Source organism: Nicotiana tomentosiformis, chromosome 2 (assembly GCF_000390325.3).
Source record: "Nicotiana tomentosiformis chromosome 2, ASM39032v3, whole genome shotgun sequence".
Classification (NCBI taxonomy): domain Eukaryota; kingdom Viridiplantae; phylum Streptophyta; class Magnoliopsida; order Solanales; family Solanaceae; genus Nicotiana; species Nicotiana tomentosiformis.
Genome location: NC_090813.1, coordinates 4,080,256 through 4,152,344, shown reverse-complemented (window position 1 = coordinate 4,152,344; position 72,089 = coordinate 4,080,256). Strand labels below are relative to the sequence as shown.

General features: G+C 37.3%; 3 protein-coding genes and 1 long non-coding RNA gene across 6 annotated transcripts; 2 read left to right on the top strand and 2 right to left on the bottom strand.

Annotated features, from left to right (window-relative positions):
* The first annotated feature begins 24,523 nt into the window (after window positions 1-24,523).
* On the top strand, window positions 24,524-37,230 carry LOC104115577 (villin-2). The gene is made up of 23 exons (XM_009626245.4): window positions 24,524-24,962; window positions 26,913-27,067; window positions 27,394-27,493; window positions 27,606-27,674; window positions 27,759-27,995; window positions 28,097-28,274; window positions 28,894-29,026; window positions 29,436-29,595; window positions 29,674-29,821; window positions 29,900-30,000; window positions 30,091-30,249; window positions 30,949-31,017; window positions 31,095-31,163; window positions 31,254-31,391; window positions 32,029-32,157; window positions 33,044-33,191; window positions 33,372-33,382; window positions 33,469-33,609; window positions 33,689-33,814; window positions 34,965-35,027; window positions 35,417-35,681; window positions 36,490-36,716; window positions 36,799-37,230. The coding sequence occupies exons 2-23, from the start codon at window positions 27,012-27,014 to the stop codon at window positions 36,910-36,912; spliced, it is 2,841 nt and encodes a 946-aa protein (XP_009624540.1). The 5' UTR covers window positions 24,524-24,962; window positions 26,913-27,011; the 3' UTR covers window positions 36,913-37,230.
* Window positions 37,231-38,591: 1,361 nt separating this feature from the next.
* On the bottom strand, window positions 38,592-39,719 carry LOC138904214 (uncharacterized). The gene is made up of 2 exons (XR_011413405.1): window positions 39,462-39,719; window positions 38,592-39,182 (listed from the first exon to the last, which is right to left on the bottom strand). It is a non-coding gene; the product is annotated as an uncharacterized lncRNA (long non-coding RNA).
* Window positions 39,720-45,308: 5,589 nt separating this feature from the next.
* Window positions 45,309-54,927, top strand: LOC104115576 (thioredoxin reductase NTRC). 2 transcript variants are annotated; one of them, XM_009626243.4, is made up of 10 exons: window positions 45,317-45,700; window positions 47,158-47,365; window positions 47,469-47,574; window positions 48,472-48,737; window positions 50,678-50,957; window positions 51,434-51,541; window positions 52,934-53,020; window positions 53,104-53,208; window positions 53,673-53,803; window positions 54,623-54,927. In XM_009626243.4, the coding sequence occupies exons 1-10, from the start codon at window positions 45,406-45,408 to the stop codon at window positions 54,681-54,683; spliced, it is 1,647 nt and encodes a 548-aa protein (XP_009624538.1). In that variant the 5' UTR covers window positions 45,317-45,405; the 3' UTR covers window positions 54,684-54,927. The 2 variants fall into 2 exon arrangements, with proteins under 2 accessions (XP_009624539.1, XP_009624538.1); XM_009626244.4 differs by lacking the exons at window positions 52,934-53,020; window positions 53,104-53,208; window positions 53,673-53,803; window positions 54,623-54,927 and adding an exon at window positions 51,695-51,903 and having other exon boundaries at window positions 45,309-45,700.
* Window positions 54,928-60,573: 5,646 nt separating this feature from the next.
* On the bottom strand, window positions 60,574-65,512 carry LOC104115575 (short integuments 2, mitochondrial-like). 2 transcript variants are annotated; one of them, XM_009626242.4, is made up of 8 exons: window positions 65,212-65,512; window positions 64,983-65,087; window positions 63,930-64,007; window positions 62,933-63,074; window positions 62,761-62,831; window positions 62,095-62,191; window positions 61,163-61,380; window positions 60,574-60,962 (listed from the first exon to the last, which is right to left on the bottom strand). In XM_009626242.4, exons 1-8 carry the CDS (start codon window positions 65,365-65,367, stop codon window positions 60,708-60,710), a joined length of 1,122 nt encoding a protein of 373 aa, XP_009624537.1. In that variant the 5' UTR covers window positions 65,368-65,512; the 3' UTR covers window positions 60,574-60,707. The 2 variants fall into 2 exon arrangements, with proteins under 2 accessions (XP_009624537.1, XP_033517041.1); XM_033661150.2 differs by lacking the exons at window positions 64,983-65,087; window positions 65,212-65,512 and having other exon boundaries at window positions 62,933-63,137; window positions 63,930-64,011.
* Window positions 65,513-72,089: the final 6,577 nt, after the last annotated feature.

Sequence of the window (72,089 nt, the reverse complement as noted above, 5' to 3'; positions counted from 1 at the left end):
ACATATTTAAGCAAATGATGGAGAAAAACACTGACTCTGATGCCCAATTAGCCTCCCACTACACTTCTATCCGCAACTTGGAGGTTCAACTTGGCCAAATTTCTCAAGCTTTAAATACTCTCCCAAAGGGGGCACTACCTAGTGATACGATGGTGAACCTGAAAGATGGGAATACGGGGCATGCAATGGTCGTGACAATAAGAAGTGAGAGAGGTGGAGTTGCTAGTACCTCAAACCAAAGAAGACATGTGGGTGATGATGTGTTGGTGCAAGATGATGTGTTGGTGCAAGATGATGACGAGCCAAGCAATGATGTTGAATCTAATGAAGAAGCGAGGATTGATATTTATGAAAATGTGGAGGAGACGCAAGAAGATGTGAACCCGTCTAGGGAGCACGTAATTAATATACCGGAGCCGATAGTGCCAAAGGATAAGGTACCAATGCCAAGGCCTCCTCCTCCATACCCTCAAAGACTTGAAAATCAACACAATGAGAATCAATTCAATAAATTCATTGATATGATGAAAAGTTTGTCCATAAATGTGTCGTTGGTTGAAGCCTTAGAACAAATACCGGGATATGCTAAGTTCAGGAAGGATTTGGTAATAAATAAGAGATCAATGAACTGTGAAACAATCAAAATGACACATCAAGTGAGTGCTATTTTGCACTCTATGGCTCCAAAGTTGGAAGACCCCGGTGCTTTCACAATCCCGTGCACTATTAGGAGTGTCGATTTCACCAAAGCTTTATGTGACTTTGGGGGCAAGCATTAACTTGATGCCCTATTATGTGTTTAAAACGTTGGGGATTAGGCAACCAAAACCCACATCCATGAGGTTGCAAATGGAAGATCGGACAATGAAAAAGCCATTAGGGATAATTGATGATGTGTTAGTTTGGGTCGACGAGTTCATCCTTCCCGCAGATTTTGTGATACTTGACTGTGAGGTTGACTACGAGGTGCCAATCATTTTGGGGAGACCTCTCCTTGCTACAGGGAAGGCCTTAGTTAATGTGGAAGCTGGCGAGCTCACCTTCCGGGTGGGCGATAAAAAAGTGGTGTTCCATATTTGTAAATCAATGCGGCAGCCACATAGCAACGAAGTGTGTTCGTTCGTGGATCTTGTGACCGAAGTAATTATTGATGACACAAGTGTTGTGATAAATGTTAAAGATACCTTGGAAGTTGTGTTGTGAATCATGATGAGGATGAGAAAGAAGGCTTTGTAGATTTTGTCAATGCTTTGCAAGGAATGGGATCATATACTTATGAGCCCCGAAAACTGGAAGACTCCACAAACAAAGCCCTCAATCGAAGAGCCTCCCACCTTGGAGTTAAAACCTTTGCCTTCACACCTCAGGTATGAGTTTCTAGGCCCTTGTTTCACTTTACTTGTTATTCTTTCCTCGTGCTTAACTAACGTGCAGGTAGATTCTACCATTGCTTAACTAAGCCTCGCCTTTTGCATGCTCAAAATCATTTTGGAGGACGATGCCAAACCCCTCGTGGAACATCAAAGATGATTGAATGAGGCCATGCAAGAGGTAGTAAAGAAAGAGATCATCAAGTGGTTGGATGTCGGGGTTGTTTACCCCATTTCCGATAGTTCGTGGACCTCACCGGTGCAATGTGTCCCAAAGAAAGGGGCATGACTGTGCTATCAAATGACAAAAATGAATTGATCCCCACAAGAACTGTCACCGGGTGGAGAGTGTGCATGGATTATATGAAGCTCAACAAAGTTACTCGAAAAGACCATTTTCCGCTTCCATTTCTTGATCAAATGTTGGATAGGTTAGCCGAACGTGCTTATTATTGCTTACTTGATGGATATTCTGGGTATAATTCCTAAAGACCAAGATAAGACCACTTTCACTTGTCCCTATGGCACTTTCGCATTCTCGCGGATGCCATTCGGATTATGCAATGCACCGGCAACTTTTCAACGGTGCATGATGGCCATCTTCACCGATATGGTGGAGGACTTTCTCGAGGTTTACATGGATGATTTTTCTGTCATGGAGAATTATTTTAAAGAGTTCTTGGATAACTTGGATAAGGTATTGGCACATTGTGAGGAAACCAACTTTGTGTTGAATTGGGAGAAGTATCACTTTATGATCAAGGAGGGCATTGTCCTCGGTCACAAGATTTTCAAGAATAGTATTGAGGTTGATAAAGCAAAAATTGAAGTGATATCCAAACTCCCTCCCCCTACTTCCGTAAAGGGAGTGAGGAGCTTTCTAGGTCATGCGGGGTTTTACTGCCGATTCATCAAGGACTTTTCTAAAGTGGTATCCCCTTATGCAAACTCTTGGATAAAGATGCAAAGTTTCTTTTCAATGAAGATTGTATGAAGGCATTTGAACTACTAAAGTATAAGTTGACTACCACTCCTATTATCACCGCATCAAATTGGAGCTTACCATTTGAGCTCATGTGTGATGCAAGCGATGTGGTGGTTGGAGCGGTATTGGGGCAACGAATTAACAAGATCTTTCATCCCGTCTACTATTCTAGCAAGACCATGAACGAGGCCCAAGTCAACTATACGGTGACCGAGAAAGAACTCCTAGCCATTGTCTTTGCTATTGAGAAGTTCCGCCCGTACCTAATGGGTACAAAGGTGATTGTTCACACCGACCATGCGGCACTTCGTTATTTGATGAGCAAAAAAGACTCTAAGGCAAGGTTAATACGGTGGGTGCTTCTATTGCAATAGTTTGATCTAGAGATTCAAGACCGCAAGGGTAGTGAGAATCAAGTGGCGGACCACTTGTCCCGATTGGAGGAGGAGGGGAGGCCACATGATGGCCTTAAGATCAATGATTCATTTCCTGACAAATAACTCATTTTCCATTTCTATGACTGGGATGCCATGGTTTGTCGATGTGGCCAACTATCTTGTGAGTGGCATTGTTCCAAATGAGCTCTCTTCAAACCAAAGGAAGAAGCTCAAACGGAACTGCCTGGACTACTATTGGGATGAGCCATATCTCTTCGAAATTTGTACTGATGGTGTTATCCGAAGATGTGTGCCAGAAGAAGAACAATTGGGTATTCTTGAAGCTTGCCACTCTTTGCCATATGGTGGAGAGAGAACTGCTACAAAGGTGCTAAGCTGTGGATTCTATTGGCCTACCCTTTACAAGGACGCTAGCGATCTCGTTAAGCATTGTGATGAATGCCAAAGGGCCGGTAGGATCTCCAAGAAAAATGAGATGCCTCTCACCACCATCCTAGAGATTGATATTTTTTATGTTTGGGGCATTGATTTTATGGGTCCATTTGTGAGCTTATGTGGGAACACCTATATATTGGTAGCTATGGATTATGTGTCCAAATGGGTTGAAGTTGTGGCTTTGCCCAACAATGAAGCTCGAAGTGTGGTAGATTTCTTGAAGAAGAACATATTCACAAGGTTTGGTACTCCAAGGGCCATCATTAGTGATGGGGGATCATACTTTTGCAACAAAGCTTTTGATACTTTACTCTCCAAGTATGGTGTCACTCACAAAGTGTCGACCCCATATCATCCTCAAGTAAGTGGACAAGTTGAAGTCTCCAACCGGGAGATCAAGAGTATTCTGTCAAAGACTGTGAATGCCAACCGGACAGATTGGTCGAAAAAACTTGACGATGCTCTTTAGGCTTATAGAACAACTTACAAAACACCAATTGGTATGTCTCCGTATCGATTAGTGTTCGGGGAAAGCTTGTCACCTTCCGGTGGAACTTGAACATAAGGCTATGGGAGTGTTGAAGAAGATTAACCTTGAGTGGGATGTAGCTGCAAATCTTAGGGTGGAGCAATTGAATGAACTTGATGAGTTTTGGTTCCATGCATACTCCAGTTCGTCCTTGTATAAGGACAAGATGAAGTACATCTATGACAAGTATATCCGGAACAAAGAATTCAAAGAAGGTGATCTTGTGCTTTTGTTCAACTCTCGGTTGCGGATGTTTTCGGGAAAGCTGAAATCAAAGTGGATTGGCCCATTTGAAGTTGTACATGTGACACCCTTTGGTGCTCTAGATTTGAAAAATAAGAATGATGAGGTGTTTAGAGTCAACGGGCACCGGTTTAAATATTATCTTGGCAAGGCTGATGATGGCCACGTTGTGACGTTGCTCCATTTCAAGTAATTGATGGTAACATGCGTCATGCCGCGACGTTAAATTAGGCACTTCTTGGTAGGCAACCCATGTCTTTTTCTTTCTTTTGTTTTTCTTCTTTATATTAGACAGGCTTTGTTGTGTGCTAACTAGTTTTGAAGTGTATGCAGGAATGGGTGTGCATAGCAGAGACTGTGCAAGAAAATTTGGCTAAGTGTCAAAATGCATGGTCTCTGAAGTTTGGCCTGTCACAAATGCTGAACAAATTTGCGGCCGCACACATTTTACACTTTTCGATCTTCTGAGCCCTGAAGCTAGACTAGAATAGTAAATTTCCCCATTGCTCTCAAATTGTCCCTTATTTCATCACCTGCATCTTCATAACTGGTATGTTAATTGCATCTATAGATTTTTCATCTTTTGTTTTGTTTTGTTCTTTGATTTAGGGTTAATTACATGTCTAAAATGTCAATAATTAGTCTTTTCTGCTTACAATCATGTGGGTAGCATATTAAGTGTTAATTGGGGTCTGGGTAAGTAGTTATCCATGTTTAATTATGCAAACCACGCCTAGAATATGAACATATTGCATGAAACCTAAAAAGTGCCCATGAATTTTGAATTATGCGGTCGCACTCATTTTTTTGTGCGGTCTGCACTAGAGGCTATGCGAATGCACACACTTCTGTGCGGTCCGCAGCTCTCTGAGTTAGAAAAATTATGTGCTTGAATTGTGCGGCCGCACTCAAAATTGTGCGATCCGTAGTGGACTTGTGCGACCGCACTCATTTTTGTGCGGTCCGCACTGATGAAACATCAGAGACCCCAGTAGTCTGAACCTGGGGCTGTGCGGCCGCACTCAAAATTGTGCGGTCCGCACTCACTTTTGTGCGGTCCTCACTACCCTTTCTGATACTGGTTTATTGCAATTGTTATGTATGCACCTGTGGTTTACAAGTCTAACTGAATCTTATTCTTATGCATTGCAGACCTTCAAAGGGTTATAAGTAAGAAAGCTACAGCCAACAGACCTCCCGAACCTCAGAAACTAGTGAGTATGTTCCATCTGGGGAAACTTCTGAGGGTAACTCTGTGTAATCACAGCCGGAAGCCCAATCACAATAGTTTCCTGGTAGATTCCACCTAGTAGATGAGTTGTCTTCGTATGCCAGTTCCTCTGATGGTTTGGAAGAAGGTAGTCAAGCCTCTGAGCCCTCTTCCTCACATGCTCCAGCTGATCCAACTAATGTGGACGATGATGATGATGTCCCAAACGATGGGAGAGGGAGGGATACTAAAGTAGGAGGTTTGGAGAGACCAAAGAGGCCAGAGATATGGGAGGACAGATTCGTCAGTGCTGCTGCCTTTGCTAAATTTAGGGAATGGTGGCCGCAGCGGTCACTCACTCTTGAGCAGCAGTTCTTGATGAAAGATCTAGACAAGCACAACCCCAATATCCTCCGACAATTCCGGGAGCGAAAATGTTGGAAATGGTTCACCCACCACATTATGGATGCCAATGTTGGTCAAGGAATTCTACACCAACGTAGCTCATACCAAAATGGGTACCAAGGTGACAAAAGTTCAAAATTTGAAAATCAAGTTTGATGTCTGCACCTCGAACACGTATGTGGGGTTTGAGGAAGTGGAGGCAGTCTAATACCTGGAGAAGCTAGCTATGGGTGATGCAACTCGCCCATGGCTAGCTGATATTCTGGCAATTCGAGGGTCAACACCTCCGTGGCTAACTGTAGGAATTCCAATAGTCCGAGCCACCCTAAACTTTGAAGCAAAAGGGTGGCAAACATTTGTATGTAGCCGCATCGATCCATGCCTCAACGAGAACAATCTTCCCTTTCCCCATGCAGTCTTGGTAGCCTCAATTATGGCTGGGTACCCAATTAATGTGGGTGCTATCATGTCCACAAACATCACTCTGGCTGTCCAAAAAGATGAAAAGTCCTACCCGTACCCGAACTTCCTCACAGAGTACTTTAAGGACCAAGGGGTGGATCCAAGGCATTATGACATCTAGGTGAAGGACAAGAAGCCTTTCTCTTAGTACCAACTTCAAGGCGATGACAACCCGAAATTCAAGGGTAAAGCTACTACCTTCACTGGCCAGTCTGAGAAGCCAGCGGTAGTGGTTACTGATTCAGCTACCGAGCCATCCACTGTAGCTGGTACTTCTACGGACAACAGTCATGCCACCTTCATCATTCGGACCACCTGCTTCTGCTATACTATAAGTGTCATTATTAGTGCCGGCTTCATATACATATCCTCAAATTGGATGCAGGCAGCTACTACAAAGCTGACTGATATATCCAGTGTTGTTGCAGCACAGTCCTCAGCCCTAGCAGAGCCACAGGTGCCTCAGTCAGTGGAGAAAACATTGAAGAAGATTCTGGAGAACCAGAAGAACATTATTGATACTTTGGCAACGCATGGGAAGGTCATTAAGGATTTGGGCAAACAGGTCAAGAAGATGCGTAGATCCCACGCATCAAAGAAGTCGGTAGAGAAGCTGAGCAAAGAGGTTGCGCAAATATTGCATCTGCCGGAGATCTTCCATTGGATTTTCTTATGGAGCAGATAGTCCCAGCACCAGAGGCAGCAGCCGGCCAGTCTGAGGAGCCGGTTGCGACTGCACACAGTGCTGAGGAGATGATACAGATGCTCAGCAACCCAGTTGTCCCTCAGCCAGGAGATGATGACATACAGTTAGAGGAGACAGAGGGTGCTGATGATCCTATGCAGACTGAGACCACATAGGGAGTTCTTTTAACTCTCTACCCCTTTCCTATTGTTATTTTTGTTAAGCATTGAGGATAATGCTTATTTTCATTTGGGGGGTGGTCTATTTTGATTATTTGACTTTGATATTTGGGTTGTTATAACTCTGATACTATTTTTTATTTTGTCTTTATTTTCCTTTGGTATGTATATATTCTTCCCATTTGATGTAGATATTCATTTTCCTTATGTATATACTCATTTGACTTCAGTTTGTATATTCATATATCTCTCTTTCCGTAGTTTATTTCATAGCTTTTTTAGTTTGTTTTTCCTTAGTAGTATAACTTCTTATTTACGTTTTGTGTGAACAATAATCCTTTGGTTTTCTTAATGCCACGATTCTTTCCAAAGGTGGATTTTGTGTGAACCGGGTGGCTCTTCCCAACAATGGATGGCATGACAACCTTCTTAAGGGATTGAGTCCATTTTCTTTTATGTTTTGACAAACTATAGTAGTAATGAATAAAAGTGTCTCGAGCATGCTTCACTTGGTACTAACACATTTACCTCTGACCTTATGGTTAAAAACAAAGTTGTTGGCATAAAATAGCTCTAGTTATGACCTTTAGACTCTTGTGTTGACTCAAACAATCATCGAGTGGTTCAGTTCATCCATTTGTGATTCTCAATCTTAGCTAGGGTTATTGTGGGCCCACTCTATTCTCTTTAGCAATCCAGCAGTGTGAGAGGTGAGGTATTGAATTGCAAGTCCAAGTTCCCATTCCAATAGTCTAGAACTTGCCCCGAGTATTTTTCTAGGCGAAATTCTAAGTGTAGCTTGGCTTGAAAAATGATTGTAGGCTCTCCTTGATCCAATTTGAAATTGAAATCTGCCATAGCCTACTAATGTGATAACCTTAGTCACTCCATTTGAGCCGAAGCCTTTTTCTTTCAATAATCATGTTACAAGCCTTTATTCATTCTTTAGTGACCCTCTCTTGGCATCCGATCTTTCCTTAGCATTCTTGAGAAACAATGGGCAAAAACATAAGTTTGGGGAAGAGACGAGGAGTTCAAAGTGATAAAAGGTACAAAGAAAATAAAGAAATGAAGAAAAGGGAAGGCAAAGAACAAAAAGAAAAATGCCAAAAAGAAAGTGAATAAAATGAAGAGTTGAAGGGAATTCAAAAGAAAGTAGGGATAAAAGGCTGAAGTAAATAAAAAAAGGAGAAAAATGAATGTCATGATCAAGAAAGAGCGACGTTACATCTCTCTAGTTCCCCCAAGGAAGAAGAAAATGACTCAAAGAGTCGAGAAAGTATGAGCCGAAAAGAGAAAATGGAGTGCTTAAGGAAAGATGAAACCATTCTATTCCAACAAGTCCTACCTTGGTCCAAAAGCCTTCATTACATCCCGCAAAAGCCCTACATGATTTCAAGTTGAGTGAGTTTACATTAGTGGTAATTTACATAAGGGGCAAGTTTATGGTACTTAGAGCCGGACTTGTGGCATTCTTTTGAGAGAGATGAGCGAACTTTTCACAATCCTTGTATCGAGTGTTGCATTCTAAAGTGAGATGTGCTAATGGAGAGTAGAGGAGGAGGAGTTTGGGATCTACATTGACCTACGTGAAAGAGCAAGCTTCCTTGATTAATAGAGTCAACTCTTGATGCTCTAGTGTCACATTAGAACTATTGTACTCAAAAAGTCAAACCATTGCATTGTTGATAATTCATATGTGTTATGGGTAATTGTTGGTCCCAATTGATGTGTGATTGATTCACCTTATGCCAGCTGAAATATATCTTTTTTCTAGTGGAGGTGAGAATTACCTTATTTGCTTGAGGACAAACAAAAGCTTAAGTTTGGGGCAGTTGATAAGTAGGGATTTTGACCAATTATTTGCTCTCTTTTACTTGCGATTTAGCTAAAAAATGCTTAAAGGCACTCTCGAAAACTAAAAAAATGTGCATACTTGTAGGAATATTAGGATATGAGCTAAAAAAATCAAAATCAACTGATAAAGGAGTCAAAAGTGAACAAGAACCAAAAGTCCAGCAGTGCGTACGGACCGCACCAAAATTGTGCGGCCGCAGAATATCAAGTGCGGCCGCACTTACTATTACGCGGTCTGCAAAGATGAGATTCAGAGAATGGTATTTGGGCAAGCTGAAGGAGTGTGGACCACACCAAAATTGTGCGGCCGCACTCACTATTATGCTGTCTGCAGGAGTGAAGAATCAGAGAGTTGGATTCAAGTTCAAAATCAAGGAGTGCGGACCGCATCATTTTTATGCGGCCGCACAATCAGAAGCGCGGCCGCACTCATTTTTATTCGGACCGCAGAAGCCCCGAAGTTCCAAGCCAAAAATTCCAAGAATGCAGACCACACAATAATTGTGCGGCCGTAGAAGCTCAATGTGCGGATCGCACCAGAATTATGCGGCCGCACAACCTCCGCAGGGGTATTTTTGTCAGATATTTTCAGCTTAGTATAAATAGAACTTTTTGTCATTTTTAGGATAAGTGACGTTGGAGAAGAGTACCTGAGCCATTTTCTTTGCTATTTTGAGGATTTTTGTACTAGTTTAACATCTATACAGTAGATTTTCTTTCCCTAATCAATTAATATGCATTCTATCTTAATTTCTTCTTTGATTTCTGTTTTTTTCATGAGTAGCTAAATCTTTAGCTAGGGTTGTCACCCAACCCTAGTGTGGGTATTTGATGGGTGTTTAATTTAGGGCTTAGTTTTTATTGGGTTAGTGATATTTAGCCTTGTTCATGATTGAACCCTAGAATCAATGGTTGCAAACATTGATTCATGCCTATTTGACTTAGCCTCTACTTGAGAAAGAGAGACTAAGTCTAGGAAAACTTGGATAACAAAAAATTGGAGTGAACTCAATAAATTGATAGCCCCAATTAAAGGGTTAAATCTAGAGATAGCAATACCCGACTTGAGCTAATATCACTTGTATTGTGCAAATACCCAATTGGTCTTGAAAAAGCCAAATTGGACAAAATCACTTAAACTACCGAAAGGTATAAAGTGAGTACCCGGATGTGATTTCTATATCACGACCCCAACTAATCAAATTTGACTTGGAATTTATAACCCATTAGATAACCACCTAGGTAGAAGTCACGACCCTAGTCCCTTTTAATCATTTGAAAAACTCAAAACCAAAAATATTGTCCTTAGTTTTATACTTGCAAACAATAGAGTAAAGTAGAAGTAGAACACCAATCAAGTTTGTGGAAGTATAATTGGAGTCAAAACTTGCAATTAACTTAGATATACACCTAATCCCATGTTCTAACTCCCTGTGGATTCGATCCCGACCTTCGTTGGGTTTATTATTGCATCTACCGCCTCACGACTAAATTGTGGTGTGGGTTTGGTCTAGATCAGGCGTTTAATCTTTTCTTTAGATTTTGAATGATGGTCTTGTTTGTCGATTCGGCCTGTCCGTTCCCACTAGGATGATATGGCATTGATAGGATCCTTTTTATTTTGTGATCTTCGAGATATTTTGTCACTTTGCTGCCGACGAATTGCTTTCCATTGTCGCATACGATCTCGGCAGGCATCCCGAATCAGCATATAATGTGGTCTCAGATGAAATCTATGACTTCTTTCTCTCTAATTTTCTCGAAAGCCTGTGCTTCAACCCACTTAGAGAAATAGTCAGTCATAAACAAAATAAATTTAGCTTTACCTGGGGCCGATGGTAAAGGGGCGACGATATCCATTCCCCATTTCATGAATGGCCATGGGGATAAGACTGAGTGGAGTTGCTCTCCTGGTTGGTGAATCATTGGTGTATACCTTTGACATTTGTCGCACTTTTGAACGAACTCTTTTGTATCCTTTTCCATATCGGCCCAATAGTATCCTGCTCTGATGACTTTGTGAACCAATGATTCGGCACTGGAATGGTTTCCGCAAGTGCCCTCATAGATTTCTCGTAGGACGTAGTCGGTATCCCCTGGTCCTAAACATATTGCCAATGGTCCATCGAACATCCTTCTATATAGTGTTCCATCTTCGGCCAATGTGAATCGTGCGGCCTTCGTACGTAGAGTCCTCGATTCCTTAGGATCCGATGGAAGCTTCCCGTTCTTTAGATACTCATTATATTTGTTCCTCCAATCCTAGGTCAGACTTGTGGAGTTGATTTCGGCGTGGCCTTCTTCGATTACTGACCTTGAAATTTGTACAACAGTCCCCGAGCTAATCTCGTTGTCTTCGACTGATGACCCCAAATTTGCAAGGGCATCGGCCTCATTGTTTTGTACTCGAGGCATATGTTGTAGGGTTCATTCTTTAAACCGATGTAGAGTCACCTGTAATTTGTCCAAGTACCTCTGCATTCAATCTTCTCGAACCTCGAAGGTTCTGTTGACTTGGTTTACCACAAGCAGGGAGTCACATTTGGCCTCGATAACCTCTGCTCCCAAACCTTTAGCTAGCTCGAGACCTGCAATCATGGCCTCAAACTCGGCCTCATTGTTAGTTAACTTGGAAGTTTTGATAGCTTGTCTAATTGTATTACCCGTGGGTAGCTTCAAAATGATGCCTAGCCCGGACCCCTTCACGTTCGAAGCGCCATCTGTGAAGAGGGTCCACACCCTCGATGATGTACCCAACTTTAATAATAGTTCCTTTTCGACCTCGGGTACGGGGGGTGGCGTAAAGTCGGCCACGAAGTCCGCTAAGATTTGAGACTTGATGGTTGTTCGGGATCGATACTCGATACCATACCCACTAATCTCGATGGCCCATTTGGCCAATCGGCCCAAAAGTTTGGGCTTATGCAAAATATTGTGATGGGATAAGTAGTCACCACACAGATCGGGTGACACTGAAAATATGGTTTTAATTTCCTAGATGCGCTTATTAGGGCAAGCGCTAATTTTTCTAAGTGTGGATATCGGGTCTCGGCCTCACCTAAAGTTCGACTAACATAGTAAAAAGGAAATTACGTATCTTTCTCTTCTCGAACTAGGACCCCACTTACTGCGATTTCTGAGACTGCTAAGTACAAGTAGAGTCGCTCATCCACTTTCGGGGTATGAAGCAGTGATGGGTTCGAGAGGTACCGCTTTAATTCTTCCAATGCTTGTTGGCATTCTGAGGTCCATGCAAAACCTTTCTTCTTTTTTAGCAGTGAGAAGAACCTGTGACTTCTATCTGAAGACCTCGAGATAAATCGGCCTAGGGCGGCTATGCGCCTTGTTAATCTTTGTACGACCTTAACATTGTCCACGACTGTGATGTCTTCGATTGCCTTGATCTTATCAGGGTTGATTTCGATCCCCCGATTTGATACCATAAAGCCGAGGAACTTGCCCGAGCCGACCCCGAATGCACATTTCTCCGGGTTTAGCTTCATGTTGTATTTTATTAGTATATCGAAGGTCTCCTGCAAATGTGTCAAAGGTCCTCTGCTCACAGGGACTTAACTCGCATATCGCCAATATAAAACTCCATTATTTTACCTATTTGTTCTTCAAACATTCGATCTTCTAAACGTTGATAAGTGGCACCAGTATTTTTTAGTCCAAACGACATTACATTATAACAATAGGTACCGTACTTAGTGATGAACGAAGTCTTTTCCTGATCCTCCAGGTTCATTTGTATTTGATTATACCCGGAGTAGGTATCGAGAAAACTAAGGATCTTGTGGCCGGCCGTGGTATCGATCATGCGATCGATATTCGGTAGAAGAAAAGAGTCTTTAAGACATGATTTGTTTAGATCTTTATAGTCTACACACATTCTAAGTTTATTTCCCTTTTTAGGGACAACGACTACGTTTGCTAAACAGTCGGGATATTTTACCTTCCGAATGGATCCTATTTTGAGATTTTTGGTTACCTCGTCCTTGATGAATGCATGTTTTACCTCGAACTGGGGTCTTCTCTTTTGTTTTACCGGGCAAAACTTCAGGTTCAAGCTTAGTCGATGTGTAGTGATCTCCAGCGGGATCCCTGTCATATCTAGGTGGGACCAAGCAAAACAAACCATGTTATTGATAAGAAATTTAATAAGGTTTTTCATGAGCTCGGGGGTTAACCATGTACCCAGGTATACCTTTCGATCGGATAGATGCTCGATCAGTACGACTTGTTCCAGCTCTTCAACTGTTGATTTGGTGGCATCGGAATCCTCAGGGATTATGAAGGATCGAGGGATCCAGTAGTCATCGTCCTCATCCGTTCCCTGCTTTTCCGAATGAGTCGAGGCTGGAAATTGTGGTTGCTATTTAGCCTCATGTTTTCCTTTGGACTCCGATCCCTTTGTTGATGAAAGCGCCGATACCGGAGTTACTTCATCGACCGCTAACATTTTTTTGGCAGCATGTTGTTCCCCATACACCATTTTTACTCCATCCGGTGTTGGGAACTTTAGAATTTGGTGAAGGGTTGAGGGGACCGCCTTCATGTTGTGAATCCAGGGTCTTCCGAGCAGTGCGTTGTATCTCATATCGCCCTCGATCACATGGAACTTTGTTTCTCGAATAGTTCCGGCTACATTTACTGGTAGGATGATTTCACCTTTAGTTGTTTCACTCGCCATGTTGAAGCCATTGAGAATACGAGCTGCGGGTACGATCTGATCTTGTAGGTCGAGCTGCTCCACGACCCTCGATCGAATAATATTGGCCGAGCTTCCTGGATTAATTAAAACACGTTTAAACTGAATTTTATTCATAAGGATAGAGATTACCAAAGCATCATTATGGGGTTGTAAGATCCCTTATGCTTCCTCGTCATTGAATGACAAAGTGCCTTTCGGCACATAGTCTCGAGTTCATTTTTCCCTGGTGATTGATACTTTAGTGCATTTGAACACGGGCCCTTGTGGAATATCGACCCCACCAACGATCATGTGAATCACGTGTTGCGGTTCTTCCTGCTCGTTTTTCCTATCTGCATCCCTGTCTCTGAAATGGTTCTTAGCTCGGTCGCTCAAGAATTCTTGAAGGTGACCCTCGTTAAATAGACGGGCCACCTCCTCCCTTAGTTGTCTGCAGTCTTCGGTTCTATGACCATGTGTACCATGGTATTTGCATATTTGATTGGAGTTTCTTTGGGATGGATTGGTTTGTAGGGGTCTGGGCCATCTAGTATCTTTGATTCTCCCAATGGTTGACACGATACCTAATGCGTCAATGCTGAAGTTGTATTCTTATAATCGTGGTGCTTCTTTGGGATCGGCATGTTTATCGAAGCCACTTTTTCTCAGGAACCCTCGAGAGCTCTGTCCTCGATCGTTCCTTCGATCATTTCGGATGGGATTGCATCCTGGGCCGCTGTTTCTACGATCTGCGTTGTATGGTTGATACCGATCTCTGTTCGATCGGGGTTCTTTATCGATATCCCTTTGAGTTCTGCCGACGGGCCTGTTTGGATAAACGGAATCAGAAGGGGTCCCCGATTGATCACCCTCGACCTTGATCTTTGACTGGTACCGATTATGTACATCGGCCAAGGTTACCATTGGATATTCAATTAAATTCTACTTTAGCTGTCGTGATGCCACCGAACTTCGTTCGTTCAAACCCTAAGTAAAGGCTTGAACAGTCCAATCGTATGTGACCGTGGTAGTTCCGTGCATTCCATATGGAACCGAGATACGAATTCCCTCAACATTTTGTTGTCTTTTTGTTTCACCTTGAAGAGGTCCGACTTCCTAGTTGCAACCTTTATTGCTCCGGCATATGCCTTTACGAAGGAGTCTACAAGCATGGCGAAGGAATCGATAGAATTATGCGGCAAATTGTGGTACCATATCATTGCTCCTTTCGACAAGGTTTCTCCAAATTTCTTTAGTAAAACAGATTCAATCTCATCGTCTTCCAAGTCATTCCCTTTTATTGCGCATGTATAAGAAGTGGCATGCTCATTAGGGTCGGTGGTCCCATTATACTTGGGAATTTCTAGCATTCAAAATTTTTTCGGAATGGATTTTGGAGCCGCACTTGGAGGGAAAGGCTTCTGTATGAATTTCTTTGAATCTATACATTTAAGAATCGGCGGTGCCCCTGTATTTGGTCAACCCGGGAGTTGTATGTCTCTACTTTCTTGTCATTTGCCTCGATATTCTTTTCTCCCGATTCAATCCATTTAGTGAGCTCCTCGAGCATTTTCATAACGGCGGGGTCAGTCCCCAATTCGTTGGCGTTCGACCTTTTCGGCACATGCTCGGTCCTGTGGACGACTTCTGGATTGATCCTACTCGGTGTTCGGTGCTGATTTTGTAGTTATGCTATAGCGGCTTGTTGATCCCGTAACATTTCGAATATCAATTGGAGGCTAACTCTACCATCTTCTCCGCCTTGTGTACCTCGACCACCTGATCGAACTTCCCTGCGTACGCTACCTTCGGGATCCACGCCCAAATTTGTATTTAGGGCGACATGTGAACTGACATCGACGGGATTTGAAATTGGTACTCCCTCGAGGTCAGCCTGAGGCACCTCGATTCCTGGGGCGGCTATATTGTCATTTTTCCCGTGAAATATGAGGTCGTTATCACCATGTGTAGGCGTTACTTGTGAGTTTGACATGTTTATCCTGAAAACAAAGATTCTTACGAGAACAAGTGTAAACCAGTGTGTGTTATCAGAATTAGTATTAAGCAATCATTATTATCCTCGGTCCCACGGTGGGCGCCAAACTATTTACCCTTAAAATTGAATAATAATTAAACTTATAATGAGGTTCTAAGAACACGTGATTTCACTTAATACCAATTGATAAATATGAAGATTAATAATAGAAATGAACTATAAAGTAAAGCAAACTAGTATTGGAACGGAATTCAACCCTCGAGCTAGGGTGCCCTCGAACTGATTGCTACCAAAACAGTTAAAAATAAAGCAAGCTGATGAACAAGAGAGTATAAGCTAACGAGAGAGCGTTATATTGGCTTTTTTATGTGAGAACAGTGTCCCCTACAAATGGTTAATACTCCCTTTTATATAGTAGAGGAATTCTACTTATGGTATAACTCTAATTACATAAGGAAGTCCCATGATTAGCTAATTAATCGTTCCTAATTTGATCAGTTCCGAGATTATTTCCATGATCTTCGACCAGTCACGGATATTTCGCCTTTCCGTTATTATGTTATCTTTGATCTTGCTCGATGTCTATCTCATTCGGCCTCGATCGCTGCTGTCCTCGAGCTCGACAGGTACCTCGAATCCCGAACTTGGTATCTTGTCCTCGTACCTTGGTCTGATCCACTACGGGGCCGACCTTCGATGCAGCTCTCCGGTCCCGATCACATAGAAAAATTAGGTGGGCTCGATTTTAACCGTATACAAATATATTTACTTAAATATTTATCATCACTATGAATCAATGGATTTGAAGTAATACAAAATGGATTGTAAATGTCAAGAAGATCTTGACCTTTAAAATTTTGGTAACACACGTGGCAGCATCATACAATCCATTGAGAAAAACTGGACAAAAGAATATTGGGTTGAATCCGAACCCTTATTTTATAACTTGAACACAATTTATTTGTTACAAGCTGTACGTAATTTAAGGCAAAAGTTGCACTACTAGAAAATGGCAGAATTCCGACCGCCAAAACGGTCGGAAATCGGCCAAAAATCACGAATTTCCGACTACTTTCCGACCAAAATTGGTCGGTCGGAAAATAGTTGGTTGGAAAATAATTTTCGACCGAATCCGTCGGTGATTTCCGACCAAAGTAGTCGGAACGTTCAAAAGGTCAGACGACCAAATATTTTTAAATTTCCGACCAAAGTGGTCGGAATTTACCGACCGAATCAGTCGTAATAATATAAATAAAAATAATTATTTATTTAAAATTAAATAATATAAATATATAATTTTCGACCGAATCGGTCGGAAATTTAGAAAATTTTGGCAAAATCTGGGCAGTTGTCCGACTGTTTCCGAAGGAAATCATTTGGAATTTTCTGTAAAACTAGGCAGCATTCTGCCCAATTTTGAGCTACACCACCTGTCAAACTATTACAATCCAATAACGCCAACAACCAATCAACCATTAACATAATCTAAACCAACAATACCAACCATTAACACAATCTAAACCAACAATACCAACCATTAACATAATCTAATCCAACAATACCAACTATTAACACAACCTAAACCAATAATACCAACCATTAAACCTAATAATTTTGGGCATAAAAATATCCAAATAGTAGCCCACATTCAAGTTTAAAAAAAACATAAAGTTGTCTCTCACAATCAAGTTTACCAATCAACCAAAACACCACACCTAAACTACTACACATCAGATTCAGTTTGTTTATCCTCATCATCAGATAGATCATGCCCATGTTTTCTCATGAATTTCTGCATCTTAACAAATGTTCCGAATTGGGAGTCCAATTGTTGCTTCAAATCACGAATTTCTTTTCTCATATCTTTCATTTGTTCTTGATTTTGAGAAGAAGAAAAAGAATTGGCTAAGAGTGGGTTTGGATGACCTGTAGGTCAAAAGATATTAAAAAGTTAGGAGTAAGACATATTGTCAAAAGTAGTCAACTAGCACTAAGAGTTTTAATAGATTCTTCATACTTTCTCCTCTTAAAATTAGTACCCTCCCCAATATAATCAAATGAGATGAATTGCTATATATGTAACAACTCTACAAATTATAGAAAAATTATTTAGTAAAATTATCCCCAACTTGGTAATGTTATCCCCAAATTAGCATGTGATTTACCAACATATAACTTTAATATATAAATTTAATTTAGCAACATATAACTCTAAATTACCAACATATAACTTTAACATATAACTTTAACACATAACTATAACATATAAGTTTAACATATAACCCTAAATTACCAATATATAACTTTAACATATAAATCTAAATAACCAACATGTAACTTTAATTTAGCTACTAACAATAGTCATAGATTTACTTTAGCTAACACCAATCAATTTTTACAAACCAAACTAGGAGCAATTAAACAAAATCAGTATATTTTTTAAAATAAATAACAAAGGAGGGTGAGGGAAACCTACCTGGCAGTGGAGGGTTGTCGACGAAGCTGCATTGGGGCGGCATCACCAATGAGTGTCACCGGTGATGGCAGCGGCGAGTTGGGTGGGGGGAGGGAGAGGGGAGGTTTCAGTGTGAAAGAGAAAAGAGAAGAGAGAAGGAAGAAAATAGGGAAAGAAAAAAAAAAGGGGTCAGAGAATTTTAAAATTATATTCCGACAGATTCGGTCGGAAATTAGGTCAAATAGTCAAACCTCATTTTAATAAAAGATTCCGACCAAATCGGTCGCAATTTTTTAATTTTTTTTTAATTGTTTCCGACCGAATTGGTCGCTAACAGTTACGCAGTATTTTTCGCCAAAATTTACGACGGATATAAACGGAATATCAGTCGTAATTATTATTAAAAATTAAAAAATATATTTTTATGCAATTTTCGACCGATTCCGTTGGAAATTTTCGACTACTTTTTCCGGTCGGAATATTTCGGTCGGAAATTGACCGTTTTTTAGTAGTGTTGATTCTTATACCACATTATAACACCTTGAGCACTTCAAGAAGACGAAGGTAACTTGGTTATCTCGGGTCTTAGCTGATATTGGTATTGTTATGTCTTTTTCTTTCTCTATTGGTTGTGCCAACCAAGCAGTCATTCACATTGCTCGCAATCCAGTGTTTTATGAGCGTACAAAGCACATCAAAATGGATTGTCATTTCATATGCACTAACTCGCTGAAGGCCTCATTTTTTTTTCATGTCCCCACAATTCACCAACTGGCTTATGTGCTTACCAAAGCCCTTCCATGCACTCTTCATCATTAATTATTGGCCAAGTTGAAGGTAGTTTCCCCCTCTAACTTGGGGCAAGGGGTATTGAGATACACGACTTTACTAGACATGAGCCAAAGAAAAAGTAGTTTGGATTTAGTTACTTGCGTATTTATTCTTTTACGTAAAAATAGTACGGGCTAGCCAGTTTTCAGACTGGTAATTGAAAAATAGCCATCGTTTGCAAAGTTATTGAAAAATAGCTACTATTTTGCTGCAACAAGGAAAGTTCCAGCATAATATACTGGAGATTGGTGCACCTGTGTATGAACTTCCAGCATAATATACTAGAGATTGGAGCACATGTGTATGAACTTCCAGCATATTATGTTGGAAGTTCACATGTAAAAATTTCGAACTCCAGTATATTATACTGGAATATTTTTCGGATTTTGAACAGTGTTTTCGTTAAGATTTATCTTTATATGAAAAGTGACTAAATTTTAATTACTTTTAAAACTGTGACTATTTTTCAATCACCACTTATAAATCTGGCTATTTTTGAATTTCAACATTCTTTTACGGATGTACATAAGTGGCCCAAGTTATATAGGTGTCCCATTTTATTTCGATTGAGTACTGGTCCGACCCATGTATATATAGGTGTAGTCTTAGGACATTTATGACTTTTAGCCCATGTATACATAAGTGTAGTTTCAAGACTTTTATGACTTTGGGTCTCATTTTTATTTTACAAAAAAATAAAATCTTCTCTTAGTTCCTTTTATTTCTCACACACCGACTCAAAACCCTAGCTAATTTTTTCTTGATTTTATCGATTATGTGAAATTAATAATTTTTGATAGCTTAAGATTCACATAACACGGTTTAATTTTGCACTAATTACTTCGTAAGGAAGACAAAATTCATCAAAGAGACATAATACATGTGTAAATCTTGTACACAAACATGTATATAAAAACTAGAGCAAAATATTATACTCAAAAGAATTTGAAACTAACAAATGGATACTAGATTATGATTACCAATAACAATAAAGCAAGAACAGAAAAAAAAAACCAATCAGTACTAACTAGAGCTAGCCTGAAGCTTGGAGGTGCGATTCACAAGGGTAGACAAATTTAAGGCAAAGAATATGCAATAACTTTTTGCGGAGAGTATGAGTAACAGAGAAGACATGAAGATGTAAGAGAGAGGAATGAAGAAAAATAGAAAGAACGGCAAAGAGCCAAATATATCCTTGTACTATGAGAAAAGATTTAAATATATCATTCGTTATACTTTGAGTCCAAATATATCCTTGCCGTAATACTATTGGTTCAAATATACCCCTCTTCTATTAAGTTTGTCTAAAGTGGACATGCAATCTTACGTGGTACTGATATTTGATGAGGTGGATGTCACATGGCATGCCACCTCAGCGCCCCTAGTCCATATATAAAAGACTAAAATTTGAAATACAATATTTTTTATGGTAGCGGTTATGGAGGCAATAATGGTGGAGGGAAAGAAAATTTTAGTGGTAGAAAGAATAGAAGGGAGGGGTAAAATGGGTTTGGGGCGCTGAGGTGGCAAGCCATGTGGCATCCACCTCATCAAATGTCAGTGTCACATATGATTGAATATCCACTTTGGACAAACTTAACGGAAACGGGATATATGTGAACTAATAGTATAACGACATGGATATATTTGGATTCAAATTGTAACGAGGGGTACATTTAAACCTTTTATATGATTGTATACGGTACATTTGACCATTTTCCGTAGAAAGAATCATAGACCAAACAAAAGAGGAGAATCACGAAAATGGAAGTGAAATGGAAGTGAAATGGAAGTGAAAATGGAAGTGAAATGGAAGATGTCCCACATAAATAAAAAGGTAGACAGCTCTTCTCCAAGAAAAAGAAAATTGTGGGATTGCAATTTTAACTACAATACACGTGACTACAACTATGGAGGCTTGTGATGCTGATAGTTGTAGAGCTTTAAAATGGGAAGAAAGTATTATCAAATTGTCAAAGAGGATTGGGGATGAATAGGTGGGTAATTAGTTTTAGTTAAATAAGTATATTTTATAGGAAATCTTATCTAAATGTCTAGGGAAGTTTCAACTTATCAATCTCTAGTCATTAATCATTAGACTTACTAAAACTAGTCAAGCACATATAAAAATTGAAAACTCAAATAAATAAGGTTCTTTCTCTCCAAAAATCGCACGCAAAGATCTCCTTCCATATTTTTAAGCGTGATCAATAACATTAGACGCAAGGCAGGGAGAAAATTTTATGGATGAGATAACAAACAAGGTGATGAAATACAAAAAATATATATACGAGATTCCAAAAATCTAAGCAAAAAAAAAAAGATTTTTTTCAATGTGTATGGTTGAAAATTATTGAAAACATATAGATGAATCAATATACAAATTTTGAGGAAGATTGTAGGTGATTTGGACTAATTTGGTATCAAAATTCATAGTTAAAACTGAGTTCAAAAAATTATTTTGCGACACATGTATCACACATACATGGATATACATGTGATACAAATATGATACATATTTGATACTTTGATACACATTGTGATACATATATTATTTTTTTCATGTTTCATCTTCTACTTCGAATTTTCAATTCAAACTACCTCAAAACTCCGCCAAATCATCCCAAAACTGAGATTCAAACTCTTTAAGATGTACCCAATCTATTCTAATAACACTCACTTAAAAGAAAGTAAAATTTAATTTTTTTTTCTGCTACAAATAGCTAATTGGTTAATATTAGAAGTATTTGGCTAATATAAATAATATTTAATAAATTGGCCAATTTTTATAACAAGCTATTTATAAATGGACATAGCTGGTAGTTTCATTACTTTTTAACAAGTTTAAAATAGGGTAAAAATCAGTAAACATTTTGATTTTTATAGTAGTTTGCATGGATACCTCAAATTAAAAGGCTGATTGATCAATGAGTTTTCTAATGGAGCCTTGATTATTTTTGGGCTTCTTGACCTACCCAATATCTGGAGAGAAATTTGGCGAAAATGACAAAAATGTTCCTTTGAGGGTAGATTCAAAGAAATCCTTAAAACATCTTTTGAGCAGTTTAATCCGTTAATTTTGTATTAGAAAATAGATACTTTTGATCATTGTTAAATATTTAACAAATTATGCTTATCAAAATTAAAAGGAACTGCCAAAAAAAGACTAGTATGCAATAACCAAAGATCCCCTAAGTGGCTTTTACTTTAAATTTAGCAGCAAAATAAAAAATTGAACACAAAGGACATGTTGGCTCAAGGGGTGGCTGTAGTGGATAATCAGGTCTGCCCTTCGTGCAATATGGCTATTGAGACTATTGAGCATTTATTTTTTTGAATGTGAACTATCTTTCTAAAATTTGGTGTAAACTAGGGGTGTTCATAAAACTCCGAAAAATCGAATCAAACCGATCAAAAAAATCAATACTTTCTAGGTTTGGTTTGATTTTTGTTTTGAATTTTAAAAACCAATCAAATTTGGTTTGGTTTTGGTTTTAATTAAAAAATAATCAGGAAAAACCGAACCAAACCGACTATAGAAGTATCTATTTAAATTTATTATTATACCTATATATATATATATATATATATATATATATATATATATATATATATATATATATATATATATATATATGTATATTTTTATATAAAGTTTCTAAAATTTTATGGTACATATTAGTCGTTTGTATTTTTATTCTAGTTTTTTGCTATTATAATAATCTAATTCTTTGCCTTTACATTCTAGTTTGATTGGTAGTTTTCTTTTGCTAAGTACAAGAATTTATTTTATGTTAAAAATAATCGATTTTTAATTGAATACTTAAATTATTCATCACTATTTGATTCAATTAAGTGTATGTCTCATATTTAAGGAAAAAACCTGATAAATAACCGGAAAAAAACGAAAAACCGATAAAAACTGAATTGATAAAAAACTGACTTAATTGGTTTGGTTTGGTTCTAATATTTAAAGAACCGACTCACTTGGTTTGGTTTATTTTTAGGGAAAAAACGATCCAAACCGAACCATAAACACCTCTAGCGTAAACTACTTCAATGAGAAGGGATGCTTAGGCGTGTATTAATGATCTGGCAAGGTTGGGCAGAAACATAAATGAGAGAGAAGAATGATACTGCTGAAATAAACAGAACGGCAATGGCAGGATGTACCTATTACATTTGGTATTAAAGAAATCAAAGGATATTTCAAGTCAAACAAGAAAGTATTTGGATGATAATTAGACAAGTAATCTAAGATGTGTTTTGTAGATGAATATGAAGCCCAAGTTAGCAAACAAGCTGGGAAAGCTTAACTAAAGTTCTACCCTTAGAATAGCAACTGGAACACACTTGTATAACTAGTTTTTGGGTTGATTCTTTTGTTGTTAGGCTAAGTACTGAAGTTGGGGCTTGGCCCCATCATAGTTTCACACCTACGAATTGGTATATCCGTAGGCAGAATGCAGGACATGACCAACCCATCTCAAACGACTTTCTCTCATTTTATTCTCAATGTGTCTTGCATCTTCTAGAGAATGCGATTATTTTTTATCTTATCTAATCTTGTGTGACCGCACAAATCTTAGCATTTGCATTTCTGCTATGCTCATCTTACGAATATGTTAAACTTTAGCATCTCAACATTCGCTACCATATATCATAGTTTGTCTTATAACTATTCTATAAAACTTACATTTTGCCTTTACAAACATCCTTCTATCACATAGCACCCCTAGCGTTGCTCCATTTCAACCATCCCACTCTAATCCTATAAGTAATATCTTCGTCTATCATTCCATTCTCTTGAAATAATGAGCCTAGATATCTAAGTTGTTTGCATTTTGGCACTGCAATTTCCTGTAGTCTCACCTCAACTTCACTCTTCTCATGTTGACTAAACTTGTAATGTATGTACTTAGTCTTACTTCGAGTTATCTTAAAATCCTTACTCTGTAAGGTGCTTCTTGATAGTTATAAAGTAATTTTTTAATGATAAATATGAAGTATTAATTAACAATCTAATAAAATACTAGTAATTAATATTATCATAAAATGTTAAATTATACAATTTAAAAGAATGATACATTTTTTCGGTAACATGAAAGAATGTACAAGACATAACAAAAACTAAAACACTAAAAATTAGACAGAAAGCCCGAGAAAGTATTAAAATGGGACGGGGTAGACCTAAAATCACATGGAAAGAAATTGTCTAGAAAGACCTACAAATCCTTAGAATCAATGCAAATTTAGCTAGAGATAAGACATAATGGAAGAGGAAAATCTATATGGGTAATACCTACTAGTTGGGAATAGGTTTTAGACTTGGCAGAAAACTTCTCTTATTATTATTATTGCCATTATTTATATATATTTATCTTTTTTACTTGCAATTTTATTTTTTATGGTAATAATAATGATATGAGCTGAACTTAATAAAAGGAACGTGAATCCATATTGCGCTAATGCCAATTTATTTCGACCTGATGTATAGTTATTGTTGTTGTATAATTAATGGAATTGAGTTAACGACACTATAGCATACGAAAGTAGAGCTTTAAGCCTTCTTAAAATTACCCATATGATTGGCGAACAAAGGAATACGATTAGATCTTTTTTTATAACAGCATCTCTATATAATAATAACACTTTGCTATAATAATATATGTTCTTTATAATAGCGTTTAGATGGAACAACTAAAAATTATTCGGAACAAATGTAGGGGTTTGTTACAGAAAGGTTTTAATGTATAACTATTCCTGAAAAGTACAAGAAAATCCAACAAGTCAAACGGTAAACCAGAAAAACCAACAGGGCCGTTGCCATTGTCACCTGATCTTTGTCTAGATTTAGAAAGTGTAGAGAGTAAAATCTTTTTCATCTCTCTCCTCAACGCCATCATCATCATTCAACACCTTTTCTTTCTATCTCTCTGTGAAAGTATATTACGCCTTTGCCTTTCTTCATTTCCGCATATTCTGTCTGCAAAAGAATTATCAGATTTTCTGCAATCAAATCTCAAAAGCTTCAAAAAGTTACAGACAGAGAGAGAGAAAGAGAAGGAAAAAAAAAATTGCAGCCCATTAACTGCAATTATTATTCCCTCCCTTTTTCCTTTCTTTCTCTCTCTCTCTGTCTTTTATATTTGCCAGCTCGTCTTCTCTTTTCTGTTGTACCCTTTTCTTTATTCTCTCTCTATCAACACGTTCACAAAGATCTCCTGAGGTGCGTTTGACTCTTCCGTATTTTGATTAATTCTGGTTGATCTCTTGTTTATTGGATTCTATTTGATAACTACATTTTAATATAATTTTTTGTTTAGAGTTTGTTGTTTTGATTTGGTTTTTTGTTGTTTAATTGGTTAATGTTGGTCTTGTTTATGTTAATCTAATGAGTAATGATGTGGTTTCTTCATTACTCTAAGTTTATGTATTGATTGATTAAGCAATTATCATTTGATATGAAGAATATGTTTGGTCTGTCTATCTTTTGAAATTGGTTATTGACTTTTAATGCTGGTTTTGAGGTTTTCTTGTGGTTTTAGAGTCTAATTCTGGAAGTAGGATGTTTTATTAGCTAAATGTTCCATGCAGCTGTGGTTATTAGCTATGCTTGAATCGGATCCTCCAAAAGTAGTACATTTTGGAGGATCCGACACGAATGCGGCATTTATTTTTTTGGAGAGTTTGAGCAACATTAGTTATTAGGTAATCTCACAATAGATCATTAGTTGTTGGGGGTGCATTTTAGGGTAAGAAAAATATGGTTTTCCTAACTTTGAGTTCTAATGCAGATTAGTTTAGATGCAAATATTACTGATATAACAAGTTTCTTGCCTTGCTTGTTGGGAGGAGGGGAGGAGAAAAATAAAGCTTTGCCGATGCCATTTATTGCACATGTACACACCCAAAACATAGCGTAGCAACTAAAGGTTAGGAATCTGAGAGCCATATTCTTGGAAACTTGTCTGGCTTTTCTAGACTGGCTGAGGAGCAGATAAATCCATATCTGCAGTATAAATGACATTCTGAAGAATGAAAGAACTTGATTGCTTAAATGACCTACATTGGACTGAATTTATTGGAATTTGGATGGAATGATGACAATGAATATATCAGATTGCAGAACAATAAAGACAACCAAATTCCTAGATAGGTTTCAGGGTCATGCATCTTTTTTAAAGGGGATCTCTTTCTCCTACCAGGCTAGGCTTATTCAATAGTGGACGCAATGAGTTGGCCCGTGACTCATGCTCCCCCTACCTGCATTTATTGGTGGACTAATTGAAAGTATCAATTTTTATAGGCTACTGTTGAATGTGATGGGTCAAGTAAAAGCTCGAACTTCGAGAAGCGCTCTTGAAAGTAAGGTACAAGATTAGACAAGATCAGAAATGTAATAGTTGATGGAAGGTACAAGTAATATACATGAGGATAAAAAGAGATAAGGTCGCATGAGATGGTTTGACCATGTTCTACGTAGAATTCCAAATGTACCACTCAATAAGTGTGACATTATGATGATTGGAAGTATTAAAAAGGGATAAAGTATACCTATAATCATGTGAAGAAACTTGTCTGAAAAAGCACACTATCTCTAAAAATCCAGTTATGCTACAAAAAGTACTTTGATTAAAGTTTAGTCAGATTGGTAAGTTGTATTAGGTCTAGTACTTTTCAGAAATTATTTTAGCGTGCTTAGAGAGTTGTATATTAGTAGAAAATGTAGGGAACTTCTAGTGTTAAAGTGCCCCTAATTTGTTTCTAAAGATAACATATCGAGTATTGATATGAAACAGGACCAAGTGGAGCAAAGTGGATATTGATTATCCACTCGAACTAGTTAGGATTGAGACTCTGTTGTTGTTACTTGTTAGTGTTGCTGTTGACTGTGATTGAGGCTAACATATGAAGATTTTGATTAAATTAGTGGGTCCGACAATTGGTACCTTCAAGAATAAGTTTTACGACGACAAGTTGGGAACTGGAACTATATTATGGCTTCAGATGTTTCCTATAGTGAAGATTCACTTCTGTATACACACGCACACACACATGAAGATGATGTTTGTTGTGCTGGCTATTTAGTGAAGTCCTGAATTTGTTGCTGGGATGGTAATGAAGTGTTTTTCTGTACCTAAAGCTACTCTTTCTCATGTCCATTTTGGCTGTGCAGTTGGTGTTCAGAATATCGGCATAGCTGAAGTTAGGAGCTTCAACAATCTAATTTCTTTTTCTTCCTCAAAAGAAGCTGTAACAGGAAAGATTTTGCATCATGTCTAACTCTATTAAAGCCTTAGAACCTGCATTTCAGGGTGCGGGTCAGAGAATGTATCCTTTGCTGCAAAAATCTGGTTCTTGATTGATTACATGGAAGTAAGTTTGAATTGAGTATTGATCAGTTTTGAAACACTGTTGGGATTTTCTCAGCACCCTGCCTTTATGGAGGGTAGGCTGAAGACCTATAAAAAGCAAAAATAAATAAAGGGTACACTGAGCTTTTCCGTAAATGTTCTGGACCTTTTATGTTCATTATTTCCACTGCCAAATATAGCTGCGAGAACTTTTTAAACTTGAGAGTTATGTTAATTGTTTTACTGCCAAATGTGGCCTATAAGAACTTTCCAGACTTTAGAGTTGAGCTTAACTCTATCTAGAGGGACCGAAATTTGGAGAATTGAGGATTTCCAACCAGTTCCATTGCAGAAGTCTGAATATGGTAAATTCTACTCGGGTGATTCTTACGTCATCTTGCAGGTGCATAGATGCAAAAATCTTTGGCTTTGCATGTACCTCCTTTACCTAGGGAGAAAAGTTTCATTCATGTCTAATATTCCTACTCCTATCGCATGTTCATTTATAATTGCAGACAACTTCAGGTAAGGGAGGTTCTTATATGTATGATATACACTTCTGGCTTGGAAAGGATACTAGTCAGGTGTGAAATCAATCTTCACTCTTGGCAGCTATTTAACCAGATTTATATGTTTTTGCCATTTTTAAAATTTGGATGCTATGTCAGGATGAAGCTGGAACTGCAGCTATCAAAACTGTTGAGCTTGATGCGATTCTTGGAGGGCGAGCAGTACAGCATAGGGAAATCCAAGGTCATGAATCTGACAAATTTTTATCATACTTTAAGCCATGCATTATACCATTGGAAGGTGGTATTGCATCTGGATTCAAGAAACCAGAAGAGGAAGAATTTGAAACTAGGTTGTATATCTGCAAGGGTAAACGCGTTGTCAGGATGAAGCAGGTACAGAAGCATACAAAACTTACTGCATGAGCTTGTTTAGAATATTTAATCTAATTCAATTGTGGTTGAAGATCACATATTTAAGCTGAGATTTGTATCAGGTCCCATTTTCCCGGTCCTCTTTAAATCATGATGATGTGTTCATTCTGGACTCAAAGGACAAGATATATCAGTTCAATGGTGCAAATTCTAACATCCAGGAGAGGGCCAAAGCACTAGAAGTTATTCCGTTCTTGAAGGACAAGTATCACGAGGGAACGTGTGATGTTGCAATTGTTGGTAAGTACTAAGTACAAGCCTTGAAAAATTTAAAGATAAGAAAGTGAGCAAGTAATACATATTTTTCATACTCCTTCGGTCCCAGGTTAATAGTCCTAGTTTGAGTTTGTTGTTGAAACTCCTTTTTCTAGCCTTCAAATAATTCTTAGTCTATTTGTTTTTTTGCAACTAAAACATGTCTATTTGGCAAATTTCTATAATATTGTATACGTCCTACCATGAATTTTTTGTATTTAGAAATTATGGGTCAAATTTCATTCTAAAGTTTGGTAAATTTAACTGTCAAAGTTAAAGCAGGACATTTAGAGTAAGTAATCCTAAATGTTATGCATAAACTTTAGTGTGTCTACATGATATGGATCTGTAAATTATGAAGCTTCAAATGATTCAATCAACTAGAATAAGGGACAAAATAGCTTATCAAATTCGAGGGAAAGTTCTATTTGAATTTATGTCATCACCTACAAAGTTATATGATTTCGACAGAGATCATATGTATCTGTTTTTGATATATGTCATGTTTCGAACGTAATGAAGATCTTCAAACGTTTTCTTTACTTTGTTAATATTCTATGGTGTTCATGTGGGACTGCTCCTTATATCTATTGCATACCCCCAGATGATGGGAACTTACAAGCTGAGTCGGATTCGGGATCATTCTGGGTGCTCTTTGGTGGCTTTGCTCCAATTGGCAAAAAGGTTTCTAGTGAAGATGATATTGTGCCCGAGAAGACACCTGCGAAACTTTATAGGTATCATCGAATTCTGCTGTCCTATACTTGTCTTTACTGTTTAAGGTAGTTACGTAACCATTAGTCCATCAAGTTAAGCCAATTTATATTATTCCATCAGATGGATATGAATGAATTATGTAAAGTCCATGTTTATTGCCAGTAATTATAGTGGTAATGTTATGGTCTCAAGCTTATGACACTTAATACAAAGTATTCAAAACTTCCTTGGCTAACCTTTTACTGCTGGATAGTACTTCTTTCCACTAAAAAGGATCTTTATACTTGAATTGGTCTAGTTAATTTTTATAATATTTTGCATATCTACGTTTATTGCATCCCCAGTGCTTGCTACTTTCTCATCATTGAACTTTTAAATCAACCTTTGCTGGTGTTGGTGCTAAAGTTGAATTTTTTCCTCTTTTTGTAGCATAAATGATGGTCAAGTCAGTCCCATGGATAGTGAACTATCAAAATCCAGCTTAGAAAACAATAAATGCTATCTTTTGGATTGTGGTGCTGAGGTATTTATTTGGGTTGGACGTGTAACTCAACTGGAAGAGAGGAAAGCTGCCATTCAAGCTGCTGAGGTAGAATAATAGCTTTTAACTCCAGATTTTTCTTTATGGTAAAATTTCTCATAACTGAATAACTAAACATATCAACAGGAGTACCTTACCAGTCAAAATAGACCAAAGTCAACACATGTAACCCGACTTATTCAAGGCTATGAAACACATTCATTCAAGTCCAACTTTGACTCTTGGCCTTCAGGGTCTGCACCAGCCGCTGAGGAGGGAAGAGGAAAAGTAGCAGGTAGACTAGTTTGAAACTTGTAGAATTGATATTTGTTCGTTGGAAGTAGTTTTATTTGACATTGTCGCATTTATACAGCTTTGCTGAAGCAACAAGGTGTTGGTGTTAAAGGTGCTAGCAAAAATGCTCCTGAAAATGAGGAAGTCCCCCCGTTGCTTGAAGGGGGTGGAAAAATAGAGGTCTGATCATCATTATGATATCCCTTTGATTATAACTCGTCCTTTGATATTGCTTGCTTGGTCTTCGCTAAAAGTGTATGATTTTACTAGGTCTGGCGCATCAATGGCAGTGCAAAGACCCCTGTGCCCGGAGATGATATTGGTAAATTTTACAGTGGAGATTGCTATATAGTTCTTTACACATACCATTGTAATGACAGGAAAGAAGATTATTATCTATGCTGGTGGATTGGAAAGGATAGCGTTGAGGTAATGTATATTGTCACTGCACTATAAGGGTCTACACATCTTTTCCTATTATTAGTACATCAATTGACATGCCATTTTAGACATAAGGATGAAACTTCATCAAATGTTATTAATTATATCTAAAAATGGTATGCTCATAAATAGAGATAAGAAACAAAGGTCCACAGTCTTGTTATTTTCATGTAATTGAATTGGATCTGTTTGGATGACCTTGTAAAATCTTTCTTCCCTACTCCTTGTTGTAGACTCGAAAAAGGTTGAGAAAGGAAACAGAAGTGAAAATGTAATGCCATCATATAAGAATTTCATCTTTTGTGAATTAGCTTCATAGATTTAAACTTGCTATGAATATGCCTCATCTGACAAGCACAGAGATTTAGAGAAGAAAATTTGTAGAAATGTCTAATATAATAGTTGAAAATTGAAATGCATAAATTTAAGGTATTATGTCTTAAGAATGTCAGGTACCACAAAAAGTAATATAGAGCTATAGTAGTTCTTTATGTTAGTTTGAATTGTTGGAGTTTGGTGAACTTTTCCTTTTAGCTAAAGCAGAAAAGTAAAGCAGAAGGGACTGAAAAGAAAGTGAATTTGGGATTGATGGACTATTTATTTCCACATTGTAGTTTTTTCTTCTTTATTTCATGTATATGATAAACTTGAAGACTTTATCCAGTCCATTGTATGTTGTGGATTCAGGAGGACCAAAACATGGCTGCTAAATTGGCCAGTACAATGTGCAATTCACTTAAAGCGAGACCGGTGCTGGTATTACTTCTTGACAACTCTTCTTTTCTTACTAGAAAAGTGTAAGAGGTTTTAGTATGACCTGTAACATTATCCAGGGTCGCGTATATCAAGGGAAAGAACCGCCACAATTTGTTGCAATCTTCCAGCCCATGTTGGTCCTTAAGGTACCGCTTATTCATTGTAATGCAGGCTACTGCTGTAGGATGTAATTTATCATATTTAATAAACCATAATGAATTTCTATCATTTCTCAGGGTGGATTAAGCTCTGGTTATAAAAGTTATATTGCAGACAAGGGCCTGAATGATGAAACTTACACTGCTGATTCTGTGGCACTGATTCGATTATCTGGAACTTCTGTGCATAACAACAAAGCAGTTCAAGTTGATGCTGTATGCTTACTAACCCTTTTAGATTCTTCTGGTTTTGGGTTACTATGTAATAAATTTTATTTTAGTAGTCGGGCTGATAAGGTCATTCTTTATATCTAGGGTATGTGTTTCCCTATTTACTGTTGTGGTCAGTTCTTCTTTGTTACATGCATTAGTTGTATATTAGAGCCTCTCTTCAAGTCATAGCCTATTTTCAGAAGCCCATAACCCGCCTCTAGATTTCTTGCATCAAGAGGTGCATAAGGCAACTGTGCGCATTCCCACTTCTTCTGAAAAGAACAAAACTATAACAGTGTTCTGATTAGTATGTGCAAAATACTTGAGTAGTTAAACTTACAATCTACACAAGGTATGCAGAATAAGGCTCAACTAAGTACTCAATCAGGCAATAGGAGATCAAGTGTCCTCAAATTCAAATTTAATGTGTTGTTATTAACGACAGAGACTGGAGAGGCATGTCTTGTTGTCCATGCAACTTGATTGGCTTAGTGTATGACTCTGTTTTCTAATGCTTACCAACTTAAACTTGCAACAGTAATTAGGACAACAAGTTATAACGAACTCTACTGTGAACTTATGATAGTAAATTTAAAAACTGGATTACTAATTTTATCTTTTTGTTTCTAAACTCTGTCAGGTGGCAACTTCACTGAACTCTAATGAGTGTTTTCTTCTGCAATCTGGCTCTTCAGTATTTAGTTGGCATGGAAATCAGAGTACCTATGAGCAGCAGCAATTAGCAGCAAAAGTTGCAGAATTCTTGAAGGTGAGAACTTTTCTTGAATTTGAGAACGTGCTTTCTTTTTAATTGTTCTTTCAACTTAGAAGGGCCTGATCTTTTAAGTTCTGCTATACAAGGTAATAACCTACTCTAAATGGAAAAATTGGATCATTTTATCCTTCCTTGACGAAAATCGTTAAGAATTTGCGACATGGATAGTAATTAAAATGTGTTTCTTCGTTGTTCTTTTCAAATTAGAAGGGCCTGATCATTTAAGTACTCATATACAAGATGGTTACCTACCCTGAATGGAAAGGGTGTCCCATTTATCATTCCTTGACGAGAATTGTTAGGAATTGTTATATAGATAGTAATTGTTTTAAGGGAAGTGCTCTAATGGCCTAATGGTGATATTTCCATTGTCAAGATCTAGCTTCCCTTGTTATGTGTTTTGGAAAATCTGGCTATGCAGTTGTACATGGGATTTGCGTTTTTATCTCTGTTGGTGCCTGATGAGGATGCAATCTTCTTTTTTGATGAAAACCTTGTTTTCAGACGTGATGAGATGTTGCTGTGTATGTGAAATGTGATTTCCTTAAAATACACTGAAGAAAACACATTAAAATTTTTAAGAACCTAGTTCGATCAAATTATAGTCACCAGGGTGTGAACTTGTGATACAAGTCCTTCAGTGACCCAAATCCTTTAAATACAACCTCCACTTATATAGCCAGCGCGGCAATCAAACATAGTACCCATTATACTGAACTTTTTCCAAATAAACAGTGGTAAAAGTTTGAAGTGATTGCACGAACGCCTCTCCAGCTGACGTATGTCCTGTTTGTCCGCGTTAGCTAAGTGTATCCTATATTCCTATATGTCCTAGTTTATTCTGCGTTTGTCTGATTGCTATTGGTTTTCTTCAACTCAGCCAGGAGTAACTGTGAAACACGCTAAAGAAGGAACAGAGAGCTCAACTTTCTGGTTTGCTCTTGGAGGAAAACAAAGTTACACCAGCAAGAAAGTAGCTTCAGAGGTCGCCAGAGATCCCCACTTGTTTGCTTATTCATTTAATAAAGGTGCTCCCTGATCTCTTAATTTCATCAGATTCTTGATTGCAAATAAGAAAGTGTGTGTGTGTTTTAACTTTGTTAGATATCTCCTTTTTTTTTTCTTTTTTTTTTTCTTTTGGTTAATTAGAAGTGTTCTATGCTAACTATCTTTTCTATTGATTTTCATGCAAACATGTGGATATCCAGGAAAGTTTGAGGTAAGGTCCTAGAGTACAAAATTAAGCTTTTTAATACATGAAGTGCTCGTATATCTGGTTTAATTTTTGCTTTAATCATTTGATAGATTGAAGAAATCTACAACTTCTCTCAAGATGATTTATTGACTGAGGATGTTTTATTACTTGATACACATGCCGAAGTGTTTGTTTGGGTTGGTCAGTCATCGGATCCCAAAGAAAAGCAAAGTTCTTTTGAAGTTGGACAGGTAATACACTGTATCATAAGCATTTGATAAGTGCGTTTCTGTTCTTAATTATGCTTCACTAACCATTGAAGTCCCGCAGAAATACATCGAGATGGCTGCATCCTTAGAAGGGTTGTCTCCTAATGTTCCACTGTATAAAGTCATGGAAGGAAATGAGCCTTGCTTCTTTACAACATTTTTCTCCTGGGATCCTGCTAAAGCTATCGTAAGTGACTACACCTCTCTTTTGGTCATCCTGTTCCAGAACTTTATTATATAAAGTTTGAATTGACATTCATGACACTATTTGAATAACATCAGCCACTAAGGGATGGGAAGGTCTCTTTATGTGGTCTTGAGCAATCCTCACCTCACGAGGTAGCTTTTATGGTTGAGTTAGGCCCAAGGTCCATTTATCAACATGAAACCATTGCATCGATCATCTTTTAAGCTTTTTATAAACTTTGGAAGGGGGATGGAACTTGGAAAATGGTGTAACAACTCAGCCCGCTAGTGATATTCTCCACTTTGGGCCTAAGCTTGTGTGGCTTCAACAATCATCACTAGGTTTTAAGGCTTTTTTCTTTATATACCCAGACACTCCTGTATTTTACCGATATGGGATTTGCCTAAACTCAATTGAGAGCTGAGGTTTATCCCACCATCACCCAATATTGCACGGGGGATCTGATATCATATGCACCAGCCCAGTCCACTAGTGATCTCGTCCGCTTTGGGCCTAAGCTTTAGCTCGCCCAACTTTAGAATGCGTCACTAGGATCTAAGGCTTATTTCTTTATGTACTCAGCATCTCTCCCATGTGTTTTTTCCCGATATGGAATTTTCCTAGGGTGCTATAGATGGTACACGAGCTAGTGCATAGCATAAACTGCCACAGAACTAGCCAAGCTTGTAATAAGCAAAATATTGTAATTGTGAAAGAGAAAGTCCCTAAACTAATAACCATAGACACAAGCCAGTAAAAGATACTTGGTGTATGCAGTAAATTTCTATTGATATACTGGGACTAAGAAAAGACATAAACTTGTCATATGCAAAAGGATTTTGTTATAGAAAGGTAGGAAGAAATTTGCAATAGCAGTATAGTTTTAAATGTCTCAACTTGTTTGGGACTGAAATAGTTATTGTGGTATGGTATTAAAGGGAAAATCCAATTTGTGCGGGTATGTGAGATAATATAGAGAACCATCTCTTTCCAAATTTAACGTGTAGTTAGGTCAACCGACTTCTCTTTGGTCCTCAACTTCTCGATTGCTAGCGGACATCCATTTTTTGTCTCATCAAATATGTTGCAATGTTTTCTAGTTCTGGTAAAGGATTCTGACATACGTTATTCAACATACCTATTTAATCAGGCACATGGAAACTCGTTCCAAAAGAAGGTTATGCTACTCTTTGGGGTCGGTCATGCTTCAGAGGTAACTAGATTTCATGAAAGCAAGATGTATTTCCACATAATTTCTTTGTGCTTCTGTGCAAATATTTTCCATTATAGACATTTCAAATCATCTGAGTTTCAGGAATCACAAACTCTAATTAATATTTCTTTCGGAGACCAACATATCATCATTTTATCATGCTTTCCTCCAACTTAAGCTGCCCATACTAGAACCATATTCAACAAAGTTAGTTACATTTTCAGTTGGTATTCCTAGTTCCCAAAGCTTCATATTTCTGTCACTGGTTCTCTTTACGATATTGTTAGAACTGTACTATCATGGTTATTAGTTGTGGAAAAGTTGATTCTGTATATTATCTGTCCAAGCTTCCATGCATTTTATAGAAGATCTTTTGCTCTATATTTCAGAATCAGCAAAGGTTCAATGGGACAAATCAAGGTGGAGCAACCCAAAGAGCTTCAGCTTTGGCTGCTTTGAACTCTGCATTTATTTCATCATCTCCAGCAAAATCCAGTTCTGCGCCAAGGTCTGCAGGGAAAAGTCCGGGTTCACAAAGAGCAGCTGCAATAGCTGCTTTATCTTCTGCTCTTAGTGCCGAAAAGAAGCAGCCACCTGAGGGCGGCTCTCCTCTCCGATTAAGTAGAACTTCATCAGTAGATGCTATTGCCCCTGGTATAAAAATCTTTCTTGTGCTTCTATTGTACTGTTATTTCCAGATCCGTCGCTTACCTATCAGATCGTATGCTGTGAATCCTATATTAGTGTGTCAAAACATGTTCTGTGTACTTTAAAAGTTCTTCCTACTCTATGTTTTATTTCAGAGACATTTCTAAGCTTTAGCCATTGGTATGTCACTAGCAGGGGTGGCAAACAGGCGGGGCAGGTCGGATATGGGCCTGTCAAAATGGGTAATGCAAAAACGGATAAATTATCCGACCCGACCCATATTTAATATGGATAAAAAGGGGGTTAACCGGCGTATAATATGGATATCCATATTATAATCCATGACTTATTAAATATGATCACTTTTGGGAGAATTCAGTCTCCCAAACTTGAGGAACCCCAAATTTGAGGCTTTACAATTGTAAAAGTTATTAGTATCCTTTGGTTATCCATTTTCTAAGTGGATAATATGGTTTTTATCCATATTTGACCCGTTTTCATTAAGTTCATTATTCAACCCATTTTTTAATGGATAATATGGGTGAATAACTATTTTTTTTATCCATTTTGCCACCACTGTGCATTGATGTATGTTTTCATCGTGTTCTTTATTTGTTGATCAAAAAGTGTTACCATAAGAAATTGATGACTCTTACCTTTCAGTTAAAGATTATTGATGGGAAACCATTGCTAGCATAGAGTCGTTAGAAATTTCAACTTCTAAGCTGACCAGTATTACTTAATTGTCTTTAAAGCAAAATTCTTTGTTAAGTATGATATATATGAACGTTTTTTTCTTATTTCTGCCGAACAGGGAATGAAGTTTCTACTGCTGAGATTGAAGATTCTAAAGAAGTTCCAGAACGCAAGGAGATCGAAACAGTTGAGCCTGCAGAGACTGATGGGGAAGACGTGGGACCGAAGCCAGAACCAGAACAGGATGAGACTGGCAATGATAGTAGTCAAACTACATTTAGTTATGAACGACTGAAGGCTAAATCTGAAAATCCTGTCACCGGGATTGATTTAAAACGGAGAGAGGTTTGTGCTCAAGTATTGTTTACATTCCTACATTCTGATGAAAGTCAGTTCCTTTTTCTTATTTTTATTGATGGATTCTCAGGCTTATCTTTCTGACGAGGAATTCGAGTCTGTACTAGAAATGACAAAAGAAGCTTTCTATAAGTTGCCTAAATGGAAGCAAGATATCCACAAAAAGAAAGTTGATCTCTTCTAGAACCAAGATATCCACAATATATGGGTACATATTGCTTTGATTGGTACTTTCATTTTGCTGTCTGCTTTTATCAGAACCAAGCTTTTGGTGTTCTTGGTTTTTTTTTCACTTTGTCATGTCTGTTTGAAGAGTGATATATTTTGAGTTCTCTCTTATACTGTAGTTGAAAGTCAGCAGTCAGATCAATTCTTTGGTTTTCTAACTCATTATGTATTGAGGTCACTTTTGTCAATCATTTATTTGTTAATTAAAGGGTGTGTACAGACTTTACATTATTTATAACTGATGCAGTAGCTATCTGCTTCTGCTTTTGTTCAAGTTTCTTTTTCTTTCTTGTTTAGATGAATAGTTATTTTTTCCAATACTATTGCTTGGAAAGTTCAGTAGGTAGAATTACTTCGTACTTGGACCTGAAATATTGAATGCTGGAGCAATATTTAGTTCTACAATGTAAAGTAAGGATGTATATTGTATTGTGTATAGTTGAAAAAAACATTATTGTTGAAAATTATTTGCTAGTGTTTGATTATGTGAATTATTAAAAACACATCAAAATATTTTTCATCTGAAAAAAGAAAAAAGAGTTTTTGTCACTATTGAAATGGAGAAGTCTCATTGCCTTTGAATATGTTTCAACTTGTTTTCTTAAAAAAAAATTATAAACAAAATACAGTTTACTTTGAAAGAATTGTATGTTATACCAAACATTGTATGTTTACATATAAACATTTTTGGACGACTACTTGCAAAAGATTATCACAACAATTTTTGGATAAAGTTTAAGAAAAAAATTCTGATAAAAAGGACCAAATTTACCCCTTTACTTTCGAATATTGTTTACATCTAACCTCCGTTATATTATTCAGTTAAATTTACCCCAACCATCAATAAAATTTTAAAAATTACCCCTCGGTCCGTCAGGTGACCCAAAATCTCCCAAATCATTATAGTTAAGTCACTTATTCTTCTTCTTGATCCACTATTTTTAAAATAGGTGGCATTTACCTACTTTCTTAATTGAAAAAAAAAGAAATAAGAGAAAGAAATATTAAAATAATACAGCGATTAGTAAACAAAGTATAGTAAATTGAAGAATCTAAAATTAGGTAGCTTGTCTAAATTTCAAAAATTTATAACACCTCATCTTTAATGAATTCGTTGCACCAAAGGCATGGAGATTTTGCAAGTACTAGCGATAGAAGTTGAAGTTTTTTGGAGACTTTGCATTGTCAAATTCAACTTTGCTTTAATCAAATACCTACGCATTGTGCACTTTTCAGTTAGTCGACCGAACTCTAAACTAACAAGACAATTACAAAATATACTTGAATATACATGTACATACATGATGAGCAATCGCATATAATACACAACAAATAGACCCACTGAATTCTGCAGTGTGTATATGGTTGAAAAATTATAATTTTTTTTAACCAATTCCAAACCCATTATCGCAAGAATAGAAGTGGGTGCAATGGTAATTAAAAATATCCATGAATAATTGTATAGTTTAGTACCTTTAGCATTCACATCAATAGTAATTTCTGAAAATAGTGGAACAAGAAGAAGAACAAGTGATGTAAACTAAAGGGAATTGGGAGATTTTGGGGTTGCCTAACGTACGGAGGGGTAATTTTTAAGAGTTTACTGATGGTAGGTGTAAATTTGGCCGGATAGTATAACGGTAAGGATAAATTTGTCCGAATAATATAACGGAGATTAAATGTAGACAATATCCGAAAGTAGATGGGTAAATTTGATCCTCTTCCCTTTGCAAAAATAAACAAAAAAATGGCTTTCATCACTTATCAACGACGATGAAAACAACAAAGAAAATAAGCAAGGGAGAGTAAAAACATTGGGAAGTGGTTCCGGAGTTAAAGAAGAAGGGGGAAGCATAAAACGTCGAACTTCATAAAAATGGCCCTCATCAGCGGAACCACCAAAACCAGCGTCAAACAAGGCTTCAACCGACTCCATAGTCAGTGCATCAAATTTATCTTCTACGACAACAAAAGCGGCCTCCTCAAACTCATTAACAAGGCGAAGTTGAGTCTTAGTGGGATTGACTTGGGGACTGCTCTGATCACTTCCTGACTCACTTGCTTTTTGCTAGATTTAGTCCTCTTCTTGAGAGGACTAACGGGTTCGTCTTCTTTCTTGGAGTCAGATTTGTTTTTTGATAATCCTCTTCATAGCAGCCAACTTCAAAATGCGCTTCTGGGATTCATTAACCACGAGCCTATCAACTGAAACTCGAGGATGGTATTCTTGAAAGCCAAACCCCGCAAAAATACAGTGAATGATTGTACACGAAAAGGCAAAACTATGATTATTCTACTTATCTCCAATTATTTTCATAGTGGCACTACACACACACACACACATACACACACACACACACACACACACACACACACACACACATATATATATATATATATATATATATATATATATATATATATATATATATATATCACACACACGTATAATTGTTATAGTCATAACAGGAGAAAAGAAATCCAGAAAAGTTAGAAGGAACTTACAAGCGTAATTTCACTTCTCAGGGAACGAAAGATCAACGGGCTCAATCAGTTCTCGAGTGGGAATAACTACGGATCTACTATATCACACCCCCCCCCCCCCGGGTCATGATCGTCTTCGGGAGATCAACAATTACCCGTTTACTACGAGCATAAAGAGTAAACATCTCGGCATATAAAAGCTTAGGGAAATAAAGATAAAGATGATGGCAAAGAGTATAGTTTAACGAAATCTAATTCGATAAGAAAGGGAGGCAGGTCATAACTCTGCAAACTATCGTGCCTATTTGAGCTAAGCAGATATTAAAATAATGACAGAACTCTTCAATTACCATGTTAATTGCAAGTTGGAACCCGAGAGTAAACGTGTAATGACCCGACAGGTCGTTTTGAGCTCTAGCACATCGTTTGGCGATTTGAAGCCTTGAGTAGCTTCACTTCAGGTATTATGACTTGTACGCGTGGTCGTAATTGAATTTCGAGAAGTTCAGAGTTAATTTGGATAGAAAATTCTAAATTCAGAAGCTTTAAGCTAGAAGAATTGACTAAGGTTTGAACTTTTAGGAAACGATCTCGGAATCGAGATTTGAAGGTTCGAATAGGTTCGTATGATGATTTCGGACTTGGGATACAAAAGCGAGGACTGTTGGTTTGAGTTGGAGCCGCACCTGCGATGGATTTCCGCAGGTGCGGAGCAGCAGAAGCGGCTAATGGACCATAGAAGGTCGTTGGCAGTGGGGTATTTTTAATCCGAGACTTAGCCCATTTTTCTCACATTTTTATTTGGTTGGGCGATTTTTGGAGCTCTTGGAGGGAAGATTTTCATCATCTATGTCAAGGTAAGTGATTCCCACATATTGTGAGTTAAATATATGGATTCTATGAGGATTTAAACATGAAAACTAGTAGAAATTGTGGGATTTTGGTAGAAAATCTAGAATTTGGTAATTTTGGATTTTGACCATGATTTTGACCACGACAAGAGTGGGTTGCTCTAGTGGTGAGTACCCTCCACTTCCAACCAAAAGGTGAGGGTCTATCGGAAATAGCCTCTCTACCCCAGGGTAAGGGTAAGTTCTGCGTACAAACTACCCTCCCCACACCCCACTAGTGGGATTATACTGGGTTGTTGTTATTGTTGACCATGATTTTGAAAGTGGAATTAGGACTAAAGTATATAATTGAGTTCGTAATGATATGGGTATAGTTTATTTTCAAAAACTATATATTTATATAATTGGCCCTTTGAGCTAAGTTGGGAATCATTATAAATTGTTAAATTATGGGTAATATGGTATATATTTATAGATTTGCACATTTGTTTGACTAATTTGAATTTTGGAGAGACAAGCATCGATTTGAGGTGTTAGAGTGGCGTTGGAGCCGGCTATGGAACTTCGGAGCGAGGTAAGTCTTATGTCTAACTCTGTGAAGGGGAAACTACCCCTAGGTTATGTATCTGTTATGTGCTACTTGTTGCGGGGCTAAGTACGCACGAGGTGACGAGAGTTCATGCGTAGCAAGATTCATATTATGTCCGGGTAGACTTAGGTTCCCGCCATGCTATAACTGTACTATATGAGTTGTCCCTTGTCTATTAAATTCCTTTATTTTACGTTACGACTTGAGACTAGACTTGCATAGAGTGATAGACTTACTGTTGTAGAGATTTGACGGGCTTCATGATCAGCCGCAGAATAATTGTACTCCTCTTACTAATTTCTCCCCTGCTATGCGTTTTCCTTGAAAGGTTTTCCTTAAAAATTTATATCTCACACATCTATTCGTGAGTGGGGTCAAGGACCCATTAAATATTCCTATTCTAACGGGATCGGGTCGTTCGCCTCGACAATATAATAGATATATATATGGTTCGTGTCGTTCGACCCTTGGCAGTGCACACATTATGATAGGATCGGGTCGTACGCCTCGACATTTCTATAAAATACTTTTATGAAATCGTGTGTAACATTTGACAAAAAGCCAGTGTATCTGTGAGCTTTTCCTAATTTGAACTGTGACGACCTATCTGGTGGGGTCCATTATATATATACCCCGATTGAGGAGGTAACTGCTTAGTGAGAGCTTGAGTTTACCGTTCAGAGGAGGATTGTACCTCGTATTTATATTAGTTCATATCGTTTATTTGCTCTATCCCATATTTATTTACTTCTTGCTATACATGTCTTATTGGACCACTAGTAAGTGTCAATGTCTAATTTGTATTCCAGACAAATGTTGTATTTGTTATATTTCCTAGTTGATGCTCATACACTTGTGACACCAGGGTTTTGGGGGTTCCTACGGGTTGTTCATTATTGTAGTTCGTGTAAATATTATCATTTACCCTGTAAATTCTATTTTATACTATTTAATTGATGGAAATTATTATTTCAAAGTAATAAAACTGAGTAAACAAGTTGATCAATCACCGTTGGTTTGCCTGACGGCGGTATTAGACGTCATCATGACCTTTAGTAGATTTTGGGTCATGACAAAACGGGTACATGTACACGAATGAGTAGCCTTCATGGTAACTGGTTTTTCGTTCATCATCTTGGGGAGATTCAAAAAGAAAATTTATTCTTCAATGGTAAACTTTTCGAACAATGAAAATATGCCCTGATTTGATAATAGGATAATTGTCAGTAGGATCGCTACGACCACCCTGACCACCCCTCTTGTTCCATTTGGTGCAAGTAACAGCAAAGTTAAATTGTTTGGGTATAATCTCAAAAAATAAGGGTTCGACTAAATGCACTACATTATGTCATTTGGCAGTTTGAGGCCTTGGGTAGCTTCGCTTCAGGTGCTAAGACTTGTACGCGTGGTCGGAATTTAATTTCGGGAAGTTCAGAGTTGATTTGGAAAGAAAATTCTAATTTCGGAAGCTTTAAGTTGGAAGGATTGACTAAGGTTCGACTTTTGGAATAAACGACCTTGTAATCAGGATTTGAAGGTTCCAACAGGTTCGTATGATGATTTTGGTCTTAGGAGCGTGTCCGGATATTGATTTGGAGTTCCGTAGGTCATTTCGGCGTCAATTGGCAAAAGTTGAAAATTGGATGATTTTTGGAGAGTTTTGACCGGGAGTGGACTTTTTGATATCGGGGTCGGATTCCGATTTCGGAAGTGGGAGTAGGTCTGTAATATCAATTATGACTTGTGTGCAAAATTTGAGGTCAGTCGGACTTGATTTGATAGATTTCGACGTCGAATATAGAAGTTTGAAGTTCTAAAATTTATTAAGCTCGAATTGGGGTGCGATTCATAATTTTGATGTTGTTTGACGTGGTTTAAGGCTTCGACTAAGTTCATAATGTGTTTTGGGACGCGTGGGTGTGTTTGGTTAAGGTCTCGGGGGCCTCAGGTGAGTTTCAGATTGAAAACGGATCGAGTTTGGACATGGAAGAATTGCTGAAGCTTAAGGCTTCTGGTGCGATCGCACCTGCGAGGTTATGGCTGAAGGTGCGAGACCGCAGAAGCGGCCCATGAACCGCATAAGCGATGGGGAGTGAGTTGGATGGGATTCGCAGGTGCGACAAATATGCCGTACCTGCGAACTCGCAGATGCGGACGGAGGAGCGCAGAAGCGGAAGTGGCCTGGGCTGGTCGATCGCATGTGCGAGTGTTGTAGCGCACCTGCGGAGCCGCAGGTCCGGTCATGGGCGCGCAAGTGCAAAGTGGTGCTCGAGCTGGGGAGTCCGCAGATGCAGAGGTTTTCCACATAAGCGGATGTGCACCTGCAGTTGGTTGGCCGCAGAAGCGAAAAAGGCTGGCCTTGGGGAAAGCCGCATCTGCAAGGAAGTTTCCGCAGAAACGACTACTGTTCCGTAGATGCGAGAGATCGTTTGGCAGATGTGTTCTTTTAAAAGCGGGATTTGGCCATTTTCTCTCATTTTTCACTTGGTTGGGGCAATTTTGGAGAATTTCAAGGGGAGATTTTCATCAAGCAACACAAGTTTTGGATTGACGGGTATTGGTTTGAGGTGTTAGAGAGCCTTTAGAGCCGGTTATGGAACTTCAGAGTGAGGTACATATTTGCCTGGTGGTCTTTTGGGCGCAGAGGCGCGGCTACTGTAGAGACTTTACCGTGAGCTGCATTTCATGTCACGATCTGCAGTCTGTAGAGTCTCCATCAGAGTTATTTATATTTTTCTGTCTAATTTGTATTCCAGACATATGTTGTATTTTATTATATTTCCTAGTTGATACTCATGTACTTGTGACATCGGATTTTGGGGGTTCCTACGGGTTGTTCATTTTCGTAGTTCGTGTAAATTTTATTTCACACTTTTTAATTAATAAAAATTATGATTTTAAAGTACTAGGATGAGTAATTAGATTGATCAATCACTGTTGGCTGGCCTGATGACGGTGTTAGGCGCCATCACGATCTTTAGCGGATTTTGGATCGTGACAGAAGACCTAGTAGTAGAGAAACCCGTTGCTCGCCATGAAACCAAGATTGCAAAGTTTTCTGCCTTTTCTCCTAGACCTAACGGGGGCCTCGACGTTTGGTAACTCATCGACTATAATAGACTGACAAGGAGAAACTTCAGGGTTAGAAGACGCATTTGAGAAGCCATGACCGTGATGAAGAAAATAAAGTGAAGGAAAAGCACGAAAGAAAGCGAAGAAAGAGCTTAAAGTAGTAAGAGAAGGAAATGTTTGAGGGCTTCGTATTTATAGGAGAAATATGTCATTATGAACCGTCATCATAGGACCGTCACTTCGAAGTTATAGAGTCGTCAGTGCCTGGAAAAGCATTATATACTGCAGAGCCAATCGCATTATGCCACATGTCTCAAGCATTAAATGAAAGCGGCGCATGTCACTTTTACTATTTGCAACATATCACTAGAATTTCGGGATTAAGCGACGAATACTCCTATAGTTCTCGCTAAAAAAGTTCTTTATCACTTTCTGAATAATTATTCGAGATTATCCTGAAAGTGGGGGATTTTATGTATTGGTTAAAAATAGTCTTACCATGTGGACTAATCAAGTCTTTGACACATGTCAAGAATATTAGAAGACTCCATAAAAGTTGAATCCGATATCAATCGAAATTTAGAATTATTCAGTATGAGGCATTATTAGTATCGTAACCATTAGTACCAGAATTTCTTATAATGAAACCATTCATGAGCCAACACGAAGAATATATCGTGAATACGAAAAAGAGGAGAATCAGTCAATCCCGAGTAAAGCAAGATTCGGTATAATTCCTTGATCAACTACTGATTCATAGCATAACGTGCAGAAAACACAAATAATAAGTGTAACGAGCAAACGCGATATTAGGGGAGAGGTTAAAGATAGTTTTACTATTTAAATCCATCTTTCCCTTGCATTGCATATCATCTCAGAAATTATTATTTTACTCCCTAATTGTCGCATTGTATTTCTGGCAAGTCAAACACAAAGAGATAAGAAAAAAAAGCTATTTTGATCAATAAGTATTCTCCTCTCTCTTCTTTAATTATTTGTTTCCATTATTCATTACTTTCAATATCATTTTTTATCATTCATATCGGGAAAAGTGTATCAAACTGATCATTGGTGCCCTAAAATATAAAATCAATTGATTTGTCATATTAGGCTAATTTTAAGTTAAACAAATCTTATTTTGTTATTATTAATGATTTTTAATATTGTTTTCGCCCACCAACCAAATATAAATTTTTTATAATAATAAAAGCTCCGCATCATACAGACTGTTTGGATGACATTTTATTTAAACGACAAAAACAACGTGAACTTTTTTTAAAATTGAAAATAATAAATGGTTAGTTGAGTGGTTATCCTCAAGCCAGAAAATACGAATAGATGACACGGCACGAAGTCCAAAACAAAAGACCCTTCATTTTGTCATTTTGTGCGCGCGCGAGTAGTTAGTTGATAGAACAAATTTCTCAGCTGGATATCGTATGCTCCGAAACCAATGGCTAATACTACTCCCCCCAATATTACAAACTCCGTTGGTATCGGAATCCGAATCCGCAGCAATCTAACGGCCCGACCCGCCTCCATGGCCGCATCTTCTGCTCTGTCAACCGCTGTCCGAATACCAACCGGTCTATTTGTCGTCAACTCCGGTTCGAGTCGACGTGGAGCCGCACGAGTTGACTCATTTAACGGTCATTTGACTCGCAGCCGTGCCGGTGCGACCTTTTTATCAACTCGAGCCTCCTCAGCTGCCGCTGCAACCGTGGAGCCGGTAGAAACTAGTTCCTCAGGTAATCTTCTGTGTATATTTCTGAATTAGTATATTTTTAGAGCATTTTGAAACTCCGCCTAGCGGTCCAAATTCGGGTCAAGCCAGATGTTTTTGGGTCAGCAGACTAAAAATAGTCAAATTATGATGATAGAGTGAAATGGATGTAGAGGATGTTATTGAATTGAAGTCAAAATCGAAGAAGCATAAGTATAATCGAAATTGCATTTGTATTACAAAAAGATGCTGGTAGATAATGCAGTATGAAATAGTTATTGAGTTAAAAGTCGTATAAAAAGAATTTTTTGTACTATCAGGTTACCCAAAAAATATCTACAGGTATTTGTAATCTTAAAAAACAAAGGACATGTATCTGCTGCAACAGGTAAAAAATGACCTGATAGTACCGTAGACAATAAATTTGCGTCAAGAAAATAAAATCAAGACCGGAAAATATTGCTACAATCGTAGTATTTTATTTCAAATATTTGAGTGTTACAATCTCTACGAACCCTCCGATTCTTCTTTCCAATAGTAAATAAAAGAGCCTTCGAGCTTAATCTTGAATTTTATTTTATTTTAATCCAAGTGCTTGAAGCTTGATCTTGACGTATTTTTAACCCAAGGGCTTGCAGCTTGTTCTTGAATCTTCGTCTCGATCTTTTAATCCTTAGAACACTTGAATGCTTGTAGCTTTTAGAGAAATCTGCAGCGTTTGATCCACGAGCTCTCTCTTGCTTCTTGTTATAGCTTCTGGTGTCTTCTCTGAGTTATGAAGACCGCTATTTATGTTGTGGGAGGGAAGAATTATAATAAGAACAAACTCTTTCCGACCAATCAAAGTGAAGTGTCACAAGGCCGCATTTGATTGGCCAGAACATGTCACTTACATACGTGGCGCAGTTTCACTAGCCCTTTAATTTGACTTGGCATGCCTTGTTATTTTGACACATGGCACGATCCTATTGGCTCTTCCGTTTGACTTGGTGTGCCACGTCATTTCACGTGTGGCACCAAATTGGGCCCCTAAGAAGATATCTTGGGCCTAAAGAAATGGGCTCATCATTTGTAGCCCAACTAAATGGGCTAGCCCAATGAATTTGGACTTATTTATTTAATCCATATATATTGAGTTATGTAATTAATCCAATTATATTAGCCCAATAAATTTTGCTTGGACTAAAATATCTTGAATTTAAAATATAATCCAAATTATTTTATCGATTTAGATTCGATAAAATTTAAATGCTTACAAGTATAAAAAAATTTCTTAGTGTATATAAGTTAAACTCATAGTTATTTTGGTACAGATACTTGAGAAAAGTTTATCTATCTCATGCTTCTTCATTATTTTCTTGCTCCATCATACAACTACTATGTTGTTATATTTTATAATTTTGATTTGAGTTGTTTACTTGTCAGCAGCTCACAATTGTATAGTATAATTTTGAGCATACGGGTGTGTTTTGTTTGTTGCAGCTCAGGGTATCGAGAATTTGGTTATAATAGGATCAGGTCCAGCTGGATATACAGCAGCAATTTATGCTGCTCGGGCCAACTTGAAGCCTGTAGTGTTTGAGGGGTTTCAAGCAGGTGGTGTACCAGGAGGGCAGTTGATGACAACAACTGAAGTAGAAAACTTTCCTGGATTTCCTGAGGGGATAACTGGCCCTGACTTAATGGATAGGTACAAGAAAAGCTTTTGGGCCTTTATTCTCGTTCATCTATTAAAAGTTCCCTTGGTTATAGACAAAAGGTTTGAACGCTGAGAAATTATGTAATTTTACTAGGATGAGGCGACAAGCTGAGAGATGGGGAGCTGAATTGTATCAGGAAGATGTGGAATTTATTGATGTGAAGAATACTCCTTTTACTGTCCAAAGTAGTGAACGTAAGGTGATGCATCCTTTAGTTGCAGGTTACTCTTTCTAGGTTTTGTTATAACTGCTTCAATCTTTAATCACCATCAAATTGTTTGCCTTTTCTGAATTAGAGCTTTGATCTTTATTACTAATTTATACTGATGATTTAACTAATTTGATGGGGGTAAATAATGTATGGATGGCTGCCATTTGTCAAGACCCCAGCGATCTTTTCTTCTCTTCTTGAGTGTCACTAAGGTTGGTTACATCTTTGGACTAATTAACAGTTTATATGTTTTTGTCAAGTTTGTAATATGTTCTTAAACAAGAACCTGGGAGAATTACAGGAAGTTAGATGCTAAACTTAACCGTTTCTCATTTGGTTTTCTCTTTTCTTTTAAGAGTTCTAATAGATGTTAACGTGACAGAACAAGATACCTCTCAATTAGTTGCATTTTGTTTTTTGGTCAATTTCCTCTATTGTTATAGAGAACCATGCTATTAATCTCGATCTTCAAGATACCTTAGCCATGATATAAGAGTCTGACTTGTTCTTTGTACCTTTGACGTGTGAAAGAAAGAGCATCCTTGGTTTTTTACCTTTTACATGTGAAATAAAGAACATCTTTAGTTTTGTTTTTGGACTAGAATCCTTCAAGTCTCTGAGGTTCTTCTGATAGTCATTATTCAGGAAAGTATATCTTCATATGTGGTACCAGCTCTCTTTTATTTCCTCCGTGATAACAAAAGGGATGCTTGTTACATTTGTTTCATATGTTGTAAGAGATGTTGAGTTTGAAATGCATTAGTTCTTGCAGATGCAAATTTGATTTTTTAGACTTCTAGTTGGCTCACACCAGTATACACTAGACATGTGGTTCCCACATTAGGGTCATTATATTGAATCACTGCTCACTTCTGTATTTTCCAGGTAAAGTGTCATAGCCTTATTGTGGCTACAGGAGCCAATGCAAAAAGGTTGGGATTGCCCCGTGAAGATGAATTTTGGAGCAGAGGAATTAGTGCTTGTGCAATTTGTGATGGAGCATCACCAATTTTCAAGGGTCAGGTCCTTGCTGTTGTTGGAGGTGGTGATACAGCTACAGAGGAAGCAATATACTTAACAAAGTATGCACGGCATGTCCATTTACTTGTCCGCAAGGACCAACTAAGAGCATCAAGGGCAATGCAAGATAGGTAATTGATGTTTATGTACATTTCCTATTTCCATTTTTCTTTTTTCCCCTCAAATTGTTGTAGCACAAGGCATTAGAAATCATCTCAAAATTGAAGTTGTAATCTGATGGGCCATTTTGTTTTCTTTGGGAGAGGGCTTTTAGGGTCTTATAATACTCTCCTTCTCTGCAAATGTTTCCCTAGTTTAAAAGGCTTGAATGATGTAGAAGAATTTTAATATTGTGAAATTGTCAATGTTTTTAGGCATTTCAGACTGAGAGATGAATGATAGGAGTGTTATTCAAGTGTCATATCGTGGCTACTTATACATAGGACACTTTACTGTCATCTGTAAAAACATCTAGAGTAGTTCTCTTACTCTAAGATGTCTGTCTATACACACAGCTGTTTTACCTATATTTAAAAAAAATCACTATCTGCATTGAAGGTGCTGGTTCTTTACTTCATATTCATGTAACAAACCACATGACTTTTCCTTATGACCCGTTAAAGATGAGAACTTGAGAATGCATAATATGGTAGTTTGATGATAATTGAAATGCAGTTACTTTGCATGCAGATATGCACATATGCATGTTGCAGAAGGATGTTCAATAGGATAATCATATTTGAAAGAACAGGATCTTTGAGGTTGAGAAATGTGTTTCCAGATTATCCAGTAGTTCTAGAAGACGAATCAATATCTTATAACTTCCATTAGCTGCTTATCGCTGTTATCTTCCTTTTTTCAGAAGTCCTCCTAATGATCCCCCCCCTCCCCCCCCCCTCTTCTCCCCCTCTTTTCTAGTGTTAAATCTAATTCAAGATACAGTAGCCTGCCAGATCAGCAGTATTTCTCTAATTGAATTCTGGTTCTTAATGAATCTCTCTCTCTCTTTGGGAGGGGTATGCTATATACGATGTCAACTTGTAAGGTGCCAAGCTGTAAAAGCCTACTTAAATGGCGAAATATATGGACAAAATCCAATAAAGAAACCAAACCAACTGCACAACTTCATACTTTCAGGGAGTCGAAAAGCTGCTGATAGATAACAATTGCCTTTTAGTCGTCAGAATTAGTCATTGTGTTCGGAGTTTTCGTATCTTGCTGACCCCTCAGTTCTCCTTTAGAAACAACCTGACAATTTACTTTTCTTTGGTTACCCTAACTTCATTATCCATATTGCTTTCATCACACCCAGCTCCTTCACATTCTATAACATACTTATCACTACATTTGTGAGAGCAGAATAACACACTCCAAAATTAGCCATCTCCTAGGCCTTGCCATATAAAGCACTCACTGTAGAAGATCCCAATGATTGTTGTGAGCTTGGCCTTGTCAAAGGCCACAATCTGAGATACATCAAATGCCTGTCTTGTTTGTGCTCTTTAATACTCAGCGTTTAATTTCATTCTCTTATTAAGTACAATAGACAGTTCTTGGAATATTGACTTCACAATGTCATTGAAAGGGAGTCAACAAAGATTTGTACATCTTTTATTACACTATTCTAGTACGTACTATGGGCTCTCCCTCATAGGCATTGCAATTAATACCAATTTAAAAGGGTTCAATATTGTGTTGTACACACTAGTGAATGTGCTCACTGCATTACAATATCATCATGATTTGAGTTCAGCATGCACCTGCAAGTCGCGTGACATGATTGACCAATGTAGGTGTATCCTCTGATGAGAGATATGTTAAATAATCCAGTGTTTCTTGTTTGTCTCAGTAATGACAGCTCACTTTACTGCTGATTATTTTTCATTTTTGCCTCTTCCCCAGCTTCAACCTATTGTCGCTTTTATTCTGCTTGCGTCATACCTATTTCTGTAAATGTTGTCACATATCTATTTGACCTATGAAGCGGATTGAATTACTAATGAGCTATATATTTCAAGTTTCAACTCCCTGAAATGTTTGTTTAACAGGTTGATTATGCGGAATGTTTCAGAGTTTTCAACAATCCAAACATCACTGTGCATTTCAACACTGAGACCGTGGATGTCGTCAGCAACCCTAAGGGCCAGATGTCAGGAATTTTGATCAGAAAAGCTGATACTGAGGAAGAATCCGTGATTGAGGCAAAAGGCTTGTTTTATGGTATAGGTCATTCACCAAATAGTCAACTGTTGGAAGGCCAAGTTGAACTTGATAGCTCAGGCTACATATTGGTCAAGGAGGGAACGGCAAACACTTCTGTGGAAGGTGTATTTGCAGCTGGAGATGTACAGGTACTTGCAACAATTTATTATTTTATTCCTGCTGTTTTCTTTTTCCTTTTTCTTTTTACTATCCTTGTACTTCAGGTGGTGATTGCACTCCTAAGAAAGTTCAGGTTAATTATGCACGACCTTTTTAGATGTATCCTATGTGCTGTATGAATATCATGACCCTAGTTTGTTGATTGAAACGTCTGAGTTAAGTCCTCAAGAGAAGTTTGTGTCAAGGTGTTGCAATGAGAGAGGGGAGCCATCCAATAATATGTAGTGTGATGCCATTTCTCAGACCTCTTTTTGAATTCTTAGGTTGCCTGAGTAGAGGAAAATCTGAGATTAAATCATGATAGTATAAAACATTTCTTTTTTTCCTTTGAAGTTATTTTTCTCACCGTTTTCCTGTAGAATGAAACTCATCTTGTGATTTGTCTTCACAACTTCTTATAGTGTGATACTTCCTCATATCACCATGACATGTTCTCCATACTTAGGATCATGAATGGAGGCAAGCCATCACTGCAGCTGGCTCAGGATGTGTAGCTGCTCTATCAGTGGAGAGATATCTCACAAGCAAAAATCTTCTTATTGAATTTCACCAGGTATCTGACTTCTAAAAGAAACTGATTTTCGGTCCTGTATATTTCCTTTACAAGTCATTTGATACGCGTTTATAATCATGCTCTCAAGTGGTTTTTTAATCCAGCGCCCAAACATTGTTGACTTATATTTAATTTTTGCATTTTCTTCAATAGGTATGTATTTGTCAATTTCATAGCCTTGGTATTCCCATGAATTGTAAGTTATGGAATCAATTTCCTAGTGACCTAATTTAATGCTTTCTAAAATGTATGGAATACTTATGTAGGGTGTTAGAGTATTCACGCAAATCTGCATGCAGGCCCAGATGAAGCTGTCTACACTTACTGGATGGTATTTGAATGTGATTGATGAGAGAGTATTTAGAACGTTATTACTTATGGACTGTCGTATCATCTATGACAATAATAGTTTGTATGAACTCTTTTCGCTTATTGAATTTATCTTGATTGCGAGAATTCCATCAAGGTGGTCTGACAAAGAAACTGTTATGCTGAAACATCAAAGAGATGCATTTAAAGTTCTCATTTGAGTTACCCTTTCAATTTTAGTTTTTTCACAGGGAAACAGAAAACTAGAGAATTACACTTTAATAGTTGATTAATTTATGGATGCTTGGCAGTGCTGCACTATCTTCCTATGTTGCGCGGACTCTTCATTTTAGCTGCCGCACCCGTGTCGACACGACACTAGTACTGTAAGGGTGTGGGATTCGTACTGGGTGTGGTCAATCGAGATCAGATACTTTGACCACAATCCATGGACAAATTTGAGGAAAAATGAAAGATCAAATTTTACTTGGTTCTTGCTAGTGCCTAGTGCCTGGTGCCTACAACTTGAGAAATTCTCAAAACAAAAGATTGAATCATTGGCTGCACTCCACAACCTATAAATTTCCACAGAATATTTCTCATAATTTAGTAAATCTTTATAGATCTTTTTAGAATTTTGAATTATTTGTAGCAGAATCCCCGCACCCATATCCCTTCTTGGATCTGTACCCTCGAATCTTAAAATTCAGATTATGAAGGATCCGACCTCTAGATCCACACTCGGATTGGGTACCAGCACCTGAGTCAGAACAACATAGCTATCTTCTGTTTTTGCTGAGCTTTTTGGTGATATTATGCAGTATAAGGATGCGTAATTTATTTGTACTACTTTATCCTTGCCTTATAAAAATAATTATGTTTGCTACTACTTTATGGGTTATATGAAGTGAACTGGGTTATACCAACCATGGGGCTTCTTACTTCCCTAACAAAACTCCCACTTTTTTTTTTTTTTAACTATATAAGTAACCATTAATCCTTTTGAATTTACACTATTGCCCAATATCCCTAAACCAATAGTTCATTATCTAATGAATCTACCTGGATTTTTTGATTCATCAGCCCCCTACTGAAGAAGTTAAGAAGGAACTCACCGAGAAAGATGTCCAAGAAGGTTTTGATATAACACTTACAAAGCATAAGGGCCAGGTGTGAGATCTAGGAAGCTCAGATCTTTCTGACCATGGTCAGCATTCCTATCTGATGATCATTTTTATTGTTTTCCTTCTCAGTATGCTTTACGGAAGTTGTACCACGAGAGCTCAAGGATTATTTGTGTACTATATACATCACCAACATGTGGTCCATGTAGGACCTTGAAACCGATTCTTAGCAAGGTATGCAACTCATTTTGATAGATGTGTCCTTTCAATTAGCCATCAACTCTCTTTTACATTAGTGAATTGTAAAAGAAAAAATTAGCCATACATCACATTTCTCTTGCAAGTCAAAAGACCAATTTGTGAAGAGTGTGAAGTGTTACGTCCTGTCAAACTTTATTGATCCACGATGTGGTTAATTTGTCTTAAAAGTTTCTGTTTCAGTATCATATACTATCATTTTTGTGAAAGTTGATTACTTGAAATCCTTATGATTTCCATGGAGGAATAACCGAATCTTGAGATAAACCTCAAAGGACCCCCTATAAAGGTTGTTTAAAGAAAAGAGCTTTGTGTTTCAATTAACTTTGTATCATCCTTACTTCTACTCGGTAATAGTTGATTCTTTTAGTTGCTTTGCTGTTGAGTACTGGCTTTTGTAGTGTTTATAACTAACCTGTTCCATTGTGCTTGTGCAACAGGTCATTGATGAATTTGACCAGCATGTACACTTTGTTGAAATTGATATTACTGAAGATCCAGAGATTGCTGAGGCAGCTGGAATTATGGGTACTCCATGTGTACAGTTTTTCAAGAATAAGGAAATGCTCAGGTTGGTTGCATTTGGCTTTTCTTTCCCTCCAAAAGTATAAACTGCTTAATTTCTATATTATAAATGACCTAAACAGCTGTCTTCTTCTCTTAGTTCTTTGTTGCACGAGTTCCATCTCATTCAATCTTTCATAGTTTCACCATACACCAAGTAAAACAAGTCTCGCTAGTCGGGCTCAAGCCCTATGAACTTGATTTTGTCGGAAATGCAATTTCTTGCAGCTTCACTCTTATTTTCCATTGTCCCGAATCGATTTCCTTATGTTACCTCAAGATTCTTTTTGCTCTGGTCTTGATGTTTCTTAGGACGATATCATCTTTGATTAAATCCTCATTCTCTTTTTGCTCTTCTTTATTACATAGCAAATGAGGAAAAGAGAACTATACTTCTGCGTACAGCTCTGTATACATGTGCTCGTTCTCCTCGCTATCGTCAAGCACGGCTCCCTTAACTCACTTCCACTCTCCATGATTATCACATAGTATAGTCCAACCAAACACATAATTAGGAAATAAGTTTTATTTGTTATGTATTTTCCATGAAATTTAACAAACACATTTTGTACCAACCAAATGAAGCCTCAAATTCTGCATGTGTTATGCTAGCGTTTAGCATTATTATTGGTTGAAACACTTTTGACATCTATCATCTTGCCTCTAGCTAGTGTCATCCATCTCCTGCCCTAATTTCTGTACCATTTGCGTCTGCCTTAGTTACTGCAGAGAATCGTTGGAAAAAGCAAGTTCGGTAGCATCAAATTTTTTAAGCAGCTTGACTTGTTTTCGTGCTAATTCCTTTTTTTTTTTTGGGGATGTGCAGGACTGTATCAGGTGTCAAAATGAAGAGAGAGTATAGGGAGTTGATTGAAGCAAATAAATGAAGGCTTTTTTTTGTTAAATCTCCACTTTTTCCCTTCACAGTTTCAGTTGATTTTTCTAATTCATGGTGCGCAAATCAATTTTGTTCAAAAGGGTAAAAAGAACTGCCCAGTACCTTGTATTAGCTCAATAACAAGTAGCATTCTTACATCGAATGTTGTGCGTGTCACAAATTTCAAAAGCGCAAGAAATTGGGATTACATTCTTTGGCGAGAGTATCAACGGGATTCGATTTAGTTGTTTTTAGTAATTGTCTTCCGCCATTTTTCCTTTTTTATTTTTTCTTAAAATTGTCCTCTGCTTTCGCCGATGGGAGCGGGAGACCAAGCAATTTGACCTTATTAATAAAAATTAGTGTTAAAATTTAGCACATAACCATTTTTAAGTGATAAACGTGTTTATGAATAACACATGACTTGCAGTTATTGGTTTGGTTTATATGTCCGGCTCGGGTTAAAAAAAATCTGGAGAGCATTGTACAATAACAATGATAATATTATTTCTGCTGCTTCTTTAGCCATTCAATTTCAACAATCAAGAATCAATGACGAAAGAATTATTTCTCCTATTCCTCCTAGTTTACCCACTTTAGCCCTTCAATTTCACCTTCATAGAGTTTTGGTATATAAAACCACATCACTGGCCTGCACAGCTCCAATATAAAGATGAATATCAGCAAACTGAGACCAAATCACTTCATCTCAGATTATACCCTTCTAACTACATGTCATATCATATGACACGTTCTACCGTGTCAGGCTCAAGAACTGGGGTGACACGTTTGAGTTTTATCATCAGGAGCTCATACATTATTTGATAGGGCCAAAACTTGGAGATGTTCGTTGGTTTAACTTTGAAAATTGAATATGTTTGGGATGGGAGGGAGGGTTGAAGAAGAAGAAGAGTTATTGTCCCGCTTCAATGGGATGGTACCAGCTAGTAAGTCATCGATAACAGCGGCGGAGCCAGGATTTTTATTAAGGGGAGTCAAAATATAAAGAAACAAACCCACCAAAAAGTCAACGGGTGTCATTATATAATATATATACATACTTTAAAAAACATTACCAAGCTATGCAGTGTAATTTTTCAGCGAAGGGTTGACACCCCTTTGGTGCACGTGGCTCCGCCATTGGTCGATAATGGAGATAGATGAAGATCAGTGTTTGAATGATGAATTTGTGATTTGTTTAGAACAACTTGGACGGAGGGGAAAAAAAGTCTTGGGTATGTTTCATGGAGATTGCATTACAAAGTGGTTAGACAAGAGCGCCATTATTTCCCTATTTGCCGTTATGACATGTCAACTACCTAGCTTCGTGTTTATTTATTCACTAGCTTTAGGGTCGTGTGTACCTAATCAATGAGTAATAAATTTATAAAGTTTACATAAATATTATTTCTTCTATTTCAATTAATATGACACATTTTTCTTATTAAAATAAGATAGATAGATAGATAGATTTATGTATATTTTTTAGTTGTGGACAAAAATAATATATACACAGTAACTAATATTAAACAAAGAACTAATATTAAAAAATATTACTCCTTTTATATTTTAAAAAATATAGTTTTCAACTTGCGACTTTGAATAATTTTGATATAGGGTTTTAATTTTGTGTAAAAATTTTCTCTTCTCCTTCTTTCTTTTATGTCAAATACCAATAAAATTTATTGCATTTAACTTTTAGAAAATACAATTTCACCAACCAGAACTTAACTAATTTTGCTATTAAACTTCGTGAGTTTGTTGATTAGTGCAACTTCAATACTAATAAAGCTATAATTGTAGTGTTCATCGTCAGTTACCAATTGATGTGAGTTACGTTCTTGTAGTTAAAATAATTGTTTCATAGCTGATATCACTAATAAATTGACCATCTTTTTATCTATTTAAAGGCTCTTGATTACTAATAAATATTTTATCCGTCTCAAATTATTTATTGTATTTCTCTTTTACACATCCCTAAAGAAAATACTAATTAGATGGGATTTTTTACTTTTTTATTCTTATTTATGTCTTAAATATAATCTCTCTTCATTGAATATTTACTTTATTTACGCATCATCTCCATCTTCAAAAATAATTATTATTAAGGATAAAAAATAATTAATTTTGTCTTGAACTTCTAAAATGACAAATAATTTGAAACATCTATTTTTAAAAATTACGATAAATAATTTGAGACGGGGGAGTAAAAATTAATTCCCTTATATTGGTCGTATATTGGCTTATTTTAACTCCAATATATTCCTCATTTAGCTTTACTTTTAGAATAAGCAATAGTACTGGACCAAAAAATAATAAAAGAATCAATAATAGTAGTTGTTTTCTTCAAATTAAAAAGTAGTAGTAGTTCTTCCGTTTTTGCCTTTAATATCTTGACTCCAAATCTAATACTCAGTGGTGAGATATTAAAACTTTGAAATTTGAATTATTTCTTATATTTGGTCGTAAATATTAGGATTTTGAATTATAAACGGAAAATTTTAGTTGATTTTAATGTCCTAAATATTTGAATTTCTTCAAGGTGCTCTAACCTTATGTAGAGTAAGGCTTGTGCCTTATGCCCCCAAATTTAGGGGGGCCTATTTTTTAAAAATAATAGGTTTATAGGTATTTAAAAAATAATATTAGTATTTTTAATACAAAACTATACAAAAATAAAGTTTTTAATATAAAGGAAAGAAAACTTTATAGATATATAGATAAAATAATAATTTGACATACTTAAAAATATGTAGATGAATAGTTTTCATAATTTTTAGTTTTTCAATTTTTACTCCATTAAAAAATTTGCTCTCTCTCTTCCTTAATTTGTCCAAGTCAATTTTATTTTTTCAATCTCTTCATATTTCAGAAAACCCTATATATTTTTTGTGTTTCTCTTTTATATTCTAACTCACTTCTTTCTCTAAGTTTCCAATAGTTTTATACTTCTACTGCTTTGTAAAATCTTATCTAAGATCAACAATATCTCAAGAAAGATTAAATATTTTGGCTATATTATCAATTGAGCAAGAATAATTAGAGAAAATCGATTATAGAAAAAAATATTAACAACTTTATATCTAAAAAAGAATTAGAAGAACAGACTTCAAATAAAAACATATCTTATAACTTTCTTTTAAAAATGTAGGCCTCATATTAAACTTTGACTTTAGGCCCCGTATGTGATTGAGCCGCCCCTGGATTTCTTAGTATGAATAAATATTTTAGTTGATTTCATAATCCTAAATATTAGAAAATTAATAAAATGACTATTTTGTTCAGTGTGAACTCTATTTTAAAGGGTAAAAAAGGCGAACAATATTTTGTTAAGAACCTTCGTACTTTTAATACAGTTTAGATTTATGATTTATTTATTTATTTATTTTTACGACGGTTGATGCGATGAAACCGAGTTGAATATAACACTTTGAACAAGTTAAGAAAAAAAAAGTTTCTCTATGACGCTTTATTGAAAGTTACATAATAATTTTATCATTCACATATCATGTGTCACACTCTTTTTCTATCCCAAAAAGATATGTAAGTTATTGGTGATGTGGGTTAAAGAGTTTTTCCAATTAAAATGACAAATTTAAGTAGGAATTATTTTATTTACAGAGTCACCACTTGTAATTGATTTTTTGGGTGTTCCAAGTCACCTTTTATTTGAATCCCTAGTCAAAGGAAGGTTTGACTCTATTATTATTGGTATGCGAAAACAAAGTTAGGGTAAGAAATTCTATTAACTGGGGAGAAGGTGTAAGGCATTCTCCGAGTCCCGTAATTCTAGCACCGTCGCTTTATTGATTACAACTTGGCTTGAATTAATTTTGGACAAAACTATGATTTATTGGTTTTCATATTTTATCTACGTCCACTTTTATTGCTTGCTTATTTATGGTTATGAAATTATCTTGAAATAAGTCACGCGTACGTGTACTCGTTTTATTTGGTGTGCCAAAGTTATGTCATGCGTCCTAAAGCATACTATATTTGAATATTTGAAGTCTGTTAATTTATGAATGACCAGCTCAAACTATTAGGCGCATGTGTGCTTAAACTATGACTCAAATCCAAACTAATGTGATTAGCCCAAGCGGAATAGTCTCATGCTATCATTGCAGTCTATTTATCATTCTTAAATTTTTTAAAACATTAAACCTGCGGCTCAGATTAGTTTGTTGGGGCCGATATTTTTTCTAATTCCACACAAAGAAAAGCCTAATTCTAAGGAATAACCAAACCATCCAACTTTTGCATTCAGCAATTCAATACATCCAGTTCACTTGTTCACTTTCCATGCTTCTTAAGCTCCCGTTAAACAAACATACTACTACTACTAATAATAATCATTGCTCTAATTCATGAAAATGAAGCAATAATGCACCAACGAACTCAATCAAATAATGTTTGAATATATAAAGAGAAATGGAGTAATGCCGTGAAAGAAGTAACTGGACCTTTTATATTGAAGAATCTGAAACCTTACAGTACAGGGGAAAAATAGCGAGATAGACCCCCAACGGATCTTGAACGGAAAACCAACGACTTGACACCCTAATCGACCTCTACATGGGAACCTCGCACTATGTTTTGTGGTTGTTTCGCGATGGTTCAAGGCGGTTTTTTGGAGCAATGGTTCGCTGCCGATTTTCGGGGGGGAAAGGTGGCTGTTTATGGTGATTTAAGGTGTTTGTGAGCTGGTTTTCACGGTGGTTGTACAGTTGAAGCAGTATCGACGAACTTGTGGAGTTACAACTGTTTTGGTGTCTTTTTGGAGTTGTTTCCGGGGTGTGTTTCGTGGCTGGATTTTGTGATGTTTATGAAGTGTTTTGGGGCAGGTTTGAGCTGGAGTATTCGGCTGATTTTCGCTGGGGTATTGGTTTTTTGTTGCGTTTCTTAAGCTATTTCTAGACTGTTTGGTGGCTATTCGGCAGCAGCAATGCAGCTGTTTTAGAGCTGGTTTTCACCGTGTTTTAGCGGTGAAAACAGGGGCTGTTCGGGATTGTCTTAGGGTGTTAATGATGGAGGAAGTTTCACTGCTGGTTTTGGCCAGCTTTCATGGTAGTTTTAGGCTTAGATTTTGTGTGATTGAAGAAGAAAGAGCCGCTTCTTTTTCAAAAATTAGGTGCTCACACCATGTACAGAATGAGCTAAAGAAAAGCTACAAATGCAATATCTCATGATCCGGTGTATTTATGGCTTTGTGCTATACAGTGCTAGTTCTTCGTGATCAACTAATTCTGAGATGGCATGTGTATTTCTATTGAGTTTTGGATATCACTAATTAATCAATCATCAAACTAGACAATTATTGGGTTCACATTACATTAAACAAACAAACAAACAAACAACGACCCAATAAAATCCACTAGTGAGGTCTAGGGAGGGTAGTGTGTACACAGACCTTACCCTTACCCGAGGAGTAAAGAGGTTGTTTCCGAAAGACCTTCGGCTCAAGAAGACGAAAAGAAACAATATCAGTACCACAAACAGATACCATAAGAAAAAATAACATCATGAAAACCAGAAAATAGATGCAAAGCAAAAGCGATAGCCAGTAAATAGACCCGGCACTATGAAAAACGAAAGAGTAGTAAGACACAACATTACCACTAGCTGTCTCAGACAAAAACCCTTCTAAACTAGCCTCACAAAGGTACGAACTAAGGCAAGACTCAACTACCTCCTAACCTACAACCCTAATACTCGACCTCCACATCAATTAAATAACTATCATCAAAATTTATAATCAACAAATTGAACCAAAACTGTTGCAGCAATGCATGCCCGATGCCATTTTCTAAAAAGGGTCACTAAACAAAATTCATTAACTTGAGCATACAAAATTCATTAACTTGAGTTAGCAATACAGGGGAATTATTCAAGAAAATGGATAACTAGACCGCGGTATAGGAACAAGATAATCAAGACAATTGATAATACGTCGGAAAAGAAGAAAAGAAATTGATAATACACTATGGTACAGACTTTTGCTCTTAGTTACTGATGATAAATTTGAAAGAATGATTCAAGATACAGAGTCAGATGCATCAGGAACGTCGTCCAGGATAAAAGAACCTAGTTTCCCTGTTCTAAATAACGTAAGGAATTTCTTTGATACCATTATCCGAGCCTCTGAAGCCTTATGAGGTATCTTTAGAGCCTTCTGCAACGCTTCAAACTGGTGGTCTATTAGAGTTTCTAGGTCACATTCATCTTCCAAACTACCATTGAACTCCGAGTGTGTGATGTAAAGTGTGCGTTGGACTTCACTAACCATATCCTGTACGCATAGAAAGGACCCACGTAAAAACAATGGCAACCAGAAATAAGCAAAAAATAAAAACAAAACTAGTGCAGATTGAGAACGAAAAGCTTTTACTAGGCTAATCAGCATAGTTAATTGAGTTTGTTTTTCACATTAAGAGGTATGGAAATACAGTAGAGTTGTTAAGAAAACCAAATTCTAAAATTATTTTTCACCTGAACGCGGTAGACATCAGATTTGTTTATGGGCTTCTTGCTCTTATTTTGAAGATCTTTGATATTAGATTCAGGTTTCTTGTCCAACTCAACGTGAAGGTCCTCACTTTCCCTGCTAACCAAGTGCTTCCAATGAAGAGGAGTTCCTCGAGTGTTTAACACTGCTAATAAGTATTGAGCAATTCGCTCTTCACCAACTACAGAATCTTTCACGGACCCTGCATAAGCATTATACATTAAATATGAATTGCAATTAATATTAGACCGGAATAAATTACTACAATATTGTCATGGATACTGCTTCAATTTGGTGACCTGCAGAACTTTGTATCGCAAACCTCTTTCTCCCACCTTGAACTGGATATTAGTTCGTAATTGATGTATTTATGCAATTTGACAAGCGATAGTACTTGGGAATTTTTTGGGGTTGTAACATAACTTTAGAATTGATACAAGAAAAATTTCAGGTTAATAAACGTAGAAAAGTGAATGGACCAACTAATAACTGGAGTTTTTCTAGTGTATCTGACTGAGAAATGTAAACGCCAAAAACTAACTTCATGTAATCATTTGTTTCCTTTACTCATGCTTTGGAGCTATAGAGATGGTGGGAAGGGAAGTGATTATGCAGGCTAGAAAGGACAATAATCATGCCTATCAAGTACTGCAACAAAATTAGTTACAAGTTATGAAAATATGATTTGTTAGGAAACGGCCTTCCTCTTAGGGCACAAGAACCGAGAAAATAGCTCCTGGCAGGCATATGGATCTCTCTATGTAGCGGCCAGCTCTTTGCCATAGGCGACTAGTCTTTTCAGAATTGACCATTTGCAGGCCTTGAATACTAAACATAATCACAAATCCAAGATTCTCAGTAGGATAAGAGAACTTTGAAGACAATTTTATAATCTACAGTTCAAATAGGTACGTACCTGCAAGAGCCAGCTTTAGCCCGGTTTCTATATCTGGGATACTGGGAACCAACACTCCTGGAGTGTCCAACACATATACGCTAGGTCGATGTGCAATCTGTATGCAATAGCATTTTAGCATCAGTAAGAATAACCAACAAAACAGCAACCAATAAAAAATGATGCTAAGTTAAAATAATCATGATATTCTGTAAAGTCCCGGGACCTCATGGAAGTATGGAGATAGACATGGGAAATTCAAATAATCATTCAGGAAAACTGAGAATGCTATGCGTTCAACAGTTAACAAGAAGTTTTCGAATAAATTAACTCTTGTCACCACATATTTAGTCTTCCACTTCTTTCAGTTGATTAAAAGTCACTACTGAATCTTTCTTTTAAAAAAGAGATAAAAATAAAGACTGAATCAACAGAACAATACTTAATACATACGAATGCAATCTGAATCTTAGAGAAGGCAACTGGTTTTCCTGCTAGACTAGCGACTTTAGTGTCTAATATATGAATATACTCCCACAAATGCGTTTCTTTTTGTTTTTTTTTTCTTAATATAACAGTGGAGTCCGAGCCAGCTCGTGTTTGTAGAACATGGGAGCAATCAACTTTAGCCATTAAGGAACAAGCAACAGCATAATCTGACCCTCTATGTTGTTGAATATTTCTAACCTTGAATCCAGCAATATCTTGAGTTACACCAGGCAAAGGCCCCACTCTAGCCTTCTTCATCTTCTCCTGCACTAAGATCATAACCATCGGTAGACAGTACACTCGATAACATAGCCACTATCAGCTTCCTATAACAACACTCAAAAGAATTGTCAACAAAAACAATCCTCACCTGGAAATCGAGATAATGCAATTTGATGGATGGAGTTGATTAAAGCTGATTTGCCAACATTCGGAACACCCAACACCAAGACAAGAAGAGTAGGTTCCCTTGTCATAACCTCCTTCAGTTTGAACTCGACCAGATCAAGAAGCTTTGGAATATGAATCATAGAGATTTAGGTTAGAAACTCTCAGAAGATATGCAAACTGGCAACCTATAAAAAATTTCAAATTCCTTGATCCAAGATCCAATTAGCTAGATGTTTGAATGGAACATATGTTGTTTAAAAGCACAGTTTCAAGCACAAGAACTGACCTCCATTTGTTCATGTGTCAAACGTCAACTAGGACTCTTTAATCAGGGTATTACCTATCTTCGTAGTTTTCATTCTTACTTTTGTTGTTTCAGTTTGTACTTTCCCATGATTACTTTTTTACAATTGGGAACTTTAAGGTTCTTATTACAAAAGAAGTAGCACGATCAAACAATGCAATCAAGAATAAAACGTATCAGATTACACGTAGGTGAAGAAAGCTCTCCAATTTCTTCTACTGTATCTGGTTCATAATTTAACAGGAGGTGCAATTTTGCCCGACGATCCTTCATGAACAATGTACAACTAATTAAGTTCAACAGTACTTGGCATCTTTTTGGGTATAAAGAGTTGAGATTTTGGTTTTTCAGTTGCATGAATATATGTTAACACAACTACTATAATGAAGACCGCTCGCATGTGGGTGAGTCATAAATCTTTTTCGTTATGAACGTCGTGCTTGACAATCCCGATTCATTTTCTATTTAACATGTAAAGCATGCTTAAGAAATTTCGCTAGATATACTAATATACTAATAAGAGAAAAATTCAACTATGCATTGCAATTTGCAAAGTATTATTGTGAAGAGAAAGAGTTAAAAATGTGATTGCATCATTGACATGTGTACAAATACCAAGCTATGAATCACGAGTTTTCAGTAAAAACAGAGCATGGAGAAAAGGATGACTAACCTTTTGTACAGAACTTCTACTGTGTGCATTTATTGGGAGACACTCTTGTTTACATGAATTAAAATAATTAATCCACCCCTGCATGGAATGAAACAGAAGTCTCACAAACTAAAATTTGAAAAGCCAACAGCAAGAAGTTTTAGGTTCATATAATTCCCAAAAAGTATTCCCTCAAAGAAGCCAAACTTTTGAAGTCGATATAAAAAAATAATGTCAAAATAAACCGCATTTTAATAGCGATTGTCGAAATATTTAATGTTAGTGACAATACAATTGAAAGAACTAACTAGTAACACAGCTTGGGAGACTACACAGCTTTGAGATTCTTAGTACAACTAGAGCATTGTTAGAGAAAACATAAAATGCCAAAGAGATAAGTAACTGCGTTGTCTTTGCCATGTGCTAGCAAGAGTATATCATACGGTAAAATAAAATTTCTATTGCATTCGCTAACAGAAAGCACATGTTAATACATATATGATCAATAGATGCAACTTTAGGATGGTTTGTTAAGGTTCTATTTATTCTTGCTAGACCCTCAGTAAATAAGTAGCAAATGCTGCACTGTCTTTGAATTTCATAAAGACAATTTACCTTAACCACCATACGCATTTTAGAAAGGTACAAGGAACATGATTTTACAGAAAATGAATAATCAATATAGTCTACTAAGCTCTCTAAAAGCTCCAAAAAGGACAAAAAGACCCAAACTTTGAAAAGGAATAAGTAGTACTCTTCTCTGTTTCAATTTAAATGACACACTTTCCTTATTAGTCCGTTTAAAAAAGAATGACACATTTCTATATTTAGAAACAATTTAACTTTAAACTTTTCGTTTTATCCACTTTAACCTTAATGAGAAGTTCTGATAGCCACACTCGCAAATGTGCCCCATAAAGCTTTTAGGATTACACGTTTCAAAAGTCTTTCTTTTTTTTTCTTAAATTTTATGCCAAGAGTCAAACTACATCGTCTAAATTAAAAATCGTCTAAATTGAAATGGAGGGAATAGGATTTAGTAGAAGGAAGAAAAGAGATAGAAAAAATAGATACATGCATGAGGTTGCGGTTGGCCAAATCTTGTTTATTGAGGGCTATGACTCGCCTTTTTCCAGAAAGCATTGGCTGCAAGTCTTCGTTCGCCGAAGACAATGGTATCTGCACACACACACACACCCCACAAAAATAATTGGACCAAGAACATCAAATTACGCACCAAAACATGTACTATACATTATCAACAAAAGGAAAATTAATATATATAGTTCTTGTATTAACATACACGGGCATCACGGACTTCAATAACAAGGTCAGAGAGTTTGAGGCGTTGGCGAATAGCACGGGTAGCCGCAGCCATGTGCCCCGGGAACCAATTGATGTTTCCTCCACCTTTGTTGAAACCCATTTGCCCCAACCATCCTTTTCTCACTCCCCCCATCTCTCTCTCTCTTCTTCTCTGCTTTGCTGTGCTAAAACCCTGAAGCTTTCACTGTGGAAATGTCATAAACCCTCTTCCCTGTGTTTTCTTTCTTTTCTTGGGCCTTTTCTCAATAACCCAGCAGGAAAGAATATGGAATTTTTAGGTAACTATATTACGTTAGAAAGTTATTTATGTTTTGCCGTTTTTAATAAGTATCTAGGCTTCTCTTACAATTTGTATATATTTTTTTAAAAGGCTGTTACCCTATTATTAGTACTTTCAGTTAAGAGATTCAGTTATATTATTTCTTTTTTTTTTTTCTTCTCTTTTCTCATTTTTTTTTACATCAAAATCCCTTAATTTACGCCCATAATCTCCATTTTCTCTCTTCCCACTATTTCTGACAACTTCATATTATTAAAAAATATTCAGAAATTGGATGATAATTGTATAATAACTGTATTCATAATTGTATTTAAATTGTATCAGATACATCAATGCCTAAAATATAAATGTATCATACTTGTATCATAATATACAATTATCATACATTTGTAATACAATTCCTGCAATAATTATGATACGTATACAATTATAATACAACCGCGATACATTTCTGAAAAATTATGATACAATTATGATCTTCATGTTCTTCAAATTTCAATCACAACTCCACACTCAAAATTTAATACAATCGTATTATAATTGTATTAATACTGTATCGAGTATTGTTTTGGGTAGTGATGTATCATATACAAGTCAAATATAATAAAAAATTTAGAAAGAAAGAAAACAAGATTCAAAATTTACCCACAACTTGATTCTAAAGCAATTAATATTCCAATTTTTGTCTGCATTGTAACAATAAGAAATAGAGATTTTGGGTGATTAGTAAAAAAGAGAGAAATTGAATTTCAAAAGTTTTGGAAGAGGAAATGAATCTGCATTTTTGGGGGGATAACCGTGGGTAAGCAAGATTTTGGATAATAGTGGGTAAACGAAATTTCTTACTGTGGGTAAGAACAATTTTGGGCAATTGTTAAGAAAGAAAGAAGATGTTTTTGTAATCCTTTGGAAAAGAAAAGAATGTTAAATATAGGGGGATTATTGAAAATGGGGGTTGGGTGTCATGTAACTGATAGGCTAGATTTAAGGGATTTTGAATTTCTTCTTTTTTATGATTTTGTATATAACTAGTAAATTAAGATATACAAAGAAATTAATAAGGAACCTAAATAAATATGATAAATAGGTTTTTATTATAGTATAGGTAGGTAAAATTATAACATGAGAGGGTGACCCTAGGGGGATGGATCTGTATCCACACGCAAGCACGTCCAATTCAACGTGCTACCTTCCCGGCGTGATCAAGGGCTCAATATCATAATCCGCCCGGCATGTTCACATGCATAACAGTACAATCCACCCAGTGTGGTCATAGGTATAACAACCTAATCCGCTCAACGTGATTGCAGACATACAGTCCAAATCATATCACACATAAATTCAAATATGCAAGAATACATGTATATGATGAATGAATAACAGATTGCATGCTCCTGGACTGGTATAAGTGACATGCTAAAGTGTAGGCATATGCATAATGTGCTATCATAGCTCAAACCAGCTATTTCATCACAGAGATAACAATTATAAAGTTCATTTAGAGATTTAGTCTATATGCAACCTCAATTGTTGCTCAAATAGTTCACAACAATGTCACAAATATTAGAAATATCATAGCTTAAAGCTTAGCAGTCAATTTTAGGCATATCATAGCATAAGCACAACCCGAGCATGGATAAGTACCCCGGTTTAGCACATGGGCTCAAACCCCACACATGTGTACACCCATAACATGTAGCTATCACAAATAATTCATGCAACTAGTGCCTTAACCAAGTTTAGATAAGATACTTACCTCAAGTAAGCAAAACTACTCCTAACAAGCCCTTCCTATGTGTATCAATCTCCGGAAGACTCGAATCTAGCCACAATAATGTAATACTATCAATAAAATCCATAGGAAGTGATTCCAAAAGACAAAGCTAAGATCTTTAACTAAAATCAAAAATTCAATCCCGGGCCTACACGTCGGAACACGAAAAAATTCACAACTTCTGAACACCTATTCAATTATGAGTCCAACCATACCAAAATCATCCAATTCCAATCATAAATCAATCTTTAAATCCTCAAATTTCACTCTCCAACAAGATAGTCCAAAAGTCCCCAAATTCTAACTTAGATTCATGAAAATTAGGTGTAACTATGGAACTTCCCTCGCAGAAGCGCATTCGCTTCTGCGGAACTTTGCACGCACCTGCAAAATTCCCTAAGCTAGTCCCAACTCCGCTTCTTCATATCTGGAGCCGTACCTGCGGCGTCGCATCTGCAGCCAAGTCCACCGTAGGTGCGATTACACCAGCAATCCAAGAGCCTTCAGCAATACTCTAAGCCAAATATCGATATGTTAACCATCCGAAACTCACCCGAAGCCCCCGGAAGCTCTACTAAATATACCAACAAGTCCTAAATAACAACACGAACTTAGTCGAAGCCTGAAAACACGTTAAAAACATCAAAATCATAGATCGCACCCTAATTCAAGACTAATGAAACTAATGAATTTCCAACTTCTAAAACTAATGCCGAATCATACCAAACCAACTCTGATTGACCTCAAATCTTGCACACAATTTAACAATCAAATAATGGACCTATTCCAACTTCTGGACCAAAACTCTGAACCCGATATCAACAAAGTCAACTCTCGGACAAACCCTTAACCTTCCAAACCTTCAACTTTCCAACTTTCGCCAAAATGTACCTAATCAACCTACGGGCCTCCAAATCCTAATCCGGACACACGCCTAAGTCAAAAATCACCATTCGAAGCTATCGAAACTATCAAAACTCTACTTCGGAGGCGTTTACACAAAAGTCAAATTCCGATCAACTCTTTCAACTTAAGCTTCCAACCTTGGGACTAAGTGTCCCAATTTACTCCAAAATCTCCCTGAAGCCAATGCAACCAACCCGAAAAGTCACATAACTGCGAATGAATATAGAGGAAGCGATAAATAAGGTGAACGAGGCTACAATACACAAAATGATTGGCCGAGTCGTTATATTCTCCCCCTATTAAATAAATATTCGTCCTCGAACGGGTCTAGAATCATACTTGGAGTCTCAAATAGGTACGGATGACTTCTCCGAAGTAAGTCTTGTAACTTCTCCTTCAATTCCTTTAGCTTCGACGAAGCCATACAGTATGGTGGAATAGAAATGGGTTGGGTGCCCGGAGCCAAATTGATACAGAAGTCAATATCTCTATCGGGTGGCATGCTTGGAAAATATGCAGGAAATACATTTGAAAACTCACGGAAAACTGGAACTAAATCCATAGAAGGAACTTCCGCGCTGGGATTACGAAAATAGGCCAAATAAGCGAGACACCCGTTCTCGACCATACATCGAGCTTTCACGTAAGAGATAACCCTACCGGTGTAATGGCCAGGAGTACTTTTCCACTCTATTCGAGGTAACCCTGGCATAGATAAGGTCGCCGTCTTGGCGTGACAATCCAATATAGAATGATAGGGTGATAGCCAATTCATACCCAAGATGACATCAAAATCTACCATATCAAGAAGTAGAAGATCCACGCTAGTCTCAAGACTCCCAATAGTAACCACACACGAACGATAGACATGATCTGTGATCACGACATCGGATGACTCGGCCTCATGCCTAGCTGGAAAAGCATAAAATTGGGGCTGAGCCCCACTATTCTGAACTACATCTCTAGGACAGGCCATAATTGGCTGGCCTCCACCTCTAACTGTCTGACCTCCACCTCTAACAGTCTGACCCCTGCCCCTAGTTGGTCGGGCGGGCGGTGGAGAAACCAGTGCCAATATGATGGCACGAGAATTCTACTGAGATATTTTGCTCAACAACCTAGGGCAATACCTCCTGATGTGACCAATGTTCCCACACTCATAACACCCATCCTGCTGTCATGGCATCTGAAGCTGAAATTGACGTGAACGGGCCGGATAACTACTGTAGTGACTCTGGAGTGGTGATGCACTGATAGGAGCTTAATGGGTATTAAATGATGGCTGCCCAGAGTAAGGCATAATTGGATTGTGACTCCCTAAAACACAGTGTGATGCCTGAAGTGTTGAATAAAATGGTCTGGGAGGATGACCCCTACCATAAGTACCCCTGCCTCTAGATAAGGCGCCTCTAAAATTATGGGAATGACGGGGCCTCTTATCTGACACTGGCCCTCTCTCATGAGCACAAACTAACTCGATGCATCTAGCAATGCTCACGGCTGTCTGGAAGGAAATATCACTTCTTGCCTCCTTGGCCATCTGAAGCCTGATAGTATAAGTAAGTCCATCGATGGATCTCCTCACTCTCTCTTTTTCAGTAGGAAGAAAGATGATGGGCATGATGTTCTAAGTCCACAAATCATGTCTCATACTGGGTAACAGTCATACTACCCTACTGGAGATGCTCAAACTACCTGCGGTATTCCTCTCTCAATGTAATAGGAATAAACTTCTCCAGAAATAGCTGTGAGAACTAGTCCCAAGTAAGTGCAGGTGACCCAACTGGTCAGGTAAACATATAATCTCCACCACCTCTTGGCAGACCCCATCATCTGAAATACAGCAAAATCGACCTTGTTGCTTTCAACTATTCCCATATTCCGCAGCACCTCAAGTGTAACGACCCGATCAGTCATTTTGAGAATTTAAGTACCGTTCGGCGGTATAAGGCCCTGAGCAGCTTTATTTTATATGTATTGACTTGCGTGCATGGTTGAATTCAGTTACCGGATGATTCGGAGTGATTTGGGAGACTTGGTCTCTAAAACGGAAGCTTAAGTCTTAGGATTTTGACCGTAGTCGAAACTATATGAAGACGACTCCAGAATGGAGTTCCGTCTATTCTGTTAGCTCCGATGGGTGATTTTGGACTTAGGAGCATGTCCGGACTGTAAATCTGAGGTCTTTAACTTATTTAGGCTTGAAATGGCAAAAGTCAAATTTTTGGAGATTTTGACCGGAAGTGGACTTTTTGATATCGGGGTCGAAATGCAATTCCAAGAGTTGGAACAGCTCCGTTATGTTATTTGTGACTTTTCTGCAAAATTTAACGTCATTCCGGGTTGGTTTGATAGGTTTCGGCACGAGTTTTCAAAGTTGGAAGTTTTGGAAGTTCATAAGTTTGATTCGTGGTGTGATTCGTAGTTTCGACGTAGTTTGATGTGATTTGAGACCTCTAGCGAGTCCGTGTTAGGTTATGGAATTTGTTTGTGTGTTTAGACGGGGTCCTAGGGGCCTCGGGTGTGTTTCGGATGGGCTACGGGCCATTTCCTTTTATTTTTGAACTGCTGTTTTTAGTCATTTGGTTTCCTTAATCGCGTTCGCGAAGAGTAATTTTGGAGGAGGAATTCGTTGTTCTCCGCGTTCGCATGATCACGTTCGCGATCGCGAAGGTCTGCTTTTCCCTTCTTCGTGTTCGCACCAGTCTCTTTGCGTTCGCGTAGCTCAGTTCCCTGGCCATCAATTTCCTTATTCGCGATCGCATATGTTTGTTCGCGATCGCGTAGCACTAATTCCGGGCAGTAGCTATTTCCTCTTTGCGATCGCAGCTCCTCTTCAGCGATCGCGATGCTTTCAGGCCTAGACAGAATATAAGTTTTCCAAATCGAGGGTTAGGCTATTTTTATCACATTTTGCCTTGTAGGGCTCGATTTTGAGCGATTCTTTGTGGGGTTTTCAGGCAAATCGATTGGGTAAGTATTCTTCACCTAGAATTTAATATATTTCATGATTTTATCTTTATTTTTATCATTTAATTTGTGTTTTGAGTTGAGGAAAATAGTGGTTTTTGAATAAAATTTTCAAAATAAAAAATCACGAGTTGAGGGATGAATTGGTATCGGAATTTAATGATTTTAGTTTGGTTGAACTCGTATCGGAATGGATGTTCGGGTTTTATGAAAACTTGTCGGGTTCCCACGTGCGGGCCCGGGGGTCGACTTTTGGACCGATTTTTAGATTTTGATAAAGATTGAAGCTTTATGATCTGGAATAGTTTCTTATGAGTTTTATTTGTGCTTTGAAGTTATTTTGATTAGATTTGAGCCGTCTGGGGCTTCTTTCACATGAGAAGTTCATTTTTGAGTATCAGTTTATCTTCTTTGAGGTAAGTATCTTGCCTAACCATGTGTGTGGGATTTTCCCTTAGGATTTGAGTCTTCTATGTTGATTGTAGTCCATGTACACGAGGTGATGAGTTCGTGCTCGGACCTATTTGTGGAAAGTTGACCTTTTAGGGTTCTTAGGTCCTTATATTCACTAAGTATGAAGTTGTTCTTGATATGATTAAGTTCCTATTTACTAATTTCACCTCTACATGCTTTAATTAGAATTAATTACTTCAGGATTCACTCTTATTGCCTATTTGGCTCTTATTTGACTTAACTTAAGATTTTACCTCTCCTATTGTCATGCTATCTTTTCATAACTGCTTATCTTTATTTGGAATTATTATTATCTCATCCTATAACTGTTCAGTCTTAATTGAGGTTATGATTATCTTTCCGCTGCTTATCCTTAATTGAATTGTTGAATATCCTTCGTAATTTCTCAACCTTAAATGAAGTTTTAGATATCCTATATCTTGGTCGACTTGCTTTATTTGGAATTATTTGA

Coding starts and splice junctions, on each gene's coding strand:
- LOC104115577 (XM_009626245.4), top strand. CDS start 27,012: ATGTCTAACTCTATTAAAGCCTTAGAACCTGCATTTCAGGGTGCGGGT. Junction 27,675..27,758: donor TTGGAAAGGATACTAGTCAG/GTGTGAAATCAA, acceptor ATGCTATGTCAG/GATGAAGCTGGAACTGCAGC. Junction 30,250..30,948: donor TTGGAAAGGATAGCGTTGAG/GTAATGTATATT, acceptor TTGTGGATTCAG/GAGGACCAAAACATGGCTGC.
- LOC104115575 (XM_009626242.4), bottom strand. CDS start 65,367: ATGGGGGGAGTGAGAAAAGGATGGTTGGGGCAAATGGGTTTCAACAAA. Junction 65,088..65,211: donor TTGAAGTCCGTGATGCCCGT/GTATGTTAATAC, acceptor GTGTGTGTGCAG/ATACCATTGTCTTCGGCGAA. Junction 62,832..62,932: donor TGCATTATCTCGATTTCCAG/GTGAGGATTGTT, acceptor TTATGATCTTAG/TGCAGGAGAAGATGAAGAAG.
- LOC104115576 (XM_009626243.4), top strand. CDS start 45,406: ATGGCTAATACTACTCCCCCCAATATTACAAACTCCGTTGGTATCGGA. Junction 50,958..51,433: donor TTGCAGCTGGAGATGTACAG/GTACTTGCAACA, acceptor CTCCATACTTAG/GATCATGAATGGAGGCAAGC. Junction 53,804..54,622: donor AAGAATAAGGAAATGCTCAG/GTTGGTTGCATT, acceptor GGGGATGTGCAG/GACTGTATCAGGTGTCAAAA.